The following is a 65410-nucleotide window of genomic DNA, read 5'->3' on the forward strand; positions in this document are numbered from 1 at the left end:
CCATGCTCTGGGCTGCACCATGAAGCATGGGAGACCAGCTTCAGGGCAGGTAAGACTGCGCTGGGGAAGGGATCTGCAGTGAAAAGGGCCGACACAAAGCTCTTTTTGGGGCTTTTGGAAGCTGGCAAAAGCCCTCGGCCTGTGCTGAGGGCTGTCAGCTGGTGGACGGGCTGCTGAGGGAGCCTGGGCGGAGGCAGCACCTGCCCCGGTTGATCAAGCCACCAGGTTATAGGAAGCCTCTGGGAGGGCCAGGACTAGTCCCTGGCCACAGAGCACGGAGCAGCCAGTGCTCACCCCAACTGGCCGTCGAGTCGCAAGGTGTCACTTGCGTGTAGAGATCCAGCCATGGTTGCTGCCCGGTCGAAGGCTGCTGTCAAAAAAACTGTGGGCACCCAGACAGAGGCCCCACGCGAACATACGGGCGTCCAGGCCTCTGGCTGCAGAGAGTGCCGGAGCCTGGCACTCGCCATGGAGGGCAGCAGAGACAACACCTGTGTCAGATGTGAACAGGTAAATGATCTGCTCATTCTGGTGGCTGAGCTGAAGGAAGAAGTGGAAAGGTTGAGGAGTATGAGAGAATGCGAGAGGGAGAGTGACTGGTGGACCCGCTCCCGGAGAGAAAGGGAACAGGGTGAGGCCCCACACAAGTCAGAGGACCCCCTCCCCTCTCGTCACCAGGCAATAGGAGGGGATGGCAGAGACGAGGGGGAATGGAAACAGGTCCCTGCTCAGGGAAGCTGAAGAATCCCCTCCTGGCCTCTCCCACCTTCCCAGTTACCTTTGCAGAACAGGCATGGAGTCCTGCAGGAGGAACTGGCTGTTGGAGAGGAGGATGATACACCCAGGACAGAAATGTCAGAAAGACCAAGTCGCCATGGACCCAGCATCACAGCTGGCTCCAAAAGGAAAAGCAGACAGGTCGTTGTTGTGGGTGACTCTCTATTGAGGGGGTCGGAAGGGCCAATATGCCGTCCAGACCCACTTCACAGGGAAGTCTGCTGCCTCCCTGGGGCACAGGTCAGGGACGTGTTGGACAAACTTCCAGCCCTAGTAAAGTCCTCTGACTACTACACCCTCTTAGTATCTCAGGTGGGTAGTGATGAAGTGGGTAGAAGGAGCCCAAAATTGATTAAAAGAGTTTTTAGAGCCTTGGGGCAGCAGCTTCAGGGATCAGGAACACAAGTTGTGTTCTCCTCTGTCCCTTCAGTGGCAATCATGAATGAGGAAATTAACAGGAAGAGGCAACAGGTCAACTCGTGGCTCCGGGACTGGTGTTACTGGCAGGGCTTTGGGTTTTTTGATCACAGGCTGTTATACGAGACACCTGACGCACCTGTCCTGGAAGGGGAAAAGAATTTGGGGGGAGGAGGTAGCAAGACTCATTGACAGGGCTTTAAACTAGATATGAGGGGGGAGGGGGAGATAACTGGGCCTGTCAGGAATAAACCCAAGGGAGGCATGCCAGGGCTTGAAGGATGGTGGACCAGCGAGGACTCTCACTCTGCCATGTCATTTGAGAGAAGGGACAGACGTTTAGAAATCATGGAAGCACCTGAGAAGGGTCTGGTGGGAAATGGGGCCCACACTCACAAAAAGGTGCTGGAATCATTAGCTCATCTGAAGTGCATCTCTACCAATGCACACAGCATGCGCAACAAACAGGGGGAGCTTGAAGCCATGATGCACCAGGGAAACTACGACATAGTGGCTATCACAGAAAGGTCATGGGATGCCTCACACGACTGGAGTGTCACAATCGATGGCTACAAGCTCTTCAGGAGGGACAGACAGGAAAGGAGAGGTGGAGGAGTGGCCCTGTGTGTTAGAGAATGCTATGAGAGCTCAGAAATCAAGTATAGTGATGATGGGGTGGAGAGCGTTTTGAGTAGGTTAAGGGCCGATAAAGCTGCTATTGCTGTGGGAGTCTGCTCTAGACCTCCCAACCAAAGCAGTGAGGCGGACGAAGCTTTCTATAAGCAGCTGGGGGAAATCTCGCGATCACTTGCCATTGTTCTTGTGGGGGACTTTATCCTCCCAGCTATCTGCTGGGAATACAACACAGCTGAGAGGGAACAATCCAGGAGGTTCCTGGAATGTGTGGAAGATAACTTCCTCACACAGCTGGTAAGTGAGCCGACCAGGGAAGGTGCCCTCCTGGACCTGCTTCTTGTGGACAGGGAAGAACTTGTGGGGCAAGTAAAGGTTGGTGGCTGTCTAGGGCACAGTGATCATGAGATGATCGAATTTCTGATTCTTGGGGAAACAAGGAGAGGGGTTAGTAAAACTGCCACCTTAGACTTCTGGAGGGCAAATTTTGACCTGTTCAGAAGACTGCTGGACAAAGTCCCTTGGGAGGCTGCCCTGAAGGATACAGGAGCCCAGGAAGGCTGGACATACTTCAAGAGAGAAGTCTTAAAGGCACAGGAGGAGGCTGTCCCTGTGTGCCGAAAAACAAGTAGGCGGGGAAGGAGACCGGCCTGGCTAAATAGGGACCTTTGGCTGGACCTCGAGAACAAAAGGAGAGCCTATGACCTCTGGAAGAGCGGGCGGGTCTCTCATGAAGACTATAAGGATGTAGCGAAGCTATGCAGGGAGAAAATTAGGAGAGCCAAAGCGCAGCTAGAGCTCAACCTGGCTACACTGTTAAGGACAACAAAAAATGTTTCTATAAATTCATTAACAACAAAAGGAGGATTAGGGAAAATCTCCCTCCCTTACTGGATGCAGAGGGAAACATAGTCACAAAGGCTGAGGAAAAGGCTGAGGTGCTCAATGCCTACTTTGCCTCAGTCTTCAGCAGTGGAACTGGCCGTTCCCTGGGCACCCAGCCTCGTGAGCTGGGAGACAGGGAGGGGAAGCTGAACGAGGTCATCGCAATGAAAGAGGAAGTGATCTACGACCTGCTACGCCGCTTGGATGCGCACATGTCTATGGGACCAGATGGGTTACACCCAAGAGTGCTGAAAGAGTTGGCAGCCGTGCTCGCCAAGCCACTTTCCATGATCTACCTGAAGTCATGGCTAACTGGAGAGGTCCCAATGGACTGGGGGGTAGCAAATGTAGTGCCCATCTACAAAAAAGGCAGAAAGGAGGATCCAGGAAACTATAGGCCTGTCAGTCCGACCTCGGCAGCAGGGAAGGTCATGGAGCAGATCATCTTGAGTGCCATTACAACTCATATAATGGACAAGCAGGGGATCAGGCCTAGTCAGCATGGGTTTAGGAAGGGCAAATCCTGCCTGACGAACCTGATCTCCTTCTATGACAAGATGACCCGATTATTGGATGAGGGAAAGGCTGTGGACATTGTCTAGCTAGACTTTTGAAAAGCATTTGACACTGTCCCCCATAGAATTCTCATGGAAAAACTGGCGGCTCATGGCCTGGATGAGCATATGATCTGCTGGATCAAGCACTGGCTGGGTGGGCGGTCTCAAAGAGTGGTGGTCAATGGAGTTAAATCCAGCTGGCGGCCGGTCACAAGTGGTGTCCCTCAGGGCTCGGTGTTGGGACCGTTTCTGTTTAACATCTTTATTGATGACCTTGATAAGGACACAGTGTATCATTGGCAAGTTTGCAGATGACACAAAGCTAAGCGGAGTGTTGATCTGCATGAGGATAGGGAGGCTCTACAGAGAGACTTGGATAGATTGGACCGATGGGCCAATGCTAACGGTATGAGCTTCAACAAGGCCAAGTGCTGGGTCCTGCACTTGGGCCACAACAACCCCATGCATCGCTACAGGCTTGGGGAAGTGTGGCTGGAGAGCTGCCTGGCAGAAAAGGACCTGGGGGTTCTAATTGACAAGCGGCTGAACATGAGCCAGCAGTGTGCCCAGGTGGCCAAGAGGGCCAATGGCATCCTGGCTTGTATTAGAAATAGTGTGACCAGCAGGAGGGAGGTGATTGTCCCCCTGTACTCAGCACTGGTGAGGCCACCCCTTGAGTATTGTGTCCAGTTCTGGGCACCTCAATATGAGAGAGATCTCAAGGTGCTGGAGCGAGCACAGAGGAGGGCAACGAAGCTGGTGAAGGGCCTGGAGAATAAATCTTATGAGGAGCGATGGAAAGAGCTGGGACTGTTTAGTTTGAGGAAGAGGAGGCTGAGGCGAGACCTCATCGCTCCCTACAACTACTTGAAAGGACATTGTAGAGAGGCTGGTGCTGGTCTCTTGTCACAGGTAATTAGCGATAGACCAAGAGGGAATGGGTTCAAGCTGCAGCAGGGGAGGTTTAGGCTGGACATTAGGAAAAAATTCTTCCCAGAAAGAGTGGTCAGACACTGGAATAAGCTGCCCAGGGAGGTGGTGGAGTCACCATCCCTGAATGTGTTTAAGACTCGTTTAGATGTGGTGTTAAGGGATATGGTGTAGGGGAGAACTGTGTAGAGTGGAGTTGATGGTTGGACTCGATGATCCCAAGGGTCTTTTCCAACCTAAATGATTCTATGATTCTATGAAGATGATGGGCTGAACCTGCACATCTCACTCAGGGTGAACAAGCAATGCTGAACAAGCATGGGTCATTTTAACTCCCCTCTATGTTTCACCTCATTTTTTTACCCTCAGTTTCCCCCAGTCACTCACCTTTCTTCACAGCACAGTAGCTGGTTGCAGCCAGGAGGAGGAGGGAGACGGCCACCACTCCCAGAACGATGCCTATGGTGAAGGTGTGGTCAACTGGGGGATGGGGATCTGGGAGAGACAGAAGGTGTTGGGGAAGAGAGCACGTCACGGGGAGAAGCAGAGAGCAGGAGATGCCCTTGGAGCCAGGCACAATCCCAGCTGATGAACCTCCCCATATTCTGGTGCCAGCAGCCCAGCATCCCTCGGCTCGATGCTGGGGAACACTGGGTGTGTGGGGAGGGAATGACTCACCTGGGGTGGATGGCCCTGCCGGGGAGCTGGACCTGCTGCCTGGGAGGAGAAAGGGAGAGGGTGAGAGTCTCCAGCTCTCCCAGGTGCTGCACAGACTAAGCACCTGTGGGGACCCACCATCTATCAACCCTCCTGATAAATCAATCAAAGCCTTGCTCAGCTGTGGCTCTGGATTAGATCTGGCACCACCACTCTGCCCATCCCACGATGCTGGGGCAGGAGAGGAGCAGGCTGCTCTCCCACGACTGGGAAGAGTTGTCCCAGTTTCAAAGGCTGGCTGAGCACTCCAGCTGCCCAAGGAAACCCCACAGGGTACGAGGGGGTTCGCATCCTCAGCTGGCGTCATTAGTACTCTGGTGTGGAGCCTGCTCATGCGCCAGTGCACGTCTCACCTGTGACAGTCAGGATCCGTGGTGTGCTGAGGGCAGAGCTCCTCACCCGGTTGTTCTCGTCCCTGTGCTGGTGCCCACACGAGTACATCCCCGCGCTGCTCCAGGTGACGTTCAGAATCACAGAGTAGCTCAGCTGCCCCCATTGGGCTTTCAGGCTGAGCTCCTCCACCCCATCCTTGCATAAGACGATTCGGGTAGTAGGAGATTGCCCGACAATGGAGCAGCGAAGCAAAACCCGTTCTCCCTCCTGAGCGTTGGAGGTGTTCAAGAAGAGATCGGGAGGTGGGAGGTCACCTGGAGAGATGGCACAGGGATGCCACAGGCTAGTGTTACGTTTGTGGGGACTGCAAAATGCAGTGGAAGAGACTCGGCTCCAGGGGTGCAGACCTGAGGAATCAACCCCCTCTCCCTTCCCATCTCCACTCCTTCACCACTCCTTTTTGGGACCCATCCCTGTGCTCATCCTCACCTGGGGAGCTGCAGATGTCCTGGGCGGTCGCACAGGCACCTGCAGCATGATGAAGAGAGGGGTTTGGTTAGAGGGACAGTGACAGGAATAACCCATGTGCCCCTGTCCTGGTCCCCCCCTGCGGAGTCCTTGTTGGGTGAGCACCTTCCCACCCATGCACCTCCACATGGCATCTTCTCAGTCTCCTGGCTTACAATCACTGCTAGGCCATTTTGGTTGGTTTTGTTGTAACAGGTAGGTGACCCTGCCTCCCTAAGGCTCTCCAGCATCTGCCCAGTCCCACACTGTGACCCACACGTCCTTAGAGATGTTGGAGAAATATGCCCTTTGCTAGGAGCTGCACCGTGGCTGGAGGAAGCAATCGTCTTCCTCCCCTCATCCAAGCAACTCTGCCCCTCATTGCTGCCCGGCTGCTCCGCACACCCTGTCCCCAGCCTCCCCACTGCCCAGGACGTGCCCTCTCCTGCCCCGCTCAGCACCCCTCCCGGCCTCAGCCCCCAGGCAGAGAGATGCCCCGACTCACCCAGCAGCAGCAGCAGGAAGGCAGGGCCAGAAGGAGACAGCCTGGCACGTCCCACCTGCCCCACCATCTTTGGGGCGCTGCGGCAACAGCCTCTCCTCGAAGCGTCTGCTTTCCTCTCAGCTGGGGCCAGCCCTTCAAGAGCTGCCTGGCCCGGGGCTTGCAGAGCCCCTGGGGCCGCTCCTGCTGCATTTCCGTGGCCAGCAGGGCCTTTCCCACAGCGAGAGGCTGTGACGAGCGGGGGCCCTGCCTCAGCCCCCACTGCGGACGCTGCGCCTGCAGAGTACCTGCTTTCATTTCCCTGCGCTCAGACGTGGGAGCACGAGCCGTGTTTGCCTGTCCCTCGGGGGCAGCGTCCTCCCTGCAAAGGGAGGTACCTGTGCTGGTACCCACACGCGTACGTCCCTGTGCTGGTACCCACACGCGTACGTCCCTGCGCTGCCCAGGGTGACGTTCAGCAGCACAAAGTAGCTCAGCTGCCCCTGTTGGACTTTCAGGCTGTACTCCTCCACCCCATCCATGCAGAAGACAATTCGGGTAGCAGGGGAACCGGTCAGGATGAAGCACCCAGCCAGAACCGTGTCGCCAGGATGAGCATGTGATAAATCCAGGCTCAGATGAGGAGCAGGGAGGTCACCTGGAAGGCAGGCAGGGATGCAGGGATGCTATGGGCCAGTGTTCCTCAATGTGGGGCTGCAAGACGACCTGGCTCAGAGAGGGAAGAGTCTCTCCTCCAAGGGCTTGTAGCCGGGACACAAAACCCGCTCCTCGCCCCCTTCACACCTCCATTTCTGAACCCCTCCCTGTGCTCACCATCACCAGGGGAGCTGCAGATGTCCTGGGCGGTCACGCTGGCACCTGCACCGTGGGGCAGAGAGGGGGGTGGTTAGAGGGGCAGTGACCCGGCTCATCCAGATGACCGTGCCGCGGTCCCCACTGCTGAGCTCTTGCCGGGCAAGCACCATCCCACCCGTGAGCGTCCATCATGCATCTCCCGGTCTCCTTGCTTGATTCCTCCCCAAGCCGATTTTGGGTGAGTTTGTGGATCCAGGGGGGTGACCCTGTCTCACCCACGGCCCCACGTCCTCGCAGTGGCAGGCAGGGCAGCCCTTCTGGATTTTCAACACATTCACCGGCTGAATTTCTCCCGTTCTTTGCCCCTTTTTCTCCATGCTTTGCCTCACCTTACCCATTTCACAGCTCTGCATCCCGGCACTGAAGGGCCCCCAGTGAAGAGCCACCCAGTGTCCCAAATGCCACCTCTCTCTCTGCACTGCTCACAGACCACCACAGGCACAAAGCTGCTTTTCACCCAACATGACAGCTGCTGTCACCGTCAGGAACGGGATTTCCATGTCACTCCAGCACAATAAAAATGCAAAGCTCTGTCCATCCCCCTCCCCAGGCACGTGTCACACAAGACGGTTTATCTGCCTGCGCAATAGAGCTTCCCCAGAGAGGACAGTGAATCCCACCGTGGAGGACGGGCTCAGCCAGACTCAGCACCATCTCAGCCCAGCCCAGACACTGCTCCTCGCTGCAGCGGCTGGGCCTCAGGTCACCTTGCTCTAAAAAAAGCCCTCCCTTTCCCACATCAGCTCTCTCAGCAGCGAGGTATTCGCCTCCCGCTCGCTCTGCAGCCTCAGACCGCTTGGCCACACCACTACTCTGAGCACAGCAGTGGCTTTTCTATTTTAGTACACCCGAGGAGGCTTTGGAGTGACAGCACCCAAATTACGGCATCTCAAGCTCCAAGCCCGTGTGGACAGCTTGCGCGGATGAGATGCAGGTGAAGGTGGCTGCATCGCTCAGCAGTACCATCCCATTTGGCTGCTCTGCTGGTGAGGGATGGCTCAGCAGGATTTGTGGTGCCTGGAGACCTCCCTGCCCTACACCAGCACCCCGGGACCTTTGCTGAAGCTTTGCATGTGACAGCTCTGCTGGGACTGATGTTCCCTGGGGCTTTAGATCTGTGGAAGAGCTCTGCCCTTGCTCTCATCCCCCTGTTCCCTCTTGTTTTTGAATAGCAGTGCTGCTATGGCATCTGGCCAGACATAACCATAGAGCTTTTCTCATGGGCAAGGTTTTGCTCCTCTGAGTCCTTCTGCTACCCAGAAGTACCTCCAAGATGAAGGCTGGAGGCATCACCTCCAGCCCTGCCTCCACCCTCCTTCCCCCTTTCCATGAGGGAAGACGGGCTGCCTTGTGCTTCCCAGACAAGGTTCTGCCCTCCTGCCTGCACCCCAACCCCTCTCCTGAGCGCCCTGGTGCACACCAAGGGCACTTGGAGTTTCACAGTGGAGAGCAAGTTGGCTGCCCGGCCAGTGCTGGGAGGCCTCTGGGAGAGAAACTTGAGACAAGGACTCTGGTCACTGAAGTGAGACACAGAAGGGTTTGAGTCAGGGTGATGCTGTTTGACATCCAGCTATGGGGCACAGCCCAGAGCATGAGCAGCTGGGGTAGCTCTGGCCCCAACGATGCAAAGCAGGGTGGGGGACGAGGGGCAGGAGGGCTTTGCAGGGAGGACGCTGCCCCCGAGGGACAGGCAAACACGGCTCGTGCTCCCGCGTCTGAGCGCAGGGAAATGAAAGCGGGGACTCCGCAGGCGCAGCGTCCGCAGTGGGGGCTGAGGCAGGGCCCCCGCTCGTCACAGCCTCTCGCTGTGGGAAAGGCCCTGCTGGCCACGGAAATGCAGCAGGAGCGGCCCCAGGGGCTCTGCAAGCCCCGGGCCAGGCAGCTCTTGAAGGGCTGGCCCCAGCTGAGAGGAAAGCAGACGCTTCGAGGAGAGGCTGTTGCCGCAGCGCCCCAAAGATGGTGGGGCAGGTGGGACGTGCCACGCTGTCTCCTTCTGGGGGTACTGGTGGATGAGAAGCTGGACATGAGCAAACAATGTGCCCTTGCAGCCCAGAAGACCAATTGCATCCTGGGCTGCATCAAAAGAACCGTGGCCAGCAGATCAAGAGAGGGGATTCTCCCCCTCTACTCTGCTCTCGTGAGACCCCACCTGGAGTACTGTCTCCAGCTCTGGAGCCCTCAGGACAAGAAGGACATGGACCTGTTGGAGCGGGTTCAGAGGAGGGCCACGAAGATGATCTGAGAGCTGGAGCACCTCTCCTATGAAGACAGGCTGAAAGAGTTGGGGTTGTTCAGCCTGGAGAAGAGAAGGCTCCGAGGAGACCTTAGAGCTGAAAGGGGCCTACAGGAAAGCTGGGGAAGGGCTGTTTCCAGGGGCATGTGGCGATAGGACGAGGGGCAATGGTTTAAACTAGAGCAGGGCAGGTTTAGATTAGACATTAGGAAAAAGTTCTTTATGATGCGGGTGGTGAGACGCTGGCCCAGGTTGCCCAGAGAGGGGGTGGAGGCCCCATGCCTGGAGACATTCAAGGCCAGGCTTGATGAGGCTCTGAGCAACCTGATCTAGTTGTGGATGTCCCTGCTTACTGCAGGGGGGTTGGACTAGATGGCCTTTAGAGGTCCCTTCCACCCCAACGCATTCTATGGCTCTATGATTCGATGATTCTATGATCAGTGGGCGTAGGGGATGGCAGCTCCCTCTCAGGACTCGTGCCCCACCAGCCAGGATTAAAGCAGTTGTCCCAGCGCCCTTCTGAGAATTCATACAAAGACAGAGCAGCAACACCAAGCGACAGCTTCTGAACAAATCCTTTATAATTCACCTCCCACAAACCCTCTGCCAACACACGTGCCTCTGCCCTGGTCACTGCAACGAGATGCCCAATGACCCGGGAATCGTCCTTGGCTGCCCACACCACCTCAGGTAAAGGGAAATGTTGAGGAGATGCAGGACCTTGACAGCATCAAGCTCTGAGGCTGGAGCCATCCAACCATCCCTCCATGTGCTTCCTTGCCACAGGGATGGACCTGGCAGCGGAGACATTGGTGTCTGTGAGCAGGAGGGGCATCTGTGGGTGTTAAACGCAGCTGGAAGAGTGTGAGATTCCAGGGTCCTTGATCAGAGGAGAGAGCAGGGGCTGAGCAAAAGAGAGCAGAGCGATGGGAGCACGTCCCTTGGGCATGAGACCCTCAGTGACCAGACCCAAACTGGAAGCCTGGGGGTGGTAGAAGGTAGAAGTCCCACGTCACACGTGACATGGGGACAGCAGGGAGCCCAGGGAAGTGAGGGCATCAGATGACAGTGGGGAGAGGGACGTCTCCAGAGTGGCCAGTCCCAGTGGCCGAGTGGCTGCATCTCTCCAGGATGAGGGTGATGATGGGGGCAGAAACCAGGAGGAGCAGAGTGAGGGCAGAGCACAGGATCCAGATCCAGAGGGGTATGGCTGGCCCTGGAAGAGAGGAGGCTCACGGCATCTACAAGTACTGTCCAGGAGGAAGGAGATGCCTGAGAAGTGCTCACAGGGAATCACTCACCTCCGTGTGGGAGCCCTGTTCCTGGTGAGGGGCTGCTGCCTGTCAGAGAAATGCAGACCTTGTGAGTCTCACTGTCCTGCACTGGGACCATCCCAGACACCGAGCAGAAACCCCAGCTCATGTCTGGCTTCATCAGGCTCCTGGGGAACCACCCAGCTCATGCAACTCTCCCCGGTTTCCCTGATGTCAGCTCATAGAGTTACATGGGAGACCTTGGAGCATCCCTGGTGCATCCCAAGCTCTTCCAGCAGCCCCAGCCCTGGCTTTCTGATCCTGGGCACTGCTGAGTCCCATGTCTGCAGCAGAAGTGTGAGATGGAGAGAGACGGAGACCCCCTGGGAAGGGATATCACCCTAGAGACATCTATCAGTGGAGGCAACACAGTTAGAAGAGGAAAGGCCACCAGTGCCATGCCCTGCCTGTCCCAGAACGGAGCACAGCTCATCAGCAGTGCCCACACCACTGTGCTGTGTCTCACCTGGGACAGCCAGGTGCCGGGGAGCGCTGAGGGCAGAGCTCCTCACCCAGTTGCTCTCGTTCCTGTGCTGGTACCCACACGCGTACGTCCCTGCGCTGCCCAGGGTGACGTTCAGCAGCACAAAGTAGCTCAGCTGCCCCTGTTGGACTTTCAGGCTCTACTCCTCCACCCCATCCTTGCAGAAGACAATTCGGGTAGCAGGGGAACCAGTCAGGATGAAGCACCCAGCCAGAACCGTGTCGCCAGGATGAGCATGTGATAAATCCTGGCTCAGATGAGGAGCAGGGAGGTCACCTGGAAGGCAGGCAGGGATGCAGGGATGCTGTGGGCCAGTGTTCCTCAATGTGGGGCTGCAAGACAACCTGGCTCGGAGAGGGAAGAGTCTCTCCTCCTAGGGCTTGTAGCCGGGACACAAAACCCGCTCCTCGCCCCCTTCACACCTCCATTTCTGAACCCCTCCCTGTGCTCACCATCACCAGGGGAGCTGCAGATGTCCTGGGCGGTCACGCTGGCACCTGCACCGTGGGGCAGAGACGGGGGTGGTTAGAGGGGCAGTGACCCGGCTCATCCAGATGACCGTGCCCCCATCCCCACTGCTGAGCTCTTGCCGGGCAAGCACCATCCCACCCGTGAGCATCCATCATGCATCTCCCGGTCTCCTTGCTTGATTCCTCCCCAAGCCGATTTTGGGTGGGTTTGTGGATCCAGGGGGGTGACCCTGTCTCACCCACAGCCCCACGTCCTCGCAGTGGCAGGCAGGGCAGCCCTTCTGGATTTTCAACACATTCACCGGCTGAATTTCTCCCGTTCTTTGCCCCTTTTTCTCCATGCTTTGCCTCACCTTACCCATTTCACAGCTCTGCATCCCGGCACTGAAGGGCCCCCAGTGAAGAGCCACCCCGTGTCCCAAATGCCACCTCTCTCTCTGCACTGCTCACAGACCACCGCAGGCACAAAGCTGCTTTTCACCCAACGTGACAGCTGCCGGCACTGTTAGGAAAGAGATTTTCATTTCAATTCAACACGACAAGAATTACAAAGCTCTGTCCCTCCTTCCGACCCATGCCTGTGTCCCACAAGACTCTTTCTCTGGGTGTTCAATCCAGAACATGGGTGAGAATTCAGTAAAAATAAAACAAAACCAAAGCAGACGTACATCCCCCTTCTTCTGTAGCCGCATCAGGGACATGAATACGGCGTTTGGGTCTGCTAAAAGGGAACATGGAGCCAGTGGTCTGGTCAAGCTGGTCGAGTACCCTGAAAGGTGTTTTATGCACAGCTTTTGGGCAGAAAAATCAAGGTTAGACAGGCCTGTGCACAGATCTTTGCCGAATGGCATGCAATACATGTGATTTCAACCTCTCTAATTATTTAACCCAGCTCTCCACAACGCCAAGTCCCCGTGCCCCACTCCCAAAGCCTGGCAGCCCCAGCCCCATCCCACAGACGTGCCCAGCTCCGACTCACCCAGCAGTAGCAAGGCGACGGTGGGTAGATCTGTCATGGGCGCCCAACTTGGCGTACCCAACGGCCCCTTCCCCATCCCTTGCTGGCCGGAGCTGGCAGACTCAGCTTTCTGAGCAGCTGAGGAAGAGGCAGAAGAGGTGTCCACTCTGGGGTTTGCTGCACCTGCGAACAGCCCGTGTGTGGTCAGAGGCGCTTCCCCACGAAGAGGAGGCTGAAAGTCTATTGGCGTTCCTCTGCCGACCCTTGCTCATTCTCTCAGGCTTTTTTTCATGCCTGTCCTGGCTCGTTCTCCTGCCTCTGGGGTGCCTGACTGCCCTGAGGTCACAAGAGCCATGTTTCTATGTTAAGAGCCTGGGAACTAGGAAGGCAGCAGAGCAACAGCATCTCCAAGAGGCATTTTTGCAGGTGGAGCCATTGGAGAGCAGGCGTGATGGCCCACCCACATCGGTGGAGTAGGACTATGGTGGCCAACTCTGTGTCTGCATGGAGGAGGGAGGGAGGGACTTCGCCACCAGAATGGACTGTCTTGGCCCATGGAGATGAACAACAGCCTCTGATAAGCCACAAGGAAACGCGATGTAACAGGCTTTTAGCTGTGCATTGCACATGGGCACGTGTGTCTTCCTAGGACAAGAGAGATGGACATCTGGGAGGCACCTTCCAATTGAGATGGGTCAGATGCTCATGACTTTTCCAGGGATACTCAGCATCCCAGACTCTGAGGACTTCCTCATAGAGGACAGTGAATCCCACCGTGGAGGACGGGCTCAGCCAGGCTCAGCACCATCTCAGCCCAGCCCAGACACTGCTCCTCGCTGCAGCGGCTGGGCCTCAGGTCACCTTGCTCTAAAAAAAGCCCTCCCTTTCCCACATCAGCTCTCTCAGCAGCGAGGTATTCGCCTCCCGCTCGCTCTGCAGCCTCAGAACTCAACCACGCGACCGCTTGGCCAGACCACTCCTCTGCGCGCACAGCAGTGGCTCTTCTCTTTCAAAAGGAGATTTCCCTCCCGCTCCCCAACATCAACCCAAGCGCTCCTTCAGCCAGGCCCGTGTCCCCAGCAGGCTTTGCTGGGCGCGAGCTGGCCTTGAAGCAGAACTGGAAACAGCAGCAGCAGCTGCAAATCTCCAAGCAAAGGGAAAAAATTGGTGGCTGTGGGCAGAGGGCTGGAGGGCTGGAAACTGGACCAGCTCTTTGCATGGCCATGGCCCCCGCTGGCTGTGTTCTGCACTGGGGGATGAATACGACAGGCTGCATGTTTCCACCCTGCTTAGGAAGGCATTGTCAGCACAGCATAGGCTTTGGAGTGACAGTACCCGAATTGGGTCAGGATGGGAGCTTTGACACCCCCCCTCCCCCCCACAAAATTGTCCAAAAGCAGCTTCTTCCTCATCCACAAATCCCGCATCCCTGATGGGGAGGGCAGTCCGGTTAACCACGCGTCCCCCTGCCAGGTACGGCAAGGATCGATGCGGTCAACAGCATCCTCTGGAGAGAGGGACGGAGCCAGAAGAGAACGAATTGGCGTTCAGGTGCCTGCACCCCAGCAGGTTCCACCTTCCCAGCTCAGCCCCAAGCTGCAACGGTTCCCCAAACCCTAAAGGAGGGACACCCCTGCCCCAAGCACCACGAGAGCACCGGGGCTTTGGAGTTGCATTGCTAAACCCCTCCTCAAGCCCTGAGACACTGGAGGCGCGTGACTCCGCCAGCAAACCCCACCGTTATGCTATTTCTAGAAGACAGACGAGCCCTGGCCTTTTGTCGGTGGTTTTACTGGGTTAAAAAAAAATTGCTGCGGCAGGAAACCAGCCGTCCCTTCATAATGCAGCGTTTGAGGAGGCGGCTCTGCTCCCCCTCAGACACCCTCTCTGGAATCAGCTTGGGTGCATCTAGGGAAAATTACCTTTAAAATGGTTCTGGGCTTATTGTTGTTTGCATTTTTCTTTCAACACTCGGGAAATTTCTTGTGTTGTCCATTGACTGGGATGAGCTGTAGCTGTTTTCTGCTGTTTAAAGATTTTTTTATTTTCATTTTCTCCCTGATTTTCCGAATGTTATTCACGGCTAGAAAAGATGCAGGCCACTGGAAAGCCTTGTAGGACCTCACCCTGTGTTGTCCCCAGCATCCAGCCTAAGCCCTGCCCAACAAGTCATGTTCTACCCTTGGGTTACCAGACAAGAGAAACATCACAGACAGGGAAATACAAATATATACTTGAAAAGGAAACCGAAAGTGAACGACACGCAAAAGAAACACGCAGGAGAGGAGAGAAAGGGAAGAAACGGGTTTATTCCTGTTGAATTTCTGGCAGGTGCACTCCTTTGGCTTCAGAGTTTCTCCTTGGTGGACATCATCTCCCTGCCTGCCCCACAGAGCTGGCTTGACCCACCAGGGAATGATCCCAATAAGGTGAATCCAACACCCCGGGGATGGAGGGCAGGGAATAAACCCCATGATTGTGCAGAAAACGGGGAGGACACATGGGGCTGGGAGGGTCTGGCCCAGGGGAAGATGCGCACACGACCATGTAGACCCCTTTCCACCCACGCAGGCTCAGAGGAGGCTGGGCTGAAGAGCTGTCTCCCACTGCTCGTTGGGCAGACAGGGGTTCTACAAGCCTCAGCTCCGCTCTAGCCAAGTCTCTGAGCTCCTCCCAGTGGACATCTAAAGTGGCTTTAATCAAGCAAAGGTGGTGGAGCTCCAAGGTTGGTTTTTAGCAGGCAAAAGTATCTAATAACTCTGGAGATCCCCTGGGTTTCCTTCACAAGCCCAGGGCTTTGGAAACAGCACCTCCGCGTCAGCAGCTGGGTTGCATCTCGGTCTGTTGTCCGAGATACACACCCAAAAAAAGGAGAATTTAGGAAACACTGTTCTTCCCAGTGACACTGAAAGGATATTGCATGTTTGTACTGCAAAGCAGGATTGTTACCGGAACCTTGGGGCTGAGGCTGTGGAGAAATCTGGGGGGAGCTGTTTTTCACCCAAGGATGCTGGAAACTTGCTGGGAGATGGTGTGTCCCGCTGGGGACAGTTGTGACATACCCCGAGCCACCCAAAAACAGGCGGCCACAAACATGGTGGAAAACACCATGACGAAGCAGCTTCTTTTTGGGGTGGGGGATGAAGGCACCCCATGTGTGTGCACCCAACACGGCAATACCCACCATCTACCACCACCCAGCTCATCCTTTCTGCTCTCTCCTCCCCGAGAAGACGCTGGGTCATGCCCCGGGGGATGCGTCACGGGCAGGAAACCAAGTTCAGCTTCCCCTTTCCCCAACGACTTGGTCCTGGGGAGCTCAGCATGGCGAGAAGGAGCTGGCTGGCTGAGGCTGTGGGTACCCTGTTCTGGCTGGCAGGTAGGTGGCCAGGAAGGCTGCTTGGGGGGCAATTTGGAGAGTCGTGCTGGGGGCAGCACCATGGGATGACGTGGGGTGGATTTTAAGCGGTGCCCTTGGGAAAGCTGCAGAGAGAAATTAAGTTGAAGCGCTAGCCGAGAGACAAAATTGTGAGTTTCTGGAGCGATTTTTAAGCAGTCCAACAGTCCAAAAACACAGGGTGGGCTCTCTGGAGGGTCTGAAAGTCCATCTCTGCTGTGGTGCGTTGTAGATAACCCTTGGCCAGTGACTTATTTTGGCCAGAGAGATGTAAGGTGGCAGCTCCCACAGAGGGAATTACATCCTTCCACTGATCCATGAGCACAGGGTTGGTCACTCTTGGGGTCCAGGCATGGTGTGGTTGTCCCTGGCTGAGCAGGAAGGGACAAGGCACCACCCAAAAGCACTTTTTGCTCCTCGCTGGTGATTTCTGACCTCTTTCATGCTAAGGTCTGCAGCATCTCCCCATCTTCTGCAAGCCTTCCCAAGGTTGGATGTCCAACCTCAAAGAGATGTCCTCGTCAAGGTGTCCTCTTCTACACCAGCAGATTATCTCAGACCAACCCCTTCTGCTGTCCCACACAGGTGCTGGTGGGATGGAGCCAGAGACCTGCAGCTCTCCAGGTGAATGGAGTGGGTGGTTGGAAGAACCCTCCAGGTCAATATTGTAACATTGCCATCTGCTCTGGGGAGACCCCCCTGCAGCGCTGCCTCCAGCTCTGGGGCACCAACAGCAGAAGGACACGGAGCTGTTGCAGCGGGGCCAGAGGAGGCCCCGGAGATGCTGGGAGGGCTGGAGCCCCTCTGCTGTGGGGACAGGCTGAGAGAGCTGGGGGGCTTCAGCTTGGAGAAGGCTCTGGGGAGACCTTCCAGCCCCTTCCAGTCCCTAAAGGGGCTCCAGGAAAGCTGGGGAGGGACTCTGGAGCAGGGAGGGAAGCCATGGGACAAGGGGTAACAGTTTTAAACTGGAAGAGGGGAGACTTGGGTGAGATCTTGTGAAGAAATTGTTTGCTGTGAGGGTGGTGAGCCCCTGGCCCAGGTTGCCCAGAGAAGCTGTGGCTGCCCCATCCCTGGAGGGGTTCAAGGCTTTTAATTTGCTATTTCCACTGAAAAGCTTTTAATTTGCTATTTCCACTGAAAAGCAGCTACAAGGTCAACACTGAGGTCAGAGAGATGAGAAACTCATTGCTCATCTCCACACCATCACACCATGACCGGGTCTCTCTGCTCTCGCAGGTGACTTCCCCCCTCCGGCACTCTTCCCAAACTTCTCCTCGGCTCAGGAAGGTGACTTGATTCTTGCCCGGTGCGTTGTTTTTTCCCATGTCCCCATCACCCACATCTTCTTCTGCAAGAACGGGGTGGAGCTGGCAAAGCACCCGGTGGGAAAAGGCCAGTTCACCTCCACACTCACCATCTGGCTTTCCGTGGAGAGCAGCGGCACCTACTCCTGCGGATACCAGCGCCGGAGCAGCCTTGGACAGATCCTGCTTTCAAGGTTGAGTGTCCCATGGGTCCTGACCACCAAAGGTGAGTGGAGGAGGGCATGGGGAGGTTGATCCTGCCCCCTATCAGGGACAGCCCTTGAGAAACCCCAGAAGTGGTTGCCCCTGTTTGCATAGACTCAAGGTCCTTGTAGTGCCAACCCAGTTGGGTCTTGACCAGCAAGACCAGTTCAGTGCAGAGATGCTCCTGGTTAACCCTAGGCCCCTGCAGTGCCAACAGGGTTGGGTCTTGATCAGCAAGACCAGTTCAGATGGTCCCAGTTAACGCCACCAGAGTATCCTGGGTCCAGCCTACTCCAAGGACTGGGAGAAGAGTGCAAGGAGTAGCCACACACCATCCCAAAGCTCAGTGCTTGGCCACGCTTTGGCAACCCCTGCAGGGTGGGGAGGAGGGGGTGACCCTTTCTCCACGTATTTGTTGTCCAGGTGAAAAGGACGACCAGGTGAAGAGGAACAGCACCGTTGCTACCAGCCCAGAGCTGCCAGCTGAAGGTAAGCGTCCCTGGTTTTCTGGATAAAGTTTGGCCAAACATCCTGGTTTCCAAGCTCCAAGATGCCACCAGTGACGCTACCAGCTTCGGGTTGCCCATACCCTGCTAATGGAAATTCCTCATTTTTCCTTTCCCGGGGGAATATAGACCTTCCCCGCAAAGCAGCTGAGATACGTGCTGCAGTCAGCCTCACCTTCCCCTCACTCCTTGATGGGTGCTTGTGGCAAACGAGCTGAGGAAGGAACGATATTCCCAACCCTTTCCCAAGACCTGGAGGTCCCTGGATTGACCCCCTCCGAAGACCTGGAGGTCTGTGGGTTGAGTACGAGCTGCTGTGAGCTCTCCTTGCAGGGAAAAGAGAAAGGAAATACAGGGCTGCATGAGGAGGAGCGTGGCCAGCAGAGGGCTCTGGAGATCCCTTCCAATCGACACGAAGGTGGCTCTGCAGGCTTCCTAGCATGACCAAAAATGAACCACACAGCCCGGGATGTGGTGGGGATGATCCGGGGCTTGGCTTTACCGCGCTTGGCCCTGTGGGACCCAGTGTTCCTCCTCACCACCATCTGGTTTCTTTCTCCCAGGTCTGGGAGTCTCCATCAGCTTGGCCATGGCGGTCCTTCTCCTCCTGGCTCTGGCTTTGAGCCTCCATCTCCTCCTGCAGATCGGTAAGAGAACGACCAGCCCTGTTGGGTGGTGCCCATTAAACGTCCCGCCGATTGGGGATTCACGGGTGCACGCACTAAAATTGAGCAAGATTAGGAGGGACGAAGCAGGCTTTGGGCCATCTGAGGGGGCTTTGGAAGCCCCCACCAGGGCATGGAGCTGGGTATGCTCTGTGGAGGCTCCTCTCTGCAGGGATGGTCCGACAAGACCTATTGACCTATCACCATGTCTCGCTGGCAGGAAAGCGAGTCCAGCTGGCCAGGTTGAAGAGCTTCATGCTCCGGTAGAAGACCACAGCATTTCACAACCACCATGAAGAAAGAGACATCCAGGAGCCCCCGCAGTTGGAGGACTTGTTGCCAGACCAGAGAAATGCTCTGGGGGGCGGTCCATGGCAAGGACCACGGTGAATTATCAGTTCCCAGTGGCCGTGGCAGGGGGAAACTGGCCCAAGATGCTGTCCGTTGGCTCAAAGCCACCTGCACTGCATGTCCAACCACCAAGAGCACCTCTCCAGAGCCCTGGGGACCCAATTTCTTCATTTGCAGCATCAGAGACACAGAGACTTCAGAGACAAAACACGCTGCCTAAGCCAGTTGCGGGAGAAGAGTTTGCTCCAGCTGTGAACATCATGGTGGCTCTTGGGCATAAATAAATTAAAAAGGTCCGTTAATTACAAAGGTGGTTTGCGTCTGCTTGTTGGCCCTTTGCGTCGGTTTCTGAAGGTCTCATAGGTGCTTAATCCTCCAACAAATGGAGGTAGGAGCCTGAGTCCCACACAGGTCCTGGCTGTAGACCTTGCCTCGCATGGTTGGAGCCCATCAAGACATTGCCCAAAGGCATGTCCAGCACCAGGATCTGTTGCCAGCAGCACCCAAGCATGGGGGAGGATAAATCTGGAGGGTCTTCCCATCAGGAAAGTCCACCACAGGTCCCATTTGATCCACCAGACATTTGAGAAGGATGAAGGGGTGAAGGGAAAAGGGAAAGGGAAAGGTGAAAGGAGTGTCACCCACTCCCTGTCTGGAGGGAGGGAGGCTGAGGGGATGTGAGGTGGTGGAGAGGACTGATGGAGACATCTCTGCATGGCTTTGCCCCATGCCACCTCTCAAGGTCTTGCACCTGGGAAAACATAATCCAGGAGTGCAGCACAGGCTGGGATCCACCCATGTGGGGAGAAGGTCTGTGGAAAAGGATCTGGGGGACCTGACGGACAAGCTCAACATGAATGAAGAGCGTGCTGCTGCGGCAAAGCAAGCCAATGGGATGCTGGGTTGCATCAACAAGGGCATCACCAGGAGAGACAAAAAAGTCATTATTCCACTCAACTCCATGCTTGTGAGGCCACACCTGGAACACGGTGTTCAGTTTTGGTCCCCACTATACAAAAAAGCTGTGGCCAGGTTGGAGAGGGTCCAGAGAAGGGCCACCAAGATGATCCAAGGACTGGGAAGCCTCCATAGGAGGAAAAGCTGAGAGAACTGGGTGTGTTTAACCTTGAGGAGACCTTATCACCATGTTCCGGTATTTAAATGGTGGCTACAAAGAAGATTTTTACAAGGAGTGACATGGAAAAGCCGTGGGGTGATGGGTACAAGTTACTCCTGGGGAGATTCCAGCTGGACACAGTGGCTGACTGTTCTCATTGTGACAATTTTCCTCTTTTGTCCAGCTGGAATCTCCCCAGGGATATGGTGAATGCCCCAACGTTGGAGACTTTTAAGATTCAGCTGGCCAGGAGCTGGGCGAACTTGCCCAGACCGTGCTTTTGCCAAGAAAGGTTGGACCAGATGATCCTTGAAGACCCTTCACCCTGGGATTCCACGATTCTACGATCCATGGAGAATTTGAGGGGTGCAGGCAAGTGACAAAACCTCCCCGGCTGGAAAGCACCTGGAAAGGTGCCTCCATGATACTGCAAGAGCCTTCTCCACCCCTGAGGTAGAGCCAGGGCAGGGAGGTACACAAGGCTGAGGTTTGGTTTTGAGGTCCAAGCTTGGAGATCCCAAGCGCATGGACAAAACCTCACCTTCCCTCTCTCCAACCCAAGAAAGAAGTTCCTTGAATCCTGGGTGACTTTAACCCCAAAGCCACCTGACTCCCAACCTCCCATCCACACAGATGACCCCAGTCCGTGACAGTCATTTATTCCCACAGGAGCAAAGCCACCTCTCCCACAACCGGCCTACAGCCTTTAAAAACCTCGTTAACAAATCCTCCCTGGTGGGCCGATGTACAAAAATAGGAATAATAGGTTTATCATTGCAAAAAAAAAAAAGAAGTCTTTTGACAGGCCACACGCTTCGTGGTAGCCCGGCCACGGCAGCACTGACCACAGATCCACGCCTGGTCCCACCGGCTTCACACCAGGAAAAGCCCCCGAGGAAAATCAGCCCTGCAGGAGGGGCTGGCAAAGAAAACCTGAGCCATCCTGAGGAGTTCCGAGCGGCTGGCCAGGCTGCAGGAGCTGCTGAAGAACCGCAGCCATTTCTGGTGCGTCTGCAGAGCGCTGAAGTCGCTGCCGCTCCTGCAGTCCTTCAAGAAGGCGGTCAGGTGGCAGAACTGGTCAAAGCACTTGCTATCGTCCACCATGACCCCGTGGGCCGCCAGGTACTTGATGCGCCCCCTCCACCTCCGCCCACCTTGGCGGTGCCCGGAGCTCCATCCACTGGAAATGGAAAAGCTCCCCAAAGGACCCCATCCAAGCGTCCAGGTAGTCGAGGAACGCCAGGTAGAGGTTCTGCACGTGGTGGCAGAAGGTGTCGCACTCTCCAACCCCCCCGGCCGCCCGCTGCTCCGCCAGCAGCTCCTTCCCCCGCAGCGACATGAAGCCATCGGCTTTGCGCTACAGGAGGGTGCGGCAGAGAGAGGAGAGGACGGCCAGCACCTCGCAGGGCGAGTTGTCCTCCCTCGCCAAGGTCCTGAGGTGGGTGTTAAAGACAGCCAGCTGCGAAGCCATGTGCGGAAGGTAGATCTCACTGAAGTCGTCCTCGAAAAAAGTCCAGATGGCGAAGAGAGGGGTGGCTGAGGGAGAGGAAGGAGGACTTCAAAGCCGGGAAGACTTCCAGCAGGCGGGTGATGGCCGGCAGCAGGAGCAACCAGGGCATCCTGGTGTGGCGGAGCAGCCGCCGGTACTCCCTCTTGGCAGACTGCAAGAAGTCCTGGAGCAGTTCGACGCAGACGGCGTAGACTGAGATGTAGGCGTAAATCTTCCAGACCAGGGAGTGCAGGTCCACCTCCAGGCTGTCCGCCCCGTGCTGCATGCAGTTGCTGAGGAGGTGCACGGGGCAGTCGGTGGCGATGAAGACTCCTTCCAGCAGCTCCCGCAAGCCGGACGCCTCAACCGGACCTCGGCCGCAGCCCCCCAGTCCCCCCAGCATGGCGCTGGGGCTCTCGCCCACCAAAGCCACACAGCGTTGCCGCAGCCCACGGCTCTCCAAGGCCTCCCACGCCAAGGCGGTGCCGCTGGGAGTCAGTTCACCCGGTGGGGAGTCCACACCGATCACCCTGCTCTGCACCCCACCCCGCTTCCAGTCAAAAGAGCGGATCTGGATGGGGAAGGGGGTCCCTGCCTTGCAGACACCCAGGGACACCCCACAATAGGGGACACCGTCCAGCGGGTCCACCCTGGGGTGCGAGGGGAAGGGGGTCAGCCCCCCATCCAGCCTCACCTCCGTCTTGATTTGCAAGCCCAGGATGTCGAAGATGGGATCGGGAGTTTTGGGCGAGCCAGCCAAGGGCTCGTAGCCATCCTGGAGCGCAGTGAAGCCCAACGGGGATTCGGTGACAGTGGTGGCAGCGGCGGTGGCATTGAAGGGCTGGCAGTCGGCGGGGAGGAAGCAATCCGGCACCGGGGGCACAGAGATGTCGCCCAACACGTTCCTCTTGTGTTTCACGGACTGGACGTGGGCGTCCAGGTCGAGGGAGTCTTTGTTGGCCACCGAGACGTAGGTGCCCTCCTGGCACACCAAGCACTCCACCTCCCACCTCTCCCGGCCCAGGCGGAAGCAGGGATATTTCGCCTGGAGCTCCTCCGTGAACTTGCATTTCCTTTTCGGCATCGTATGGTGCAGACGGGGCTCGGTCTGGGGGGGAAAAACAGAGGAAAGGGAAAATTTGGCTAATTTTTCCTCTGTGCCAAGGATGGGAGCTCCTGTCTCTTCTCCCAGCTGTGGCCCCAGGGTGCTGGGACACCCACCGCGTATGCACCCCGGGAGCCTGGAAAAAATCCCAAAGGGAAGAGGCCGGTCTAGAAGGGGTGTCCTGGAATGGGCGCAGGGTGTGGGAAGGGCAGGGGGAAACAGGGGGAAAGAATGAAAATAGATGGGAAAGAAGGCAAATGAGGAAAATAGGGGAAAAGAAGGAAGGAAAGGGGAAAAGAAGGAAGGAAAGGGGAAAAGAAAGAAAGAGGGGGGAAAAAAAGGAAAGAGGGGGGAAAAAATAGGAGGAAAATAAGGAAAATAGGAGGGAATGAAGAAAAACATGGGGAAAGAAAGAAAGAGAGAAAGAGAGAAAATAGGCGGAAAAATAAGAAAAATGGGGGGAAAGAAGGAAGGGGGAAAAAGAAGGAAAGAAGGGAGAAAGGGGGCAAGAAAAAAACACAAGGGGGTAAGAATGAAAATAGGGGGAAAGAAGAAAAATAGAGGGAAAGGAAAGAAGAAAGTGGGAGAAGAAGGAAGGAAGGAAACAGGCAAAGAAGGAAAGAAGGGGGGAAAGAAAGAAAATGGGAAGAGAAGAAAGACCGGGAGAAAGAAAGGAAGAAGGGAGGTGGGAAAAGAAGGAACAACAGGGAAAGAAGGGGGAAAAGCAGGAAAATGGAGGGGAAAGAGGAAAAGAAGGGGGGAAAGAAGGAAAGAAAGGGGAAGGTAAAATAGAGGGGAAAAAAGGAAAGAAGGGAGGAAAAAGGAAAATAGGGGAAAAGAAGGAAAGAAGGGAGGAAAAAGGAAAATAGAAGGAACGAAGGAAAGAAGGGGGAAAAGGAAAATAGAGGGAAAAGAGGGAAAATGGGGGGAAAGAAAGAAGGGGAAAAGAAGGAAAAGAGAGGGAAAAGAAGGAAAGAAGGGGGAGAAGGAGGAAAATACGCAGGGACCGAGAGGAGCAAAGTTGGGGGGGGATGGGGGAGGGGCGCGCCAGGGGTTGCTGCCGCGTTGCCTCCGCGGCCCCACGCACCTCTGGGGGCTCCCGGCGGGGCGGGGGAGGAAGGGGGGTTGTCCCCGTCCCCGTCCCCGTCCCCGTCCCCGTCCCCGTCCCCGTCCCCGTCCCCGTCCCCGTCCCGGCGCTGGGCTCGGGCAGCGGCCGGTTCCGCACCCACGGCTGGGAGAGCTCAACCCCCCGGAGGGGGCGTGTCCTCCTGCTCCCGCCCCCTCCCGCCCTCCCATTGGCCGGCCGCGTTGTCACTCCGGCCCGCGAGGGGGCGGGGTTTCCCGCGGGCTGGGAATGGGGCGGTGCCCGGCGTGATTGACAGCTCCTTCGCCCAATGGAGGGGTGGGGGAGGGTGCGCACCCGCTGTACGGCGGCCGAAAGGGGCCGGGGGCCGCGGGAGGGGGGGGCGGCAATGGAAAAGGGGGTGCAAAAGCCGGGTGGGGGGGGGACACAGTTTGGGGGTGCTCGGGGGGGGGGATCAGTTTTAGGGTGCAATGGGGGGCACAGGGTGAGGGTGCGGAATTTGAGGGTGCACAGGAAGGGGGTGCACGGGGGGTAACATTTTGGGGTGCACAGGATGGGGGTGCAATGGGGGGGGCACAGGGTGGGGGTGTGCGGGGGGGGTGACGGAGGGGCACAGTTTGGGGGGCACAGAGTGGGGGGGGGGGAGCAATGGGGTGCACAGCACAGCGGTACCCGGTGGGGGGGGGGGGGGGATGACAGTTTGGGGGGGGCACAGGGAGGGGGCACAGTTTGGGGGTGCCGTGGGGTGCCCAGTTGTGGGGTGCAACGGGGTGAACTGGGGGGGGTGCCCAGTTTTGGGGTGCAATGGCGCGAATAAGGGGGTGCGCGGAGGGGTGACAGTTTGGGGGGGGGCAATGGATGGCACAGGATGGGGGGGCACGGCTTGGGGGGTGCGCAGGGAGGGGGTGGAGAGTTTGGGGGGGCAATGGAGGTACGGGTGGGGTGCACGGGGTGGGGGCTCAGTGGGGGGCACAGTTTGGGGGGGTGCAATGGGGTGCGCAGGGAGGACGGACGCGGGGGGGGGCACAGTTTGGGGGGGGCGCAATGGGGTGCACGGGGGGGGCATAGTTTGGGGGGGCACAGAGTGGGGGGGCGCAACGGGGGAGAACAGGATGGGGAGGGGTGACACTTTGGGGGTGTATTGGGGCGCGGGGGGGGGGGGCACAGCTGGGGGGGCAATGGAGGCACAGGGTGGGGTGCACGGGGTGGGGGCTCAATGGGGGGACACACTTTGGGGGTGCAATGGGGTGTGCAGGGAGGACGGACACGGGGGGGGGCAGAGTTTGGGGTGCACAAGGGGGGGGGGGGGGCACAGTTTGGGGATTGCCCCCCCCCTCCCCGTTAACCCATTCCCCGCCGCTCCGGGCTGCGCAGGGTTAAGGCCGGTCCTGGCGCTGAGTGACGGGGGTGGGGGGGACACACGGGAGGGGACACGGTGCGGGGGGGGGGACACGAAGCGGGGGGGGGCGGCGGGGCCGGGCCCGGCCGCTCCGGCCCTTTGTGTCGGCGAGCGGCGAGTGGGGAGCGGCGGGAGCCCAGGTCCGGGGGGGGCTGCGGGGCCGGGGGGGGGGTGCACTGCGGGGCGGGGGGGGTGTTGCATGGCCCGGGGGGCGGGGGGCGCTTTGCAAGGCCGAAATGGGGGGGGGAGGGTTTGAATGGCCGGGGAAGGGGGGGTTTAAATGGTCCGGGGGTGGGGGGGCGGGCTTTGAATGGTCCTGGGAGCTATTGCATGGCCCGGGGGGGGCTTTGCATGGTCCTGGGGCTCGGGGCCGGGGGAGGGGGGGGGTCTTTTCATGGCCGGGGGGGCTTTGCAAGGCCGGGGGGGAGGGGGCTTTGCAAAGGCTTGGGGGCTTTGCAGGCCGGGGGTGGGGGGGGGCAGGAGGGGCATTGCATGGCGGGGGGGGATCTTTTTTTGGCCGGGGGGGGGGGTGGCCTTTGCAAGGTCGGGGGTGCTTTGCGTGGTGCAGGGGGGGCGGTTGCAAAGCCCGGGGGGGGGGGGACTTTTCATGGCCGGGGGCGGAGGGGGGATTTGCATGGCCCTGGGGGGGGGACTTTGCATGGTCCGGAGCGGGGGAAGTTGCAAGGCCGGGGGGGGGGGGCATTAAATGGTCCGGGGGGGGCTTTGCATGGTCCGGGACGGGGGGGAGGACGTGCAAGGCCGGGAGGGGGGGTTTTGCATAGTCCTGGGGGGTGTTGTAAGGCCGAGGGGGGGTCTTTTCATGACGGGGGGGGCTTTGCATGGTCCTGGGGCCGGGGGGGGGGGCCGGTTGCGTGGTGCTGGGGGGTGTTGCACAGTCCGGGTGGGCTTTTCATGGCTGGGGGGATTTGCAAGGACGGGGGGGGGCACTGCACGGTCCTGGGGGCTGTTGCAAGGTCGGGGGCGGGGGGGCTTCGCAAAGCCGGGGAGGGGGGCATTTTATGGTCCAGGGGGCTTTGCATGATCTTGGCCGGGGGGGCGGGGGGGGGTTGGAAGGCCGGGGTTGGGGGCGGGGGGAGATAGATGCGGGGGCTTTGCAAGGATGGGGTTTGGGGCCGGGGGGGGGGGAAGGGGGGGCCACATCTCATGATCCGGGTGGCTTTGAAGGGCCAGGAGATGGGGGAAGGGGGCACGTTAGGAGACCTGGGGGGGTGGGGGGCTGGGGGGGCATATTACATGCTGCTGGGGGCGGTTTGCAAAGCTGCGGGGGGGCAGAGCCAGGGGTGGGGGAGCACATTAAATGGTCCTGGGGGGCTCTGTGAGCTTGGGGGGGGGGGGGCGCATCGCATGGTCTTGGGGGGCTCTGGTGGGGGTTGCAAAGCTGGGGGGGCCTTGGAGGGGGGGGGGGTGTCTTTGACAACGCCGTGTCCTTCTCTCCCCTGCGCCCCCCCGCCAGGAGCCCGGCCCCTCGCCCCCAGGAGGACACCGAGGGGTCCCCGACGTCCTCGGAGCGGGGCCACCGCCGTCCCCCAGCCCCAATGTCCTCGGTGCGGGGCCACCGCCGTCTCTCGGCCGAGGGGTCCCCAGTGTCCTCGGAGCGGGGCCACCGCTGTCCCCCAGCCCCTTGCCCGCAGGAGGAGGAGACAGAAAGGTCCTCGGAGCAGGGGCACCGCCGTCCCCTGGCCCCTCACCCACAGGAGGAGGACACGGAGGGGTCCCCAGTGTCCTCGGAGTGGGGCCACCACTGTCCCTCGGCTGAGAGGTCCCCGATGTCCTCAGAGCAGGGCCACCACCGTCCCCCGGCCCTTTGCCTACAGGAGGAGGACACAGAAGGGTCCTCGGAGGGGGGCCACCACTGTCCCTCGGCTGAGAGGTCCCCGATGTCCTCAGAGCAGGGCCACCACCGTCCCCCAGCCCTTTGCCTACAGGAGGAGGACACAGAGGGGTCCCCAGTGTCCTCGGAGTGGGGCCACCACTGTCTCTCAGCCAAGAGGTCCCCGATGTCCTCAGAGCAGGGCCACCACCGTCCCCCGGCCCTTTGCCTACAGGAGGAGGACACAGAAGGGTCCTCGGAGGGGGGCCACCACTGTCCCCCGGCCCCTCGCCTACAGCAGGGTACAGAGGAGTTCCTGATGTCCTCAGAGTGGGGCCACCACCATCCCCTGGCCCCGATGTCCTCAGAGCGGGGCCACCGCCATCCCCCGGCCCCGATGTCCTCAGAGCGGGGCCACCGCCGTCCTTTGGCTGAGAAGTCCCCGATGTCCTTGGAGCGGGGCCGCCACTGTCCCCCAGCCCCTCGCCCACAGGAGGAGGACACAGAGGGATCCCCAATGTCCTCGGAGTGGGGCCACCACTGTCCCTCGGCCGAGAGGTCCCCGATGTCCTCGGAGCAGGGCCACTGCCGTCCTTTGGCCGAGAAGTCCCCAATGTCGGAGCGGGGCCACCACCATCCCCCAGCCCTTCGCCCCCAGCAGGATGACCCAGCGAGTTCCCCCGTGTCCTCGGAGGGGGTGACGGATCCCCCGCGTCGTCCCCGGGGACGCCGATGGGGGACCCCGTGTCACGGCGGTGGCGGCGGCAGCGGCGCCGGCACCGAGTTGCGGCGGTTGCGGTTCCGTCAGTTCCGTTACCAGGAGGCGTCGGGGCCGCGGGACGTGTGGCGGCGGCTGCGGGAGCTGTCGCGGGGGTGGCTGCGGCCCGAGGTGCGGAGCAAAGAGCAGATCATGGAGCTGCTGGTGCTGGAGCAGTTCCTCAGCATCCTGCCCGAGGACATCCAGAGCTGGGTCTGGGTGCGACACCCCCAATCCTGCGCCCAAGCCGTGGCCTTGGCCGAGAAATTCCAGCTGGGCGGCGGGGAGGAAGGCGAGGGGGTGTGGGAGCAGCAGGTGAGGGCTGGGGGTGGGGGGGGGTAGGGGGGGACACGGCACCTGCCCCTGCAAAAACTAGGCAAAACTCACCCCCTTTTGAGCTCATTCCCACCCAAAATTGACCCTGGAAAAGCAGGAGGGATGGGGGGGGGGGGGGGGGGGGGCAGGTCGCAGCACCCGACTCCCTGACGCAGCCCCTTGGAGTCCCAGGCACCCACATTCCACCCCCCCACCCCCCCACCACCATTAAAGCCCCTGAGGGTCCCGGGCACCTGACTCCCCCCCCCCCCCCTTAAACCCCCCTGTGGGTGCTGGACACCCACTTTCCACCCTCAAAGCACCTGGGGGTCCTGGGCACCCAACTCCCCCCACCACCACCCCCTTACAGCCCCTTGGGGGTCCCGGCACCCAATTTCCCCCCTTTGAAGCCCCTGAGGGTCCCAGGCACCCACTTCCCCCCCTCCCCCCGCCTTATAGCCCCCGGGGGTCGCGAGCACCCAATTACCCTCCCCTGCTTAAACCCCTTGGGGTTCCCGGGCACCCAACCCCCCCCCCCTTTTTCTCGGGTCCCACAGGTGACGGTGCACGTGAAGGTGGAGGAGGTGGCCCCAGGGGACGTAGAGGACCCCGAAGTGGCGGGGGACCCACCAAGCCCCCCCTGGGAGTCCCCTCACTTCCCCTCCGGGGATGGCTGGCAGGAGGAGGTGGCCCAGGGCAAGGTCAAGGTTGTCCCTGAGGAAGAGGAGCGGCACCTGCAGGAGACAGGTATTGGGTGGAGGAAGGAGATCCTCCACCCCCCACCCCAAAAAGGGTGAAGAAATTGCTGGGGGAGCTTGGGGAGGGGGGGGGTGTCTCCTGCCATGGACTTGGCCCCATCTGGTCCTCCCGTGGTGTCACTTCTCCAGTCTTGGCACACAAAAAGTGGGGTTTGACACCCAAAAAGTGGGGGTTTTGCTCCTGGTGGAGGATGAGTTAGAACCAAGGAGGGGGTGAAACAGCCGAAAATGAGGTGCTGGCGCTGGGGAAACTCTTGGATTATTGAGAAAGGAGAAAGACGTGACCCCAGGAAGGAGCGATATGGAGCCTCCTGCAGTGGTGGCAGCACGTGGGACCTTGAATCCTTTTGGGGTGGGAGAAGAAAGGGTTCCTTGGCTTCCAAAGCTAAAGCGAAGCGAGAAGAAGGGCCGGGAGATGTACGTGAGGTGTCAACACCAGTGGGGGAAGGTGGAAGACGGCCATCTCCTGAGCTGTGGAGAAGGATGGAGATGTTGGAGTGAAGACCATGAGTGTTTGTAGAGGGCTCTTGTCCTCCCTGATTGTCCTTCAGAAACCATGAGCCCCAAAATCTTGTTCTCTTCCTCCACCATCAGCTTCTCCTTCACGGCAATGCTGGAAACGCTGCCTTAAGGTGTTCCGTTGGTTGGGGGATGATGGTTGGAGCATGGTGGGCTCTTCTCCAAGTCCTCCTGCAGCCATCGTTGCCTGTCAGACCAGCTGAGCACCTCTGCTGAGGTGGCCTCATCTTCATCCCTGTCCTAGCATGGCCTGGTGGCCACCCATGGATGAATTTGGGGTTTCGCTCAACGGTGGGAGCTGGACCGTCTCTGCCGTTGCTGGAGGAGACCCAGGGTCATGGGCTTAGAGGATAAGGGTGGTGTCCTCCATTGCGAACCAACTCATGACACATTTCCTTACCCCCAGCAGGTCCCACCATAGCAAGCAGAGACTCGGAGGTGTCCATTTTGCAACAGCAAGACCCCCCGCACTCACCCAGCACCCTCCAAGGTGTCCCAATGGCCAGGACCCCTGCCCGGAGAGGGACCCACCGACGCCACATCCCACAGGATCCCGCCACCTTCCCACAGCCCCTCACCCAAGTTCTGCCTGGACCGGTGGAGGACACCAAGAACCCAGAGATGTCCTGGGTGAAGCGTGAGCCGTCGGCGCCGGGGAAGGACCGTCCATACCCCTGCGGCGTGTGTGGCAAGAGCTTTGGCCGGTTGACCCACCTGAAGACCCACCAGCGAACCCACACGGGGGTGAAGCCCTACGCCTGTGGGGCTTGCGGCAAGAGCTTCGGCCACCTCTCCACCCTCACCACCCACCAACGGCTGCACACGGGCGAGCGTCCTTACGCCTGCGGCTCCTGTGGCAAGACCTTCACCAACCCCTCCGACCTCAACAAGCACCAGCGCTCCCACACGGGCGAGCGGCCCTACCCCTGCGCCGCCTGCGGCAAACGCTTCAGCCAACAGTCCAACCTCACCATGCACCAACGCAGCCACACCGAGGAGCGGCCCTACCCCTGCGCCGCCTGCGGCAAGAGCTTCAAGTACTTGGCCGACCTGACGGTCCACGAGCGCTCGCACACGGGCGAGAGACCTTTCCCCTGTCCCCACTGTGGGAAGAGCTTCAGCAACAAGTCCTCCCTCGCCCGTCACACGCGTATCCACGCCCGGGCGGCCGCCAGGGACAAATGATGGGGGTTTTGGTGGTGGTAGGGAGGAGGAAGGTGGCACGGCTTCGTCCCGGTGGAGGAGGTGGGGCTGGGTGACCACCGTGGGGAATAATGGTTGAGGTTGGGTGGGTGAGGTGGGACCTGGTGGGACGGTGGCCGGTGATGATTTCTTTGCCAGCTGGCACCACGCAGCTGCTGCGGGTGGACTGGGCAGCCCAGAGGAGATGCAACATGGGTGGAGGGGTTGATTGATGTCCCCTGAGAGCCCGGTGGCTCCAGGACAAGGCTCCCGGGTCCTAGGTCCCAGGGATGTGACACGGATGGGGGTGATGATGAGTCATGATGATTGATGTCGTCGAAGAGCCTAGTGGCTCCAGGATGCACCTCCTGGTCCCAGAGGAGATGCAACATGGATGGGGGAATGATGAGCTGGGGACCGATGTCCCCCACGAGCCCAGTGGCTCCAGGACCAGGGTTCCAGGTCCCAGAGATGTGACATGGATGGGGGTGATGATGAGATGAGGATTGACGTCCCCTCAGAGCCTGGTGGCTCCGGGATGCACTTCCTGCTCCCAGAGGAGATGCAACGTGGATGGGGGGACAAGGTGCTGGTGACTGATTTCCCCCATGATCCTGGTGGCTCCAGGGCACAACATCGCAGAGATGTAACTCGGCCGGGGGGGGAGGACGAGCTGGTGATTGATGTCCCCCGTGAGCCTGGTGACTCCAGGACAGCGTCGCAAAGGAGACGTAACATGGATGGGGATGAAGATGAACTGGTGATTGATGTCCCCCATGAGCCGGGTGACTCCAGGACTCGGTTCCCTGCTCCCAGAGGAGATGCATCATGGGCGGAGACGACAACAAACTGCTGATTGATGTCCCCCGTGAACCTGGTGACTCCAGGACAGCTTCCCAAAGGAGGCGTAACATGGATAGGGATGAAGACAAGCTGCTGACTGATGTCCCCCATGAGCTGGGTGACTCCAGGACTCGGTTCCCCGCTCCCAGAGGAGATCCATCATGGACGGAGGTGACAACAAACGGATGACTGACGTCCCCACCATGAGCCTGGTGGCTCCCCGGTCCCTCCCCCATCTCCTCTGGGCACGTCCACCTCCCCACCACGGGGACGCCCCGTCGCCTCTTCCACTTGGGCGCCTCCAGTTGCGACTCCCCTTCTTTTTCTCCCTTTTTTTTTTTTTTGTTTTTGTTTTTTGGGTATTTATTCATCACGGCGAGCGCCGGCCTTAAATTTTGGGCGACCCACTTACCTCACCGGCCGCACGCTCCGGGGCTCAGTGCCGGGGCAGGGGCCCCTTGGTGGCTCCGCTTCCCTCTTCCCGCCGTCTCCCCTCCCCCCGCCCCCCACCCCAAGTTTTTGTCCATCCCCCCCCCTTTGCCGTTATTGACGGTTTTCACCACTTTTCTGCGCTGTTTTGTGGGTTGTTTTTTTTTAAAATCTTGCGGCGGCGCGTTTCGCCGGGGGCGCGAGGCGCTGCGGCTGCGGCGCTGCATTTCTGTGCCGGGGGGGCGCGTCCGCTGCAGCCTGGCGTTGGCGTTGCAGCGCCAGGGTTGTGCGGCAGCGTTGCGGTTCCGCTGCGGCGCCGGCGTCGTGCTGCAGCCTTGCACGTCCATCGCGCTGCATCCGCACCGGGGGGGGGGCACTGCAGCTGCAGGGCTGCGTTCGCCTTGCGCCACGGGGCTTCCGCCGCAGCCTTGCGTTTGCCGTGCAGCGCAGCACTGGCGCTGCGGCCTCGCGTTTTCGCTGCAGCACCCACCGGGATTGTGCTGCCGCCTTGTGTTTGCGTTGCAGGGCAGCACTCGGGCTGCAGCGCCTCGCTGCGCGGCGCAGCCGTTGCAGTGCAGCCGGTGCAGCAGTTACAGTGGTTGCGACGCAGTGGTTGCAGCGGTTGCAGTGCAGCAGTTGTAGCAGTTGCAGTGGTTGCAGTGCAGCAGTTGCAGTGCAGTGGCCACAGTGCAGCGGTTGCAGTGCAGTGGTTGCAGCAGTTGCAGTGGTTGCAACACTTGCAGTCCAGTGGTTGCAGTGGTTGCAGTGGTTGCAGCGCAGTGGTTCCAGCAGTTGCAGTGCAGTGGTTGCAGTGCAGTGGTTGCAGTGCAGCGGTTGCAGTGCAGCGGTTGCAGCAGTTGCAGCAGTTGCAGTGCAGTGGTTGCAGTGCAGCAGTTGTAGCAGTTGCAGTGGTTGCAGCAGTTGCAGTGCGGTGGTTGCAGCAGTTGTAGCAGTTGCAGTGGTTGCAGCAGTTGCAGCAGTTGCAGTGCAGTGGTTACAGTGCAGCGGTTGCAGCAGTTGTAGCAGCTGCAGCAGTTGCAGCAGTTGCAGTTGCAGTGGAGCGGTTGCAGCGGTTGCAGTGCGGTGGTTGCAGCGGTTGCAGCGGTTGCAGCAGTTGCAGTGGTTGCAGTGGAGTGGTTCCAGCAGTTGCAGCAGTTGTAGCGGTTGCAGTGCGATGGTTGCAGCGGTTGCAGTGTGGTGGTTGCAGTGCGGTGGTTGCAGTGGTTGCAGCGTTTGCAGTGCGGTGGTTGCAGTGCGGTGGTTGCAGCGGTTGCAGTGGTTGCAGCGGTTGCAGCGCGGTGGTTGCAGCGCGGTTGTTGCGGTGGTTGCAGCGGTTGCAGCGGTTGCAGCAGTTGCAGCAGGAGCGTTGCCGCGGTTGCAGTGTGTTGCTTGCGATGTCTCGCACACAGCCCCCCCCCACCCCCCACCGCTCCCCTCCGATAATCCGGGGTCTCCCCAAACCTCTGCCCCTCCCAACCCAGGGCCCCCCCCCGCCCCCCGCCCCTCCTGGACCTCGCCCCCCCGCTCTCAGGGACACCCCCCCCAAAGCCTCGGAGGTGTCCCCCCCAGCTTTCTGGGAGCCCCCCAGGACCCCCCACAAGTCCTCTGGGACCCCCCCCCAGCCCCTCCCCCAACCCGCTGGATCCCCCCCAGCCCCCTGGACCCCCCTCAGACCCCCCAGGACCCCCCCCCAGAATCCTCCAGGACTCCCCCCCCCGCCCAGCCACTGGAGCCCCCCCCCAGCCCCCTCACCCAGCTCGCCAGGAACCCCCAAGGTCCTCTGGGACACCCCCCCAGCCCTCGGGGGGGACCCCCCCAGCTTCCTGGGTCCTCCTCCCACCCGATGGACCCCCCCCCCCCCCCAGCCTTCCAAGACCCCCAACCCTCTGAACCACCCAGCCCCCCTGGACGCAGGGACCACCCCCCACCCCCGCCAGGCACCAGGAAGCCCCCAAAGTCCTCCAGGACCCCACCCAGACCCCAACCCCCCCAGAGTCCTCCAGGATCCTGCCTCCAACCGTCTGGACACCCCCCGAGCCCCTCAGGACCCCCCCCAAAGTCCTCCTGGAACGCACATTCCCCACCCCCCACCCCACGCCCCTGTTGGTCGGCTCCGCTGTCACTCCGGCCTTGGGGGCAGGGGAGGGGGAGGGAGGGAGGTGGAGGCTTTGGGCCACCATCACCATGAGATGGTGCCACCTCCATGAGCCTCCTCCAAGGACGCAGCCTCCACCGTCACCATGAGATGGTGCCACCTCCATGAGCGTTCTCCCAAGGATGTGGCCTCCACCCCACCATGAGATGGTGCCACCTCCATGAGCCTTCTCCATGGAGGAGACCTTCACTGTCACCATGAGATGGTGCCACCTCCATGAGCGTTCTCCCAAGGATGTGGCCTCCACCATCACCATGAGATGGTGCCACCTCCATGAGCGTTCTCCCAAGGATGTGGCCTCCACCATCACCATGAGATGGTGCCACCTCCATGAGCGTTCTCCCAAGGATGTGGCCTCCACCATCACCATGAGATGGTGCCACCTCCATGAGCCTTCTCCATGGAGGAGACCTTCACTGTCACCATGAGATGGTGCCATCTCCATGAGCGTCCTCCAAGGACGTGGCCTCCACTGTCACCCTGAGATGAGCGGTTGCCTTTACACCCCTTATTCTGGCTTTTTTTCCTCCTTCTTCACCCCTTTGCTTATAAAATGACTTTTTGGGAGCCTTCTAACGAACCACACAGCTGATTTTTTTTTGCTCTAGAAGCTTTTTTTCATGAAACACAAGAGGAAAAGAATGAAAAAACCCCACATTTTTCTGCATTCTGCGTTGCTGCGACGTCGTCTTGGCGAGGGATGAAGGTTATGCCAAGAGAACAAAAAATATGGAAGGCAAAAAAAACCCAAACCAACATTTTTCTGCATTCTGAGTTGCTGCCATCCCATTTTGGGGTGAGAGGGTTGTTATTTTGGGGAAAAAAAAAAGAGAAAAAGCAGATTGCAGGAAGCAGATCCACCTCACCATCCCCTATGGCCGGCACGGTGGGACGTCAGTGATGGGCCAGCACTCCTTGAAGCTGGCCTGGACACCCACCACCGCCCGGCTGCGAGCCCACCCCGTCATGGCCACATGGTGGAGTTGACCATCCCTAAAACCACGGGTCAGCTGTGCGGTGAAGGGGACGCGGATGTCCAGCTGACGTCCCTCCAGGGCCACGGTGCATGCCGTCTGGGGCTGAACCTCCTTCTCCACCACGTGGGTATGGTCAACGTACTTGCTGATGCTGGCTCCCCCCACCCAGAAGATGCTGGTGACGTTGGTGACCGCCCAGCCTGTCTCATTGAAGACCAAGAGGGCGGCTTGCAGCACCCCACGGATGGTGGTGAAGACCCTCTGGTCCATGTTCCAGTCGTGCTCTATCTCGGTGGCCTCCTCCAAGGTGACGGTTTTCCACACCCCTTGGCAACCCTCGTTCTTCACTGTGGTCTTCATGAGGGTGACGTCCTCCCTGTGCTCCACCGCTCTGCTCATGTTGTAGTGGACGTCGGAGATGGTAACGTTCGCTGGGCCCTTCTTCACCACCAAGACTTGATACCACTTGTACCAAATTTCCTCCCCATCCACCACCACGAAGAGAGCCCTCTGCCCTTTCAAGACCTTGCCCAAGCCATAGCGGTTCCTCCCAACAAAGACGTCAACGGACGGGCAACCCTCCACGGCGTTTTCGGGCACGCTGCCAAAGGATTCGTCCACCCAATCCAGCGCCTCGAAGCCTCCCGCGTTGACCAACACCTTGAAGTCGTTGGTGCTCCGCTCCCACGATCCTAAGGGGAAGAAGCAGAAGGGACCTCGGGCGGGGACGTAGGCACCGGTGTGGCAACTGGGCTTCTCCGTGGAGCAGACATACTCCAACCTCTTGGCGTAGTCGTTCCAGTTGGAGACGGCGTCGGTGGGCAGTTGGCCTTCAAAAGTCACCCACTTCAGGTATGAAGGTGGCTCCTCGTCCCGCTTCCTCCGGAGAAGGCTCCAGCCACCGGCTGCCGGGAGGAAATGGGGGATTTTGGTGAGATGAGACGCCTCTCTCCGTCCTGCCCCACCCTCTCCAAGCTGCCAGAGCGATGTCCCCGGGGGTGGGGGGGAAACGGCCGGCGCACAACGCCCCACCCTTGCCCCAGGACGAATGGCCAAGAAAATGAGAAGTAGAAACATCTCAACCAACCCCTCTTAGTTTTGGGGGGGCCAAAATGGGGGGTGAACCTGCTAAAAATCAGAAGAAGAGAGACCTTCATGTGTTGGAGGACAAAGGGATGCGAGACCATGAACTGGGTTTACGTTGGCAAGGTTTTGGGTAGCAGGGGGGAGCGTGCAGCAGTGACCTCTGTGACAAGAGTCATGGGGCTGCCCCACGTTGGACACAGCTGGGTCCACCTGAGTTCAAAATGGAGCCGCAGTTGCCCAAAGCTGAGCCCACCGGTGGTGCTGGTGGTGCCTCTGTGACAGCGTATTTAAGAAAAGCTGAAAAACACGAAGGGAGTGAGAAAATGGGAGAGAAACAACCCTGTAGACACCAAGATGGGTGAAGAAGGAGGGTGAGGAGATGCTGCAGGCGCCAAAGGAGTTTTCCCTGCAGCCCATGGAGAGCCCATGGAGAGCCCACCTTGGGACAGGTTGAACCCGAAGGACTCCAGCCCACGTGAAGGACCCACGCTGGGACAGGTTGGACCTGAAGGACTCCAGCCCACGTGAAGGACCCACGCTGGGACAGGTTGGACCCGAAGGACTCCAGCCCACGTGAAGGACCCACGCTGGGACAGGTTGGACCCGAAGGACTCCAGCCCACGTGAAGGACCCACGCTGGGACAGGTTGGACCCGAAGGACTCCAGCCCACGTGAAGGACCCACGCTGGGGCAGGTTGGACCCGAAGGACTCCAGCCCACGTGAAGGACCCACGCTGGGGCAGGTTGGACCCGAAGGACTCCAGCCCACGTGAAGGACCCACGCTGGGGCAGGTTGGACCCGAAGGACTCCAGCCCACGGGAAGGACCCACGCTGGGGCAGGTTGGACCCGAAGGACTCCAGCCCACGTGAAGGACCCACGCTGGGACAGGTTGGACCCGAAGGACTCCAGCCCACGGGAAGGACCCACGCTGGGACAGGTTGGACCCGAAGGACTCCAGCACACGTGAAGGACCCACGCTGGGACAGGTTGGACCCGAAGGACTCCAGCCCATGAAGAGGAACAGGTTGAACCTGAAGGACCGCAGCCCATGGGGAGCCTCCGTTGGGGCAGGTTGGACCCAAAGGACTCCAGCCCATGGGAAGGACCCACGCTGGGACAGGTTGGACCCGAAGGACTCCAGCCCACGTGAAGGACCCACGCTGGGACAGGTTGGACCCGAAGGACTCCAGCCCATGAAGAGGAACAGGTTGAACCTGAAGGACCGCAGCCCATGGGGAGCCTCCGTTGGGGCAGGTTGGACCCGAAGGACTCCAGCCCATGGGAAGGACCCACGCTGGGACAGGTTGGACCCGAAGGACTCCAGCCCACGGGAAGGACCCACGCCGGAGCAGTTCACAGACTGGATCCCACCAGTGTTACAAACTGACCACAGTCCTCACTCCCCTCCACTGCTCAGGGTGTGGAAGGTGCCCGGGTTCCCCTCTTCTCTGCTGTGGTGAGACCCCACCTCGAGTGCTGCCTCCGGCTCTGGGGCCTCAGCACAAGAAGGACACGGAGCTGTCGGAGCAGGGCCGGAGGAAGCCCCGGAGATGCTGGGAGGGCTGGAGCCCCTCTGCTGTGGGGACAGGCTGAGAGAGCTGGGGGGGTTCAGCCTGGAGAAGAGAAGGCTCCGGGGAGACCTTCCAGCCCGTTCCAGTCCCTGAAGGGGCTCCAGGAAAGCTGGGGAGGGATCTGGAGCAGGGAGGGGAGCCATGGGACGAGAGTGATGGCTTCAAACTGGGAAGAGGGGAGATTTGGACGGGGGAGCAGGAAGAAATTCTTGGCTGTGAGGGTGGTGAGCCCCTGGCCCAGGTTGCCCAGAGAAGCTGTGGCTGCCCCATCCCTGGAGGGGTTCAAGGCCAGGTTGGCCGGGGCTTGGAGCACCCTGGGCTGGTGGGAGGTGTCCCTGCCCAGGGCAGGGGGTGCCACTGGATGGTCCTTAATGTCCCTTCCAACCCAGACCAGTCTGTGATTCGATGAGAAGGTGGAAGAGTCAGGAGTGAAGCTGAGACGGGGACGAAGTTGGGGGAGGAAGCGTTTTCGACTTCGCTTCTCACCCTCCCGCTCTTAATTTTAATTAGCAAGAAATTAAACTGACCCTCCCCCGCGTTGAGTCTGGTTTGCCCAGGAGGGTCAACGGGGCCGGGATCTCCCTGACGTTCCCTCCACCCGTGAGCTTTTTGTGTCTTATTTTCTCCTCGTTCCAGCCAAGGAAGGGGAGAGCGAGCGGCTGGGCGGGCACCCGACCGTCGCCCAAGGTCAACCCCCCCAGAGCCCGCGACTCACCCGGGGGCTGCGGGGGTCTCGCTCCCACCACCGACCTTCCGGCATCTCCGTTGCTTCCTCCAGAGAGGAAGAGGAGGGCGACGGCCAGGAAAAACTGCAGGGAAGAACCAGGGGGAAGCGTCACCCCTCCCAGCACCGATCCCGTGCCCTGGAGTCGGGGCGTGGCCACGTCCCTTTCTCCCTCCGCTTTTTTTGGGGTGAAATCCCGCCTGACGGGATCAAAAATGGTTTTCATTTTCAACCAGCCCGGCAGGAGACAGGGAGAAGCTGGGAAACGCCCGCAATGTCTTTTTCTCTTTTTTTTTTTTTAATTTTTACCATATTTTATTTAATTTTTTACATTTTTGGTTTGTGTTTTTCAAATCATTCCTTCCCCCCCCCGCTCCCCGCCCCGGAAATGGCTAAAAAAAAACCCTAAAAACCCCCCAAAACGGTGCCCCCCCACGTGCCATACCTCGCGTGTCGGCATCCCGCCGGCCACCTCCGGATGCTGTGATTTAAAAATATATATTTTTCGTTAAAAAAAATCAAAAAAAAATTAATTCCGGCAGGACCTCGCCGCCACGGGGCTCCCAAATGCCCCAGCTCCACGTTTTGGGGTTAAAACCAACCGTTTTGGGTTCAGCCGGCTGTTTTTACCCACGAGGCAGTCGCTCGCCGCGCTCCCTACCTCACCTCCCGCTTGGACAAAAAAATCCCTTCTTTTTTTGAGGCGTTTTCAGTCCTTTTTGGGTCAATTCTAGACCGTAGCGGTGTTTTCCAGCGCGGCTTGGGGACGCGCCAGCCCTCGGCAAGGTCAAAGTCTGAACGCGAAAAGTGCAAATAAATGCAAAAAAAAAAAAAAACAAACCCCAAAAACTAAAAAAAATAAAGGGGAAGGAGAATTATCAGAAATTTGGTAATTTTTTTTCTACTTTTTGCAGAAATTTAGCGTTGGGTTTTCATTTTTTTTCCCGTCAAGAAAAAAAAAAAAACGCGTTATTGACAGCCGAAAATCAGCCGCGAGCGGCACAAAACACCCTCCGTCAGGCGCCCGGGAGGTTTCCCCCCTCACCCCGAAAACGTCGCTCCAAAATCGCCACTTCCAGGAAAAACACAAAAATCTCTAGTTTTGTCGTTGCCCCCCCCCAACTCCGCTGAAAAGAAAAATGGCGCTTTTTTTTTTTTCTCAAAAAAAAAAAGAGAAAAAAATCACTCTTTTTCCGCTTCAAACCCGCGAATCGACGCGAATTAGAGCAAACTATTAAAAAAATAAAGGGTATTTTTGCGGCGAGGAAACGACGATTTGGGGGGGGGAGGGGGGTTTGGCCCCCAAAAAACGGGGCGGTGGCTGCTGGTCCCACGGGGCGTTTTCTCGTGGGGCCCAAAACGCCGGGTTTTAGCGCAAAAATGTGGACGGGTCGGGGTTTGGGGGCAAAACGGGGATCAGGGTCGGGGCGGGGGGGGGGACACAACCGGCGCAGCCCCCCCTTCCCCCCCAGCGCTCCCAGTCCGTTACTGGTTTTCACCAGCCCCCCCACATACCCCCCCCCAGGAAGAGCCGGGGGGAGGCAGCGGGTCCCAACATTCGGCCTTTATTGCCCCCTCCAGGTGCCCAGGCGGGGGGGGGCGGGGGGGGGACGGGACACACACACACACACACACACACACACACACACACACACAAAAATACCCCGAAATGGGGCAAATACACCCGGGGGCGGGGGGGGGGGGGCGGTTTGTGTGCAAATACCCCGAAAGGGGGCAAATAATGCAAAGAGGGGGGCAGAGAGATCCTGGGGGGGGGAGTGGGGGGGGGCAAATACCCCAAGAGAGAGTCCATAACCCAGATAAAGGGGGCAAATACCTCAAGGGGGGGGCAAATACCCCAAGAGAGAGTCCATAACCCAGATAAAGGGGGCAAATGCCTCAAGGGGGGGGCAAATACCCCCGGGGGGGGGGGCAAATACCCGCAAAGAGAGTCCGTAACCCAGATAAAGGGGGCAAATACTGCCGGGGGGGGGGGGGGGGGCAAGAGTCCAAGGGGGAGGGGGCAAATGCCTCGGGGGGAGGGGGGCAAATACCCAAAGGTGGGGGCAAATATACCGGGGGGGGGGGGCAAATACCCCCAAAAAAGGGGGCAGATACCCGGGGGGGGGGGAAATACCCCCAGGGTCGAAGGTCGTGGAGGTCAACCCCGGGGGTCGTCCGTTGTCAAGGGGTCAACCCCGGGGTCAAAGGTCGTGGGGGGGTCAACCCCAGGGTCACAGAGGTCAAGCCCGGGGGTCAAAGGGCCAACCCAGGGGTCGAAGGTCGCCGGGGGGGGGGGGTGTCAACCCCGGGGGGGTCGAAGGTCGTGGAGGTCAACCCCGGGGTCGTAGGTCGCTGGGGGGGGAGGGGGAGGCCACCCCCGGGGTCGCCGAGCAGCGGGGGGGGGGGACACCCCGCAGGGTGGGAGGCTGGGGGGGCGAGGGGGGGGGCGAGGGGTCAGAGGTCAGAGGTCGGAGGTCGGGGGTCAGTCGCGGCGCAGGTTCTTCAGCCGTTCCTCCAGGTCGGCGTCGGCATCGGCCAACGCAGCCGCCGCCTCGGCCGCCCGCCCCTCCCCCGCCGCCAGCGACCCCCCCGGCGGGGGCAGGGCTGGGGGGGGGCAAAGGGCAAAGGTCAGGGGGGGGCACCCTGTTACCTTCCCCCCCCCACGCTTAAATACCCCTCCAAGGGCCTTGAAATACCCCCCCCCCGCCAGACACCCCAAAATGGCCCCTAAATACCCCCCCGGCCCCTCAAAATGGTCCCCCCCAGACCCACATGTAACCCCCCCATTGACCCCCCCAGACCACCAAAATGCCCCCCACACCCCAGAATACCCCCCCAGACCCACAAAATCCACCCCAGACCACCAAAATGCCCCCCCAGGGCCCCCAAATACTCCCCCGCCCTCCAAAAATGGCCCCCCAGACCCACATGTACCCCCCGTTGGCCCCCCCAGACCCCCAAAATGCGCCCCACACCCCAGAATACCCCCCCAGACCCACAAAATCCGCCCCAGACCACCAAAATGCCCCCCCAGGGCCCCCAAATGCCCCCGTGCCCCCCAAAATGGTCGCCCAGACCCACATCTACCCCCACATTGAAGCCCCCCAGACCCCCAAAATGCCCCCCCCAGGGCCCCCAAATACCCCCCCGCCCTCCAAAAATGGCCCCCCAGACCTACGTGTACCCCCCATTGGCCCCCCCAGACCCCCAAAATGCCCCCCCACACCTCAAAATAGCCCCCAGATCCCCCAAATCCCCCCCGGACCCCCAAAATGCCCCCCCAGGGCCCCCAAATGCCCCCGTGCCCCCCCAAAACTGTCCCCCAGACCCATATCTACCCCCACACTGAAGCCCCCCAGACCCCCAAAATGCCCCCCCCACACAATCCCCCCAGACACCCCAAAATGGCCCCTAAATACCCCCCCGGCCCCTCAAAATGGTCTCCCCCAGACCCACATGTACCCCCCCATTGACCCCCCCAGACCCCCAAAATGCCCCCCCACACCCCAGAATACCCCCCCAGACCCACAAAATCCGCCCCAGACCACCAAAATGCCCCCCCAGGGCCCCCAAATACCCCCCCGCCCTCCAAAAATGGCCCCCCAGACCCACATGTACCCCCCCATTGACCCCCCCAGACCCCCAAAATGCCCCCCACACCCCAGAATAACCCCCCCAGACCCACAAAATCCACCCCAGACCACCAAATGCCCCCCCAGGGCCCCCAAATGCCCCCGTGCCCCCCCAAAATGGTCCCCCAGACCCACATCTACCCCCACATTGAAGCCCCCAGACCCCCAAAATGCCCCCCCCAGGGCCCCCAAATACCCCCCCGCCCTCCAAAAATGGCCCCCCAGACCTACGTGTACCCCCCATTGGCCCCCCCAGACCCCCAAAATGCCCCCCCACACCTCAAAATAGCCCCCAGATCCCCCAAATCCCCCCGGACCCCCAAAATGCCCCCCAGGGCCCCCAAATGCCCCCGTGCCCCCCCAAAACTGTCCCCCAGACCCATATCTACCCCCACACTGAAGCCCCCCAGACCCCCAAAATGCCCCCCCCACACAATCCCCCCCAGACACCCCAAAATGGCCCCTAAATACCCCCCCGGCCCCTCAAAATGGTCCCCCCAGACCCACATGTACCCCCCCATTGACCCCCCCAGACCCCTAAAATGCCCCCACACCCCAGAATACCCCCCCAGACCCACAAAATCCACCCCAGACCACCAAAATGCCCCCCCCAGGGCCCCCGAATACCCCCGTGCCCCTCCAAAATGGTCCCCCAGACCCACATCTACCCCCACATTGAACCCCCCCAGACCCCCAAAATGCCCCCCCAAATCCCTCCCAGACCCCCAAAATGGCCCCCCCAGACCCACATGTACCCCCCATTGACTGCCACAGACCCCCAAAATGCCCCCCCACACCTCAAAATAGCTCCCAGATCCCCAAATCCCCCCGGACCCCCAAAATGCCCCCCCAGGGCCCCCAAATACCCCCCCCGCCCTCCAAAAATGGCCCCCCAGACCCACGTGTACCCCCCATTGGCCCCCCCAGACCCCCAAAATACCCCCTTCCCCACCAAATCCCTCCCAGACCCCCCAAATGGCCCCCCAGACCCATATCTACCTCCCATTCCCCTACCCACCCTCCCCCGCCCCGGGCTCCTTAAATACCCCCTGTACTCCCAAAATGCCCCCCCACCCTTACCTAATGCCCCCCAGGACACCTTAAATACCCCCAAAATGCCCCCCCCAGCTCCCAAAATGCCCCTCAAAGCCCCTGAAATACCCCCAAAATGCCCCCCCCAGCTCCCCAAAACGCCCCTTAAATACCCCCAAAATGCCCCCCCCAGATGTTCGATTCCCCCTTCAGCCCCCCCCCCCAAAAATTCGACCCCCGGCCCCCAAACTGCCCCCCCAGCCCCACTCACTGGCCAGCTCGTCGGTGAGGTTCAGCCCCAGCTCGTCCAGCACCTGTGACACCACCGCGTCGCTGGGGGGGGGACAGGGGAGGGTCAGAGGTCACGCCGCGTCCCCCCCAGTGTCCCTTGCCCCCCCCCCCCCCCAACTCAGTGTCCCCAACCTTCCAGCGTCCCATATCCCCCCCCACACACACCCCGCCACATCCCCCGGGTGTCCCCAACCCTCCCCAGTGTCCCCACGGCCCCGTCTTCCCCATGGCCCCCCCCACGATCCCAACGTCCCCATGTCCCTGTTCCCTCGTGTCCCCACCCCACCGCGTCCCCCACAAGGACCCAAATGGCCTTGTCCCCCCATGTCCCATCCCACCACGCTCTCCTGGTGTCCCCACCATGTCCCCACAGCCCTGTCCCCCCACGTCCCATCCCACCACGCTCTCCTGGTGTCCCCACCATGTCCCCATTTCCCTGTCCCCCCACGTCCCATCCCATCACGCTCTCCTGGTGTCCCCACCACGTCCCCATGGCCCTGTCCCCCCACGTCCCATCCCACCACGCTCTCCTGGTGTCCCCACCATGGCCCTGTCCCCCCACGTCCCATCCCATCACGCTCTCCTGGTGTCCCCACCATGTCCCCACAGCCCTGTCCCCCCACGTCCCATCCCACCACGCTCTCCTGGTGTCCCCACCATGTCCCCACCATGTCCCTGTCCCCCCATGTCCCATCCCACCACGCTCTCCTGGTGTCCCCACCACATCCCCATTTCCCTGTCCCCCCACATCCCATCCCACCACGCTCTCCTGGTGTCCCCACCATGTCCCCACAGCCCTGTCCCCCCACGTCCCATCCCACCACGCTCTCCTGGTGTCCCCACCATGTCCCCACCATGTCCCTGTCCCCCCACGTCCCATCCCACCACGCTCTCCTGGTGTCCCCACCACGTCCCCATGGCCCTGTCCCCCCACGTCCCATCCCACCACGCTCTCGTGGTGTCCCCACCATGTCCCCACGTCCCTGTCCCCCCATGTCCCATCCCACCACGCTCTCCTGGTGTCCGCACCACGTCCCCATGGCCCTGTCCCCCCATGTCCCATCGCATCCCTCTCTTTCTGTCCCCTTGCGCTCCCAAGTTTGTGACCCAAATGTCCTTGTCCCCCCATGCCCCATCCCACCGTGTTCTCCTTGTGTCCCCACCTTGTCCCCGCCCCACCACGTCCCCTTCCCTCCCATGCCCATGACCCAAACGTCCTTGTCCCGCCATGTCCCATCTCGCGCTCTCCTTGTGTCCTCACTGTCCCCATCTCCCACATCCCTGTTCTTGTCCCACTACATCCTTTTCCGACGTGTTCCACCCACGTCCTCCACCCCAGTGTCCCCGTCCCCCACAACGCCCTCCCCCCACGCCACCACATGTCACCCCCCCGGCGTCCCCCACCTCTCCTCCTCATCGTCCTCGTCCCCCATGGCATCATCGATGGCGTCGTTCATCAGCTCCTCTTTCATATCCATGATCTCCGCCTGCTTCTCAAACTCCATCATGATCTTCTGGATCTGTGGCAGCTTCAGCTGGGGGGTGACACAGGAACAGGGCACATGGCACACAGGGGCACAGGGACGTCCCCATGGCCATGTTGGGCCGTTCATGGTGGCTACAGCCTTGGGTATGTCCCCATGGCCATCTCAGGTGGTTTGTGGTGACTATGGTCCTGGGGACGTCCCCATGGTCACCTTGAGTGGTTTCTGATGGCCTTGGCCACATCATCTGAGGCAGCTCATGGTTGCCACAGTGTCACGGACATCTTCACGGCCACCCCAAGCAGCTTGTAGTGGCCATGGCCGCAGGGATGTCCCCCTCAAGCAGCCATAGTCTTGGGGACAGCTTCATGGGCAGCCTAGGGCAACCTCTGGTGGCCACAGCCTTGGGGGTCTTCCCTGGTGCAGCTTGTGGTGGCCACAATCTCAAGGACACCCCATCCCCTTGGCCACCCCAGGGCAGGTAATGATGGTCACAGCCTTGGGGACGTCCCCACGGGCACCCACCTGTCGGTTCATGGTGGCCATGGCCTTGGTGACGCCCTTCATGGCCTGGGCCATGGAGTTGTTGGACTTGAGGGTCTGGATCTTGAGGGACACGGCCTGGACGTTGGCCCTCATGGTGATGAACTTCTTCACGTAGCGCCGCGTCCGCACCAGGTCCTTCGCCATGATCTTCACTGCGTCCTGAAGGCCACAGGGAGGGGGGGACATCAAGTCGCCATGAGGTCAAGGGGATGTCCAGGGACCCCTCTGTGGCCCTCAGGGCCAACCGTGGTCCTCTCCACCATCTCAACAGTCTCCTGGGCTCCTTGTCCCCACCATGGTGACTTGGGGACTTCCCCGACTCGCCACCATGTCCCCTTGGTCCTCTCCAAGCACCCGTGTCCCTGCCGTGTCCCTTTGTCCCACCATGGTCCCTGGCCTTCTCCCAGCATTCAAGTCCCCTCCATGATCCCCAGGTCCCCATTGTGGTCCTCAAGTCCCACCACTGCCCCCCCAGTCCCCTCCACGTCCCACTGGTTCCCCCCAGGTGTCCCCACCGTGGTTCCCTCCAAGACACCTGGGTCCCTCCGTGTCCCCTGGTCCCCTCTCCATTCTCCTGTCCCCACCATGTCCCTTGGTCACCACAACAGTTCCCTGGAGCCCTCTTCATGCCCTGGTCCCCACCAAGTGTCCTGGTCCCCTCTGCATCGCCATGTCCCCACCACAGTCCCTTGGGTCCCCTCCACATCCCCATGTCCACTCTCCATTCTCCTGTCCCCACTGTCCCCTGGTCCCCACAAGGGTCCCTTGGAGCCCTCTTCATCCCCTGGTCCCCACCGTGTCCCCTTGTCCCCGCCGTGTCCCCTTGTCCCCTCTGTATTCTCCCACCCCCACTATGCTCTCCTGCTGCCCTCCGTGCCCCCTCCGTGTCCCCCGCTGGTGTCCCCTCACCATCTGGCCCTGCTTGGCCATCTTTTTGATGTCGACGATGATCTTCTTCTCCTGGGCCTCCAGCTTCTGGCGCTCGCGGTCCAGCTCCCGCATGGCGCGGGCCAGCGCCCGCTGGTTCTGCCGCAGCAGCTCCTCCGGCGTCTTCCGCCGCCCGAACAGCAGGTCCATGGTGACAGCGGCACCTGGGGACACAGCTGGGGGGACATGGGCATTGGGGACACGGGTGGGAGGGCAGAGACATGGGGGGCAGGGGCATGGGGGACATGGTGGGACGTGGATATGGGGGACACGGGGACATGGTGAGACATAGATATGAGGGACACAGGGACATGGTGGGACACAGGGACATGGTGGGACACGGATATAGGGGACATGGGGACACGGTGGCACATAAGGACATGGTGGGACATGGATATGGGGACACGGGGACATGGTGGGATGGGGATATGGGGGACACGGAGACATGGTGGGACACGGGGACATGGATATGGGGGACACGGGGACATGGTGAGACATAGATATGAGGGACACAGGGACATGGTGGGACACGGATATGGGGGACATGGGGATGTGGTGGGACACGGGGACATGGTGGGACATGGATATGGGGGACACGGATATGGGGGACACGGGGACACGGTGGCACATAAGGACATGGTGGGACATGGATATGGGGACACAGGGACACGGTGGGACGGGGATATGGGGGACATGGGGACATGGTGGGACACAGGGACATGGATGGGGGGACACGGGGATATGGGGGACACAGGGACACGGTGGGACACGGATATGGGGGACACGGGGACATGGTGGGACATGGATATGGGGGACACGGGGACATGATGAGACATAGATATGAGAGACACAGGGACATGGTGGAACACGGATATGGGGGACATGGGGATGTGGTGGGACACGGGGACATGGTGGGACATGGATATGGGGGACACGGGGACATGGTGGGACAGGGGGACATGGATGGGGGGGACACGGGGATATGGGGGACACAGGGACACAGTGGGACACGGATATGGGGGACACGGATATGGGGGACACGGGGACATGATGAGACATAGATATGAGGGACACAGGGACATGGTGGGACACAGGGACATGGTGGAACATGGATATGGGGGACATGGGGATGTGGTGGGACACGGGGACATGGTGGGACATGGATATGGGGGACACGGACATAGTGAGACATAGATATGAGGGACACGGGGACATGGTGGGACACAGGAACATGGTGGGACATGGATATGGGGACACGGGGACACGGTGGCACATAAGGACATGGTGGGACATGGATATGGGGACACGGGGACATGGTGGGACGGGGATATGGGGGACACGGGGACATGATGGGACATGGATATGGGGGACACAGGGACATGGTGGGACAGGGGGACATGGATGGGGGGACACGGGGATATGGTGGGACACAGGGACACAGTGGGACATGGAGACATGGTGAGACATAGATATGAGGGACACAGGGACATGGTGGGACACAGGGACATGGTACGACACGGATATGGGGGACATGGGGATGTGGTGGGACACGGGGACGTGGTGGGACATGGATATGGGGGACATGGACATAGTGATATATAGGTATGAGGGACACGGGGACATGGTGGGACACAGGGACATGGTGGGACATGGATATGGGGGACACGGGGACACGGTGGCACATAAGGACATGGTGGGACATGGATATGGGGACACGGGGACATGGTGGGACGGGGATATGAGGGACATGGGGACATGGGGGACACAGGGACATGGGGGGACGTGGATACGGGGGATACAGTGACATCACAGGACATGGATGGGGGGGACATGGGGACATAGTGGGACACAGGGACATGGATGGGGGAGACATGGGGACATGGTGGGACGTGGAGATGGGGGACACGGGGACATGGTGGGACACGGGGACACAGATGGGGGGGACATGGGGACATGGGGGGACATGGGGACATGGATGGTGGGGACACAGGGACACAGGGGGACATGATGGGACATGGGGACATGGTGGGACGTGGATATGGGGACACAGGGAGACAGCCACGGGGGGGACATGAAAGGGGGGACGTGAAGGGGGGGACAGGGATGGGGGACACACACACGATGATGCCGTGGGGGGTCTGTCCCGGAGCTCCCCACTGCCCCCCCCCCCCGACCCAATGGCACCCCCCAGGGGCAGTTATTCCCCCCCTCAGGGCCACAATTACCCCCCCCAGGGGCATTTATAACCCCCCAGGGGGCATAAATACCCCCCACGGGGCATTTACACCCCCCCCAAGGGCATTATACCCCCCCCCCCCAGGCCCACAAATATCCCCCAGGGCCACTTATTACCCCCCCCCCAGGGCCACAAATACCCACCAGGGGCATTTATTACCCCCCCCCCGCAGCTGACTTACCCCGGGCCCCGCCCCCCCACCCCTCGGGCCCCGCCCTTTCTCCATGGCAACCGTGAGCCCAGCCAATCGCCAGGCGAGGAGGACACCCCGCTCCCTTCCTCTCTATGATCCGGCTCCTCCCAGAGCGTCCCCGCGAGTCCCTCCCCCGCCCCCCGCCACCGTCCGGGCCCGTCCGGGCCCTTCTAGCCAGTCCAGGCCGCTCTCTATGGTCTCGGGGGCCTCTCTCTTCCCCGGAGGTGCCGTGACTCCATGGTCTCCCTCCGGGGAGTCCCTTCTAGCCCCCCGCGGAGGTCCGGGGGCCTCTCTATGGTCGCCTTGTACCGGCCTCTCCGGCCCGCTCCTCTCTGTGGTATCACCGGTACCGGGCCCCTCTGGCCCCCACTCTGGCTCTATGGCCCTCCCGGTACCGGGTCCCTTTACCCCACCCCCCTCAGTTCTATGATTCCCGGTACCGGGCCACTCTACCCCGCCCGCCAGCAGCTCTATGGTCCCCGGTACCGGGCCCCTCTACCCCACCCTCCTCAGCTCTATGGCCCTCCCGGTACCAGGCCCCTCTAGGTCACTCCCCCGGCTCTATGACCCCCGGTGCCGGGCCCGTCTAGCCCCCCCCCCCCCCCCCCGTCCCTCACCTCGATCCTTCCGCCTCCCCCGGTCTCTCCTGGTCACTTCCGCAAACCCCGTGACGTCACCCGGCACGCTCGGTCACCTGACGGGAGTCTGGCGCCGCGGCCCCGCCCTCTTCCGGTGGTAAACCAGGGAGAAGAGGCGTCCAGAGCGGCCACTTCCGGTATGGGGGGGGGGAACACCGAGATGAGGTGGCCAGAGCGGCAGCGCCGAGGGAGGGCGGCCCCTGGCGGCGCGGGGGCTCTGGGGCAGACTGGGGGGCACTGGGACACACTGGGAGTTACTGGGAGGTAATGGGGGACACTGGGGGACACTGGGGCAGACTGGAGGGAACTGGGGGTCACTGGGGGGGGAACTGGGACAGACTGGGGGGCACTGGAGCAGAGTGGGAGGGCACTGGGACACACTGGGAGTTACTGGGGGACACTGGGGCAGACTGGGGGAATGGGGGGAACTGGGGCAGACTGGGGGGCACTGGGAGGTAATGGGAGGCACTGGGACAGACTGGGGGAGGCATTGGGAGAAATATGGGCTGGACACAGGAGCATACTGGAGTGACTGGGATAAACTGGGAAGGACATCAGAACATACCTGGGGGGGGGAACTGGGATGAACTGGGGGGCACTGGGTCATACCGGGAGGGGAGGAACCGCTGCGCACCACACTGCCTGGAACGCACTGGGGAGGAACTGGTCTATACTGGGGCCATGGGGAGAAGGAACTGGGGCAGACAGGGAGCCAGAGAACATACTGGGAGACACTGGGATGAGAAGACGGGGCTTTACTGGGAAGCACTGGATGTACTGGGGGAAAAATGGAGCAGACTGGAGCACTGGGTTGGGGGAGACTGGGGGCAACTGGGAGGCAGTGGGGGAGCTGATACTGGGCATACTGGGGGCACTGGGAAAGGGGAAACTGTGCATACTGGGAGACATGAGACAGGGAGCTGGGTGTACTGGGAACACTGGATTGGAAACGGCTCATACTGGGAACCATGGGACAGGGAACTGGCATACTGGGATTGGGAACTGCTCATACTGGGAGACATGTGACAGGGAACTGGACATACCGGGATTGGGAACTGCTCATACTGGGAACCATGGGACAGGGAACTGGGCATACTGGGACTGGGAACTGCTCATACTGGGAACCATGGGACAGGGAACCGGACATACTGGGATTGGGAACTGCTCATACTGGGAGACATGGGACAGGGAACTGGACATACTGGGATTGGGAACTGCTCATACTGGGAACCATGGGACAGGGAACTGGACATACTGGGATTGAGAACTGCTCATACTGGGAACCATGGGACAGGGAACTGGACATACTGGGATTGGGAACTGCTCATACTGGGAACCATGGGACAGGGAACTGGGCATACTGGGACTGGGACCTGGTCGTTACTGGGAACACTAGGGAAGGGAACTGGGCATACTGGGAGCTCTGGGGCAGGGATCTGGGCATACTGGGCACACTGGGATTGGGACCTGGCCATACTGGGAACCCTGGGGCAGGGAACTGGGCATACTGGGCAAACTGGGAACCACGACACCGCTAACCGGGCACACTGGCCTCCATGGAGCTACAAACTGGTCAAACTGGTCACACTGATCGCATGCCCGCCTAGCCCAAACTGGGAACACCCCCCTCCCATCCCAGTTTAACCAGTAACCACCAACGGGGAGGGAGTGTTTTCTACTGCCCTCCCCATCCCAGTTTAACCAGTAAGCACTAACTGGGAGGGGGGGTTTCTACCGCTCTCCCATCCCAATTTAACCAGTAAGCACTAACTTGGGAGGGGGGAGGTCCACTGGTCCCCATCCCAGTTTAACCAGTAAGCACTAACGGGGGGGTGGGTGGGTGTGTATTTCCACCACACTCCATCCCAGTTTAACCAGTAAGCACTAACTGGGCGGGGGGAAGGTCCACTGGTCCCCCATCCCAGTTTAACCCATAAGCACTAACTGGGGCGGGGGGGGGGGATGTTCCCACCACTCTCCCATCCCAGTTTAACCAGTAACCACTAACCGGGGGGGGGGGGGGTTGTTTCCATTGCCTTCCCATCCCAGTTTAACCAGTAAGCACTAACTGGAAGGGGGGGGGTGTTTCCACTGCCCTCCCATCCCAGTTCAACCAGTAACCACCAACTGGGAGGCGTTTTCCACCGCTCGTTACCCTTTAATCAAGACCTGGGGAGGGGGGGAAAGGGGGGGGGGGGCAGAAAAAGAAGGGTGGGGGAGCCCCCCCCGCCCCCGGGGGGGCAATAAATAGGGGGGGGCTGGGCAGGAGGGAAGGGGGGGTGGGGGTGGGGGGGAGGGGTTGGGGGGGGGGGGAGTGGCGAGTGGGGGGAGGGGCGGGGCTACTTGAGGCAGCGCTCGAAGTAGGTGGCCCCCACGTAGCCCCCCCGCAGCGAGCGCTGCACGTTCTGCTCGAAGAGGCGGCGGTTTGCTCTGCAGCACCTCGGCCGCCTCCTTGTTCAGGGGGTCCTCGGGGTTCGGCTCCTGCCGGGGGGGGGGGACACGACATTGGAGAGGGGGGGGTACCCCTAGTAAGGGGGGGGGTCTTAAGGAAGGGGGGGCACCCCCAGTTTGGGGGGGAGCGCCCCCCTTTCTTCTTTTTTCTCCCCCTTTATAACCCCCCCCCCCTTCCAACATCATTCAGGCATCCCCCAGTGCCCACTCCCGGGGGGGGGGGGGGGAGGAAAAAGGGGGGGGACACCCCCCCACGTTATGGGGGGGGACATTGGGGGGGTCTTAAGGAAGGGGGGGCACCCCCAGTTTGGGGGGGGCGCCCCCCTTTCTTCTTTTTTCTCCCCCTTTATAACCCCCCCCCCCCTTCCAACATCATTCAGGCATCCCCCAGTGCCCCCAAGTTATGGGGGGGGGACATTGGGGGGGGTCTTAAGGAAGGGGGGGCACCCCCAGTTTGGGGGGGGCGCCCCCCTTTTTTTCTTCTCTCCCCCCCTTTATTCTCCCCCCAGCATCATTCAGGCACCCCCCCAGTGGGGGGAATTGGGGCACCCCCCAAAACTTTGTGCCCCCCCCCTCCCCCCTTAATGCCCCCCCCAATGCGCCCCAGGACTCCTTAGCGACCCCCCCAATCCCCCTTAATATCCCCCCCCCCAATCCCCCCCCCATACCCCCCCAGACATCTTAATGCCCCCCCCCCGCCCCTTAGTGCCCCCCTCAATACCCTCAGGACACTCTAATGCCCCCCCAATACCCCCCAAATGCCCCCCCCCTTAATGCCCCCCTACTCCTTCATGCCCCCCCCAGTACCCCCCCCCACTCTCCCCATATTCCTTAATGGCCCCCCCCCCCCCAATACCCCTTAATGCCCGACCCGGGACTCCTTAATACCCCCCCCCCCAAGACTCCCTACTCCTCCCCCACTCCTTAATGCCCCCCCCCCCCCCAATTTCCCCCTGTACTTTTTAATGCCCCCCCCATTACCCTTGGGACCCTTAATGCCCCCCCCCCGGAGCCCCCCAATATCCACCCAGCACAAATTCCTCCCCCCCTCCATAACTACCCCCCCCCCATATCCCCTGTAATAACCCCAAATCCCCCCCCCCCCCGCCCATAACACGCCCCCCCCGGGGTGGATCCTGCCCCCTTTCCCCCCACCCCCCGGAGTATTAACCACCCGCTGTCCCCCAGAAGTGACCAAGTGTCCTCAGGGCGTGTCCCCAGGCCACCAGGGGCCACCTCAGGGTGTCTCTGGGCCACCTCAGGGTGTCCCTGAGCCACCAGGGGCAACCTCATGGTGTCCCTGAGCCACCAGGGGCCACCTCAGTGTGTCTCTGGGCCACCTCATAACGTCCCCAGGCCACTGGGGGCCACCTCAGGGTGTCTTTGGGCCACCTCAGGGTGTCCCTGAGCCACCAGGGGCAACCTCATGGTGTCCCTGAGCCACCGGGGGCCACCTCAGGGTGTCTCTGGGCCACCTCATAACGTCCCCAGGCCACTGGGGGCCACCTCAGGGTGTCTTTGGGCCACCTCAGGGTGTCCCTGAGCCACCAGGGGCAACCTCATGGTGTCCCTGAGCCACTGAGGGCCACCTCAGGGTGTCTTTGGGCCACCTCATGGTGTCCCTGAGCCACTGGGGGCCACCTCAGGGTGTCTTTAGGCCACCTCATAATGTCCCTGGGCCACCAGGGGCCACCCCATGGTGTCCCTGGGCCGCTGGGGGCTACCTCATGGTGTCCCTGGGCAACCTCGCGGTGTCTCTGAGCCACCAGGGGCCACCTCAGGGTGTCCCCAGACCACCTCAGGGTGTCTGTGGGCCACTGGGTGCCCCTTTGAGGTGACCCAGCAGCACCAGGTTGGCCCCAAAAAGTGTCCCAAGACCCCTGGGGTGAACCCAGGGATTGTCTCAAGGCCACCAGGTGCCACCAGGAGGTGTCCCCCAAGGCCACCAAGGGCCCCTAGGACATGTCTCAGGGCCACCAGGTACCACCTCGAGGTGTCCCAAGGCCACCAGGTGCCACCCTGGGGGTCCCTCAACATCACTGAGGGCCCCTAGGACACGTCCCAGGGCCACCAGGTGCCACCACGGGGCCTCTCAACATCACTGAAGGCCCTTAGGAGCTGTCCCAAGGCCACCAGGTGCCCTCAGCAGGTGGCCCAGAGCCACACTGGATGCCCCCCACCCAGAGGCACATGCCCCCCAGCGGTGCTCACCAGGAAGAGGTACTGCAGGCCGTAGATGATGGAGTTTATCGTCAGGACGGGCTTCCAGTCCTCTCTGGGGACAAGCCAGGCGTCAGTGGGGGGACACCGGGGCCACCACAGAGGTGGCCGTGGCCACCTCCAGGTGACCATGGCCGCCCCATGCCCACAATCAAGGTGCACGGGGCAACCATTTGCCCCCTTGTCCCACCCTGCCAGGTGTACAGGGACAGATGGGGACCCGGATCCAGCTGTGGCTACCCCGGAGGTGGCGGTGGCCACCCTGGATGCGATGGTGGCCCACCTGAGGATGTTGAGGCAGACGTTGCCCTCCAGGTCGATGTTGGGGTGATAAACCATCGTCTCGCACTTCACCTTGGGCGGGTCGTGGGGGTAGCCCTGGCCGACCTAGGGAGTGGCCACAGTGTCACAGCTCCGTCCCCTCATGGCCACCGGTCACGTCTTGGTGGCCTCCAGCCCCTACCCCAATCCACAGGGCGGCCACCTGGTTTCCAGTCACATCTTGGTGGCCACTGGTCTCACAGTGGTGGCTGACAGCCCCTGGACCCTGCCCCCAACCCACAGTCATGTGACTGCTTGTTGTGTTTTGGTAGCCACTAGCCACGTGTAGGTGGCCACCAGCCCCTACCCAATCCACAGGGCAGCCATCTGGTTTCTAGTGATGTCTTGGTTGCCACTGGTCTCACAGTGGTGGCCAACAGCCTGTGGTCCCAGTCCCAACCCACGTGGTGGCCACAAGTCATGGCTGGTCACTTTCTGGTGGCCACAGGTCAGGTTTCAGTGGCCATCTGCCTCCTGCTCCCACCCACGGGACAAGCTCACAACTGTGGGTCACATCCAGGTGGCCACAGGTCCCACCTTGGTGGCCGCCACCCCACTGCTGCCACCCCCCGCCCCCCCGGGGTGGAGTCGAGCGGCCACTGGTCCCATCTTGGTGGCCCTAGGATGGGTGTTAGTGGCCACAGGATGTCCCCCCCCCACCCAGTGCAGGACTGACCTTAAAACTGAAGACGAATTTCCCTCCCTTGTAGAAGCCCTGCGGGAAAGACAGATGTCACCGGGGGTGGGGACAGGGGACGTGGAGGGCGGGGCGGGGACATCAAGGGACAACTGGGGACAAAGAGGGGGGACGGGAGAAGGATGGGGGGGACCCATAGGGAAAGGGAGGGGGGCCACAGGGGAACCCCAAGGGACACAAGGGTCTTCTGAGGGGACAGAGGGGTGACAGAAGGGGACACGGGGACAGCATAGGGGACACCAAAATGACACGGGGGGGGACGACAGGGGGCAGGTGGGGAGAACCAGGAGGACACAGCGGGGACAGGAGTGAGACAAAGGGAACGGGGGACCCCAGGGCGGGATGCAGGACCCTGGGGTGGGATGGGGGGGTGACAAGGGGACACAGGGGTGACAAAGGGGCAGGGGGGTGGCGGGGGGGTGACAGGGGACCCCAAATGACACAGGCAGGGGACAATAGGGGGCAGGTGGGGAGAATGAGGAGGACACAGGGGGGACAGGATGGGGATGAAGGGAACGGCGGACCCCAGGGTGGGATTGGGGGGGTGACAAGGGGACACAGGGGTGACAAAGGGACAGGGGGGTGGCGGGGGGGTGACGGGGGGGGTGACAGAAGACCCCAGATGGCACGGGGGGGACACAATAGGGGGCAGGTGGGGAGAACCAGGAGGACGCAGGGGGACAGGAGGGGGATGAAGGGAACGGGGGACCCCAGGGTGGGACACAGGACCCCGGGGTGGGAGTGGGGGGGGTGACAAGGGGACAGCGGGGGTGGCAGGGGGGTGACACCACCTCGTCGGGGCAGATGAGGAGGCGGAAGTGCAGCAGATCGTCCTGGTCGGAGAAGTCGATCTCACAGGTCTTGGGCAGGTTCAGCTCGTTGATGTCTGCAGGGGGGAGGGGGGACACGGGTGACACATGGGGACACGGAGACGTGGCTGGGGCTACCACAAGCCCACACCCCTGGCTGGGTCACCCCAGGCCCCGTGGGGCCTTACTGGGACCAGTGTCCCTCTGCCCTTGTGGAGCCGCTCTAGGACTAGACCTTCACCCCGTGTGCCCCCCACCGGGGCCTAACTGGGACCAGCCTGTGCCCCCCCACTGGTCCCTACTGGGACCAGTCTGTATGACCTCACCAGGGCCTTACTAGGACCTGCCCATGCCCCCCCCACTGGGAACCTACTGGGACCAGTACGCTCCCCCCACTGGGGCCCTAATGGGACCTGTATGCTCTTCCCCCACCAGTGGCCTTACTGGGACCAGCCCATTCCCCTACACCAGGGCCCTACTGGGACCAGTGTGGGTGACCCCACTGGGGCCTTACTGGGACCTGCCCATTCCCCACCCTGGGGCCATACTGGGAGCTGCCCATGCCCCCCCACTGGGAACCTACTGGGACCAGTACGCTCCCCCCACTGGGGCCCTAATGGGACCAGTGTGGGTGACCCCACCAGAGCCGTACTGGAACCAGCCCGTTCCCCCACTGGGACCAGCATGTTTCCCCCTGCCAGGGCCCTCCTGGGACCAGTAAATTCCCCACACCAGGCCTTACTGGGACCAGTAAGTTCCCCTTTATGGCAACCAGCCCATTCCCCGCACTAGAGCTTTACTGGGACCAGTACACTTTCCCCACTGGGGCCCTACTGGAACCAGCCCGTTTCCCCCACTGGGGCCCTACTGGGAGCAGCCCACATACCCTACTGCGACCAACACATTTCCCCTACTGAGGCCTTACTGGGACCAGTACGCTCCCCCCACCAGGCCCTATTGGGCCCAGCCCATTCCCCTGCACCAGGGCCTTACTGGGACCAGTGTGTCTCCCCCTGCCAGGGCCCTACTGGGACCAACCCGTTCCCCCCACTGGGACCTTACTAGGACCAGTACGTTCCCCCCCACCACCAGGGCCCTACTGGGACCAGCACATGTACACTACTGGGACCAGTAAGTTCCCCACACCAGGCCCTACTGGGACCAGCCTGTTCCCCTCACTAGAGCCTCACTAGGACCAGTAAGTTCCCCCTTACTGAGACCAGCCCATTCCCCGCACCAGAGCCTTACTGGGACCAGTACATTTCCCCCACTGGGGCCCTACTGGGACCAACACATTTCCCCCACCAGGGTCTTACTGGGACCAGTACCGTTCCCCCCCCACCAGGCCCTACCGGGCCCAGCCCGTTCCCCCCCGGCCCCACTCTCTCCCATTGCGGCCTCACCAGGCCCAGGCCCAGGCCCCGGCCCCCTCCGCCCCCCCGGGGTCTCCCCAGTCCCGGGGCCCCCCGGTGAGGCCCGTTCGGTCCCGGGGCCCCCCGTTGCCCGCCGTCCGGTCCCGGTGAGCCCCGGCGGGGGGGGTGGGGGGTGGGCCCCGCCGTCCCCCGTTCCCGGTCACCTTTCTGGATGCGGAGCTGGGCGGCCGAGGCCTTTTTGCTGGTGCCCTTGGTGCCGCCCGCCGATTCCTCCTCCTTCTTCTGTTGCTTCAAGGAGAAGAGCTTGATCATCCTGCCGGGCCGAACCGAGCCGGGGGGGCCGGGAACCGGGCCGGGGGGCCCCCCCCGGCGGGGAGGAGGGGGGGGGGGGGCTGCTGGGGGGGACGGCGGAGGGAACCGGAGAACCGGAGCGGCGGGGTAAGGGGGGGGGAAACGGCGGCGGCTCCTCTGAGGCGATCGGAGACGGCCGGCGCCGCTCGGCAATTTCCGGAAAGGCTTCGGGGCCTCTTCGGGGATTTCCGGCGAAAGTTCGGGTCCTTCCGGAACAGCTTCGGGTCCTTCCGGAAGAACTTCGGACCTTTCCGGAAGAACTTCGGCTCCCCTTAGTGCCTCTTCGGAAAGCCTCGGCTCTTTCCGTAAGCTCCCCCCTTTCCGTATCCCGCCCTCCTCCCACCAGCCAATCCCGCGCAAGAGGGCGTAGCTTGAGGCAGCGGGCAACCAATGGCGGAGAGAAGGTGGGACTTCGCAGACCTCCCCCACCAGTGGGCGCCGCCATGTTTGCCATGGACGCCGCCATGTTTAGGGGCCCCCCCCTGCCAGAAGCTCCATACTGGCACCAGTCTCTCCCCTCCCAGTATGGCCAGTGGCTCCCAGTCCAGCCCCAGTTTAGCTTCAGCTCCCCCGGGGGGTGGGGAAAGGGTGAAGATGGAAGCAGGGGGCACAGGGGAGGGAGGAAGTTGAGACAATGGCTTTATTTCTCCAATCGATGCAGACGGGGGTGGATGGGGACAACCCCACGTCCCTCCTAGGGGTCCCCGCTGCCCCCCATCGGGGCGGGGGGGACACACACAGATCATGGCGGCAAGGGGAAGCCTTCAGCCTCGTCCAGGGGGATGGCGGGCGGGAGGAGGCAGGAGGAGGAGAATTTGCGGTCGCCGAAGGCGGCGCTGAGGCGGGCGTCGAGGAAGCGCTGCAGGCCCAGGATGGACTGGACATCGGCCTTGTCCTGGGGTGGGGGGGGAGAGGGGGTGAGGAGGAAGAAGAGGAGCAGGGAGGAAGAGGAAGACAGGGAGCGGGGAGGGGAAGGAGGAAGAGGAAGGGAGGCAGGGGGGAGGAGGAAGATGGGGGAGTAAGAGGAGGATGGGGGCAGGGGGGAGGAGGAGGAGGAGGAGGAAGATGGGGAGCGGGGAGGGGAAGGACGAAGAGGAAGACGGGGGAGCAGGAGGGAGGAGGAGGAAGTAGGGGGGAAGGTGGGAGAAGGAAGAAATGGCGGGGGCGGGGGGCACCCCCTGGCACACAGGGGGACCCGGCCACACCCTGGGTCCAGGGGACAAAAAAGGGGGGGACCCCAGGAACAGAGTGACAGGGACAGCCCCGACAAGGGACTCTGGGGAAGGGGGGGGGGACGACGACACACAAGGGATCCCCAGGAAGGCGGGGGGGGACACAAGGAACGCCCCACCCCGCACCTCCGCGAGGCAGCTGAACTGGCGGATGAGGCTCCAGACGTCGCGGGCGAACTCCTCGGGGCAGGCGTAGGGGGGGCCCAGCTTCTCCTGCAGCTTGGCCCGGATCAGCGTCAGGTCGATGGCGTCCTGAGCCGCCTGCTAGAGGGATTGGGGGGGGGGGGGCAGAGAGGCCAAAAAAAGGGTAAAAAGGGATCCCGAGCGAGGGATCCCCCCCCCCGCTTTTTTTTTTAGGGATGCTTCTCCCCCCGCCGGCTTCGCGGGACTCACCGGCGCACTGGAAAGGCGATGGAGGGGCCGGCAGGGCTCGTGGCACAGCAGCTCCAGCAGCACGTACTCGCATTTCTGGGGGCGGGGGGGGGGATATCGGGATCACTCGATCCCTTTCGTGATCCACCAGATTCCCGCCCCCCTCCCCCCCCCGCCCCACACGTACCCACTGATCCGTGGGGCAGAGCTTTTGGGGCGGCCCCTCCTGGAAGCCGTGGGGGAGGTCGTCGCTGGGGGGCGGCAGGTCCTGGCACAGCAGACACTGCCACTCGGGGCTGCGGGAGCGGGATCGAGTTGAGGGATCCGGTGGGCCCTTCCCTCTCCCGGCTTCTTCCCGGTGCCAGGATCGGGCCCCGGAGCTCCCCGGCATCGGGGATGCAGAGCTCCCCCAGATCAGGGATCAAGGGGACAGGGGGGGAGTGGATCCCACAGGATTTTGCATCAGCTGGAGGGGGGATCCCAGCGAGATCGGGGCCAAGAGGGAAGGGAGGATCCCAGCTCCCCAGAGATCAAAGAGATCCCAACTCATTCCAGATTAACACCCTGTGGATCAGGGCAGATCCCCAGGGGATCCGGGGTGCTGCGGCGATCCCCAGGTGGAGCCAAGACCTAGAATGGATCCCGGAGGGTCAGGGACAGAGGAGGAGCTCGGGTTCCCACAGGATTTGGGATCAAGGGGTAGATCCCAATGTGGAGGAGGGCTGGGGGATGCTAGAGGATCCGGGTTCAAGATATGGATCCCTCCGTGCCAGAAAGCAGCCCCCCCCAATCCGCAAGGATTGAGACCAGATCTCCAGGGATCACAAGGCGGTTCCTGCGTGGATCTGGTCCATAGGGAGGGAAGATCCCAGAAAAAAAAAAAAACCACCAACAACAAAAAAAACCTCGGGATCCAGTAGCAACCAAGGACTGGAAAACATGGCAACGAGTCCTTCAGAGCAGGGATCAGTGGATCCCAAAAGACACCACCGGATCCCAGGGGAGAGCCGTGGGCAAGTGTCTCCCAAAGATCCTGCAGTGGCCACGGATCTCTGTGTTGGGGAGGAACTGGATCTGGGACAGGCAGATCCCAGAGGCCAGGGATTGCTCCAGGAATCCAGTGGGCCCAGAGGATCCACCCTGCAAGGAATTTGGGGCGGGGGGAAGGAGGGGCAGCAATTCCACCCCCGTCCTGGGACAGGGAAGCAGTAGATCCCCTGGGAGACAAGTGGATCCTGTGGGAGACCAGGTGATCCCAAAGATCTGGTGGCTCCGGGCGATTTTCGGAAGATGCAGGGAGCAGATCTCCAAGATCCTCCGTCGTGCCAAGGGACAGTAACACCCCCAGCACGGGGGGATCCCAGTAGATCCTGGGAGATCTACCGGTGCCAGAGGGGCCCCAGGGGGATGGCAGAGGAGCAGCGACCCTCGGGGACAAGGGATCAGTAGATCCCAGGGACGCAGGGAGGTGACAAGTGGATCCCAGTGGGTCCCCGGGGATCTGGCCTACCTGGGGACCTCCTGGAGGGCAGGGAGGTGACAATCGAGGTGGTAGCAGCGCTCGCAACGGTCACACATCACCACGGCCCCGGCCTGGCAGCAGACGCGGCAAGAGGAGACGCTGGGGACAGGGGTGGATCCCTGATCCCCCCCCAAGGATCCGCTGGGTCCCAGCACCCCGGAGTGCTCCGGGATCAGCCCCACGGGTTTGGTGTCCTGGGTGTCCTCGATGGCTGCCTCCTGCTGCTCCTCCTGCGAGGAGGGGGGGAGCAGAGTGAGACAGAGGGACAGGGAGGTGGGGGACAGAGGGAGGGGACACCCACCTTGACGATGGGGACGGGGGGTGGCGGCTGCGCCCCCCGCTCGATGACGATGAGGCTGAAGTCCTCGGCCGAGGTGCCGGGGAAGACGCGGAAGACCGGGGGCTGCGCCGCCCCCGAGAGATCCAGGTCCAAGCGCTCCAGGCTGACCCGAGGCACCTTGCAGAGGAGGGTGCTGACGGGGCCACCGGGGGGGCGGCTCCTGGGGGACATTGGGGCGGGACAAGATTTAAGGGTGAGCCCCTCAAACCCCCGGGTAGATTTCCGTGGGGTCCTGGTCCCTTCGGGACAGGGAGCGACAAGAGGGAGGGCACCCAGACACCCTGCAGGACAGAGGGGACAAGGGACAGAGGGACCCCAGCCACCCCCTGGCATGGGGGAACCCCAAGAACAAGGGGACAAGGGACAGGGGGATCCCAGCCACCCCCTGGCACAAGGAACCCCAAGAACAAGGGGACAAGGGACAGGGGGACCCCAGCCACCCCCTGACATGGGGGGAGCCCAGGAAGAGAGTGACAAGGCTCAGGGGTACAGGGTGACAAGGGACAGGGGGGTCCCCGGCAGGGACCCAGCCGCTCCCCCTGGTAGAGGGGACAAGAAGAGGGGACCCCAGAAGAGGGTGACAGGGCCATCCTGAACAAGGGACCCTGAGGAAGAGGGTGACAAGGGACAGGATTGGGGGGGGGAGGGGGGTGTCTCACAGTTGTCCCTGGACAGAGGGACAAGGGGCGGGGAGCGTTGGGTACAGGGTGACAAGGGACAGGGGGGACATCCCAGGGCTCCATCTTCTGCCCCCTCAACTCGCTGTCTGAATGTGTGCCCCCCCCTACCCACCATCATTGTCATTACCGCTTAATGAGCAGCTTCTTAACGAACTTCTCCTCCTCCTCCTCCTCCTCCTCCCCCCCAGGAGGATGAAGGTGCTTTTTCCTGTATAATGAGGCCATCAAAGCACCTTGGGGGGGCCCCAGGCACTGCCCCCACCCGCCCCCGAGCCCCAAAACTGGGAGACCTCCTGGGATAGAGCCCCACTACCTGGGGACGATGACAGGGACACGGTGGCCCTGTCCCCTATGCCTGTGTATGGAGTGACAGGGGACATGGGGGACTGCGGCCCACCTCTGGGTACGAGGTGACAAGGGTGGGGGAGAACCCCAAGTATGGGGGGAGAGGGTGTCCCTGCCACCCCCTGGACATGGGGTGACAAGGGACGGGGTCCCTGGTGTCAGGTGACAAGGAAAGGAAGTGCCAGGTGTGGGGTGACTGGGGACAGTGCTAAGCCACCCCCGGGGACAGTGTGACAGGGGTCTCAGGCGTGGGGTGAGAGGGGACAGCTAGTTGGGGGCGGGGGGGGTGTCCAAAGCCATCACCCCAAGGCACAGGGTGACAAGGGCCAGCAGATCTCTGGGGACAAAGGGGACAGGGGATGTTCCCCCCCCAACTCACCTCTTCGCTCCTGTGACAGCGGCTTCAGGGGGGCCGTTGGCTGCTGAGAAAAACCCACATCAGGGGCCTTCGTTCCCCCCCCACATCCTCCTCCCCGTGTCACCCCCCACTCACCGAGCTCAGCGCCCGCAGCCGTGTCCCCAGGGCTCTCAGCTGTCTGCGGGTGAAGGTGGGGGGGGGACAGGTCGGGACAGCCCTGTCCCTCAGTCCCCAGGGGAAACTGAGGCAGGGTGGGCATCCCCAGCGCCCCCCCACCACTCTGGGGGGCACCAGGGGTCCCCTGTCCCTCCTCTGTCCTGGTTTGGTGGCCCAGAGGGGACAGCAGGAGGGGACCGGGAGCATGTTGCCCTTTGCTCACCACCATGGCTTGCAGGGGACCCTGGAGAAGAAAGATTGGGGAACGGGGGGCCATTATCAGGATGGGGGGCACCCATGGGTGCAGGACCCCCCCAAAAAACGCCACCTTGTGCCCCCCCGAGGTACCTGCGAGGGGCTGGTGGTGGGGCTGGGGCCACGAGGGCTAGCGGCCGGCGGCTGGGGACTCAGGGATGGCGGCGGGAGGCTCGGCTCCGAGATGATGGTGCCTGTCAGGGAGACAAGGGGGGGGGAGGTCACGGGGGGGTCCCCAAGGGTGTCCCCAGGGGTGTCCCCTCCCCGCGGGGCCTCACCAAAGGTCTCAGCACTCTTAGTCCAGGCATTGGGGTCCCACTGGAATTTCATGTCACCCTGCGGCTCCACGGGGTCCACGATCATCTTGAGGGCACGGTGGAGCTGGAAGGAGATCTAGGGGACACAGGAGGGGCCTTGTCACAACGCAGGGACACGTGTGACAACGTTCTGGGGGCGCCTGTCACAACGCGGGGAGCCCAAGGGGATGCGTGGCAGTGGCCCACAGACACCCATCATGTCGTGGCGACACTGAGGGGACGCATGGCAGCACCCTGGGAATGCTTGTCCCATCACAGGGATCCTGAGGGGACACATGGCAGGACACTTGTCACATCAGAGGGACCCTGAGGGGACATGTGGCAGCGTCCCACAGGCAGCTGTGACATTGAGGGGGCCCCAAGGAGACAGGCTGCAGCATTGCAGGGGCACCCGCCACACCACAGGGACACCAAGGAGATGCCTGGCAGCACCCTGAGGGTACCCGTCACGTCATGGTGACCCCGAGGGGACACACAGCAGCATCCCGGGGCAGCCACCATGCCACAGGGACACTGAGGGGACACATGGCAGGACACTGGGGACACCTGTCACATCACAGGGACCCCATGGGGACACGTGTCAGCAGCCCCAAGCAGCCACCGTGCCACAGGGACCCCCAGGAGACACATGGCGGCACCCCAGGGTAGCCACTGCGCCACAGGGACCCCAAGGGGACACATGGCAGCACCCATCACACCGTGGGGACTGCAACAGGACCCACCACGGAACCCCAAGGGGACCCAATGTGGCACCCTGGTGGCAGCCATCAGACCACAGGGACTCTGAGGGACCCCCCACGGCAGAGGGAGCACTCGTCACACCATGGGGACCCCCCCAGGGGATCCAGCATGTGCCAGGGACAGCACTGCAGCACCCTGGGGACACAGATGGGGACAAGCCACCTCACGAAAGACCATCTTCTGTCTCCACTTCGCCCCACATCTCCCCGCCAACAGGGGGCCTGGAGGAAAGCGGAGCCCAGGGGATGCAGCACAGCCCTGCGCTTGGCTTCCCCACTGGTCCCGGTGATGAGGGTCCCCAAGAAGGCATCCCGGGGGGTCCCTGCCCCAGGTGAGGGGTTCAGGAGGGTCCGTGGGGGGGGTTTAAGGGAGTCTGAGGGGGGTGGAGCGTGGCTCTGGCCCCTGGGTATCTCACCAGCTTCTTGGAGAGCAGCAGAGCGGTGCTGTTGTCACTCTCCAGTGCCCAGGAGGCGAAGCGCAGGACGTGCTCCTGGTGCCGCTGCAGCTTGGTCATGGCCCAGTGCTGCCGCTCCAGCTTCTCCTGCTGCCCCTCCGTCAGCTTCTGCCAGGAGAGGGAACAATGTCACGTCAGGGCAGAGGGACGGTGACAGGGGGTGGCATTCACATGGCGTGTCACCCCTCCCCAGGCTCACCTGGGCGTCGTTCACCAGCACCTTGCCCCGTTTGTTGAGCTCCTTCATGATCTGAAGGATGGCCATCTTCACGTCCACCTGCACCCTCTTCTGCACGTCCGTCATCTGCCGGATGCTGCGGGCAAAGAAGGGGTGAAGGGGCGGGGGTGGGGGGGGTAAACTACCCCCATCAGGGGGCAAATAATTCCCGTGGGGGGGGCAGATAATTCCCTTGGGGACGTACAAGCTGCGCACTTCCTTGGTGGAGCGCTGCAGGTTGGCGTGTTTGTCCCCCAGGCGCTTCACCAGCGTCGCCAGAGTCTTGCGTTGGTTCCTCACCGCGTCCTCCAGGAACTGGTACCTTGTGGGGGGGGCGGGGGGGGGCAGAGGGGTGACAATGGGCCGGGAAGGGGTGACAATGCACCTCGGGGGCAGGGGGGGCATCCCACTGGGGGCAGCCCCCCATAGCAGCGACACCAAAATACCCCCCCCCCAGACTCCCAGAGCCACCAGAGAAGGAACCAACTTGAAGGAGTTTAACCTGCTCAATGCTTATTTACTGTCCTCGTTAACTCGTCAGCCCTTAACAATCTAATTAATTTGGGTTAAGGAGCTGGCTGAGAACAAACTCATCAACCACAACGCTTCAACATAATTAACTGCTTAAACTGAATTATGCATCAAAAATAATATAACATATCAATCAGGTAAGTAACTAGCTACCCGCTCAAATAATTAATCAAACTAATTATCGATTCAACCAGGAAATTTAATTAGTTTGAGAATAAAACCAGTCTACTTAAAGAGTTAAAAATCAACCTAATTGAAATAACTAAGAAGGTAATTACATTGATTTCCCATGGCTCCCAAATTAGGTATTTCCAATTCCTTAAAACCTAAAAGCAACTTAAGCCC

The 65410-nt window shown here is 61.0% G+C and overlaps 7 protein-coding genes and 2 long non-coding RNA genes across 22 annotated transcripts in view; 2 read left to right on the forward strand and 7 right to left on the reverse strand.

The window, feature by feature from the left end:
• Positions 1 to 5506: 5506 nt before the first annotated feature.
• Positions 5507 to 6554, reverse strand: LOC134507762 (uncharacterized). The gene is made up of 3 exons (XR_010068947.1): positions 6262 to 6554; positions 5739 to 5777; positions 5507 to 5563 (listed from the first exon to the last, which is right to left on the reverse strand). It is a non-coding gene; the product is annotated as an uncharacterized LOC134507762 (long non-coding RNA).
• Positions 6555 to 10214: 3660 nt separating this feature from the next.
• Positions 10215 to 12094, reverse strand: LOC134507761 (uncharacterized). 2 transcript variants are annotated; one of them, XR_010068945.1, is made up of 5 exons: positions 11972 to 12094; positions 11596 to 11640; positions 11126 to 11419; positions 10648 to 10686; positions 10215 to 10562 (listed from the first exon to the last, which is right to left on the reverse strand). It is a non-coding gene; the product is annotated as an uncharacterized LOC134507761 (long non-coding RNA). The 2 variants fall into 2 exon arrangements; XR_010068946.1 differs by having other exon boundaries at positions 10648 to 11010.
• A 3344-nt stretch (positions 12095 to 15438) lies between these two features.
• Positions 15439 to 19542, forward strand: LOC134507755 (uncharacterized). 5 transcript variants are annotated; one of them, XM_063318627.1, is made up of 6 exons: positions 15439 to 15950; positions 16419 to 16592; positions 17205 to 17274; positions 17407 to 17498; positions 17900 to 17965; positions 18546 to 19542. In XM_063318627.1, the coding sequence occupies exons 1-6, from the start codon at positions 15725 to 15727 to the stop codon at positions 18941 to 18943; spliced, it is 1026 nt and encodes a 341-aa protein (XP_063174697.1). In that variant the 5' UTR covers positions 15439 to 15724; the 3' UTR covers positions 18944 to 19542. The 5 variants fall into 5 exon arrangements, with proteins under 5 accessions (XP_063174697.1, XP_063174700.1, XP_063174696.1 ...); XM_063318630.1 differs by having other exon boundaries at positions 17205 to 17498; positions 18546 to 18629; positions 18868 to 19469; XM_063318626.1 differs by having other exon boundaries at positions 17205 to 17498; positions 18546 to 19478.
• A 1218-nt stretch (positions 19543 to 20760) lies between these two features.
• Positions 20761 to 23859, reverse strand: LOC134507756 (uncharacterized). Its single transcript, XM_063318631.1, has 2 exons — positions 23797 to 23859; positions 20761 to 22712 (listed from the first exon to the last, which is right to left on the reverse strand). Exon 2 carries the CDS (start codon positions 22686 to 22688, stop codon positions 21603 to 21605), a length of 1086 nt encoding a protein of 361 aa, XP_063174701.1. The 5' UTR covers positions 22689 to 22712; positions 23797 to 23859; the 3' UTR covers positions 20761 to 21602.
• Positions 23860 to 25148: 1289 nt separating this feature from the next.
• LOC134507740 (zinc finger and SCAN domain-containing protein 22-like) lies at positions 25149 to 31893 on the forward strand. 2 transcript variants are annotated; one of them, XM_063318595.1, is made up of 4 exons: positions 25149 to 25332; positions 26667 to 28095; positions 28653 to 28842; positions 29779 to 31893. In XM_063318595.1, exons 2-4 carry the CDS (start codon positions 26749 to 26751, stop codon positions 30555 to 30557), a joined length of 2316 nt encoding a protein of 771 aa, XP_063174665.1. In that variant the 5' UTR covers positions 25149 to 25332; positions 26667 to 26748; the 3' UTR covers positions 30558 to 31893. The 2 variants fall into 2 exon arrangements, with proteins under 2 accessions (XP_063174665.1, XP_063174667.1); XM_063318597.1 differs by having other exon boundaries at positions 25156 to 25332; positions 29782 to 31892.
• A 1998-nt stretch (positions 31894 to 33891) lies between these two features.
• LOC134507743 (natterin-3-like) lies at positions 33892 to 39570 on the reverse strand. Of its 2 annotated transcripts, none has more exons than XM_063318602.1 (4): positions 39003 to 39570; positions 38787 to 38822; positions 38333 to 38426; positions 33892 to 35863 (listed from the first exon to the last, which is right to left on the reverse strand). In XM_063318602.1, the coding sequence occupies exons 2-4, from the start codon at positions 38799 to 38801 to the stop codon at positions 34854 to 34856; spliced, it is 1119 nt and encodes a 372-aa protein (XP_063174672.1). In that variant the 5' UTR covers positions 38802 to 38822; positions 39003 to 39570; the 3' UTR covers positions 33892 to 34853. The 2 variants fall into 2 exon arrangements, with proteins under 2 accessions (XP_063174672.1, XP_063174671.1); XM_063318601.1 differs by having other exon boundaries at positions 34119 to 35863; positions 38944 to 39569.
• Positions 39571 to 40366: 796 nt separating this feature from the next.
• On the reverse strand, positions 40367 to 49440 carry CHMP2A (charged multivesicular body protein 2A). Its single transcript, XM_063318603.1, has 6 exons — positions 49303 to 49440; positions 46239 to 46420; positions 45309 to 45488; positions 44704 to 44834; positions 43280 to 43341; positions 40367 to 40948 (listed from the first exon to the last, which is right to left on the reverse strand). The coding sequence occupies exons 2-6, from the start codon at positions 46404 to 46406 to the stop codon at positions 40827 to 40829; spliced, it is 663 nt and encodes a 220-aa protein (XP_063174673.1). The 5' UTR covers positions 46407 to 46420; positions 49303 to 49440; the 3' UTR covers positions 40367 to 40826.
• Positions 49441 to 51518: 2078 nt separating this feature from the next.
• On the reverse strand, positions 51519 to 57816 carry UBE2M (ubiquitin conjugating enzyme E2 M). Its single transcript, XM_063318605.1, is given in 7 exon segments — positions 51519 to 51749; positions 51751 to 51804; positions 53986 to 54049; positions 54278 to 54381; positions 54992 to 55030; positions 55804 to 55898; positions 57398 to 57816. Coding segments are annotated over 7 exon segments (552 nt in total). The 5' UTR covers positions 57507 to 57816; the 3' UTR covers positions 51519 to 51662.
• Positions 57817 to 58166: 350 nt separating this feature from the next.
• The window catches only part of TRIM28 (tripartite motif containing 28), a 9556-nt gene continuing 2312 nt past the window's right edge, over positions 58167 to 65410 (reverse strand). The window contains exons 5-18 of one of the 7 annotated variants that reach the window (XM_063318592.1): positions 64740 to 64856; positions 64517 to 64631; positions 64279 to 64425; positions 63084 to 63198; positions 62899 to 62999; positions 62530 to 62794; positions 62416 to 62455; positions 61819 to 61899; positions 60973 to 61171; positions 60660 to 60901; positions 59337 to 59445; positions 59171 to 59245; positions 58904 to 59038; positions 58167 to 58440 (exon numbers count right to left, since the gene is read on the reverse strand). In XM_063318592.1, coding sequence (XP_063174662.1) covers positions 58288 to 58440; positions 58904 to 59038; positions 59171 to 59245; positions 59337 to 59445; positions 60660 to 60901; positions 60973 to 61171; positions 61819 to 61899; positions 62416 to 62455; positions 62530 to 62794; positions 62899 to 62999; positions 63084 to 63198; positions 64279 to 64425; positions 64517 to 64631; positions 64740 to 64856 — 1894 coding nt within the window. In that variant the 3' untranslated portion in view covers positions 58167 to 58287. Of the gene's footprint in view, positions 58441 to 58903; positions 59042 to 59170; positions 59246 to 59336; positions 59446 to 60659; positions 60902 to 60972; positions 61172 to 61818; positions 61900 to 62415; positions 62459 to 62529; positions 62795 to 62898; positions 63000 to 63083; positions 63199 to 64278; positions 64426 to 64516; positions 64632 to 64739; positions 64857 to 65410 lie in introns of all 7 variants that reach the window. The other 6 variants (XM_063318591.1, XM_063318590.1, XM_063318594.1 and 3 more) reach the window with 6 other exon arrangements.

Source organism: Chroicocephalus ridibundus, chromosome 27, assembly GCF_963924245.1.
Source record: "Chroicocephalus ridibundus chromosome 27, bChrRid1.1, whole genome shotgun sequence".
In the NCBI taxonomy this organism is placed as follows: Eukaryota; Metazoa; Chordata; class Aves; order Charadriiformes; family Laridae; genus Chroicocephalus; species Chroicocephalus ridibundus.

Excerpts from the sequence above, each read along its gene's own strand:
- LOC134507755 (XM_063318626.1), top strand. The coding sequence starts at position 15,725 with ATGTGTGTGCACCCAACACGGCAATACCCACCATCTACCACCACCCAG. Across the intron at positions 15,951-16,418 it reads TACCCTGTTCTGGCTGGCAG|GTCTGCAGCATCTCCCCATC; the intron begins GTAGGTGGCCAG and ends TTTCATGCTAAG. Across the intron at positions 17,966-18,545 it reads CCCAGAGCTGCCAGCTGAAG|GTCTGGGAGTCTCCATCAGC; the intron begins GTAAGCGTCCCT and ends TCTTTCTCCCAG.
- LOC134507756 (XM_063318631.1), bottom strand. The coding sequence starts at position 22,688 with ATGCCGAAAAGGAAATGCAAGTTCACGGAGGAGCTCCAGGCGAAATAT.
- LOC134507740 (XM_063318595.1), top strand. The coding sequence starts at position 26,749 with ATGTCCTCGGTGCGGGGCCACCGCCGTCTCTCGGCCGAGGGGTCCCCA. Across the intron at positions 28,096-28,652 it reads AGGGGGTGTGGGAGCAGCAG|GTGACGGTGCACGTGAAGGT; the intron begins GTGAGGGCTGGG and ends CGGGTCCCACAG. Across the intron at positions 28,843-29,778 it reads GCGGCACCTGCAGGAGACAG|CAGGTCCCACCATAGCAAGC; the intron begins GTATTGGGTGGA and ends CCTTACCCCCAG.
- LOC134507743 (XM_063318602.1), bottom strand. Across the intron at positions 35,864-38,332 it reads GAGACCCCCGCAGCCCCCGG|CCGGTGGCTGGAGCCTTCTC; the intron begins GTGAGTCGCGGG and ends TCCTCCCGGCAG.
- CHMP2A (XM_063318603.1), bottom strand. The coding sequence starts at position 46,406 with ATGGACCTGCTGTTCGGGCGGCGGAAGACGCCGGAGGAGCTGCTGCGG. Across the intron at positions 45,489-46,238 it reads TGGCCAAGCAGGGCCAGATG|GACGCAGTGAAGATCATGGC; the intron begins GTGAGGGGACAC and ends TGTGGCCTTCAG. Across the intron at positions 43,342-44,703 it reads GAGGACGATGAGGAGGAGAG|CGACGCGGTGGTGTCACAGG; the intron begins GTGGGGGACGCC and ends TCCCCCCCCCAG.